General features: G+C 38.2%; 2 protein-coding genes and 1 pseudogene across 2 annotated transcripts; 2 read left to right on the top strand and 1 right to left on the bottom strand.

Annotated features, from left to right (window-relative positions):
* Positions 1-3,638: 3,638 nt before the first annotated feature.
* On the top strand, positions 3,639-4,100 carry LOC143598278 (ethylene-responsive transcription factor ERF016 pseudogene; annotated as a pseudogene).
* A 33,984-nt stretch (positions 4,101-38,084) lies between these two features.
* Positions 38,085-38,776, top strand: LOC143598277 (FCS-Like Zinc finger 14-like). The gene is made up of 2 exons (XM_077076535.1): positions 38,085-38,551; positions 38,638-38,776. Exons 1-2 carry the CDS (start codon positions 38,145-38,147, stop codon positions 38,774-38,776), a joined length of 546 nt encoding a protein of 181 aa, XP_076932650.1. The 5' UTR covers positions 38,085-38,144.
* Positions 38,777-39,511: 735 nt separating this feature from the next.
* On the bottom strand, positions 39,512-42,237 carry LOC143598276 (oligouridylate-binding protein 1-like). Its single transcript, XM_077076534.1, has 12 exons — positions 42,100-42,237; positions 41,650-41,711; positions 41,424-41,526; positions 41,270-41,346; positions 41,124-41,185; positions 40,953-41,040; positions 40,780-40,855; positions 40,665-40,693; positions 40,465-40,583; positions 40,245-40,365; positions 40,050-40,209; positions 39,512-39,956 (listed from the first exon to the last, which is right to left on the bottom strand). The coding sequence occupies exons 1-12, from the start codon at positions 42,184-42,186 to the stop codon at positions 39,717-39,719; spliced, it is 1,224 nt and encodes a 407-aa protein (XP_076932649.1). The 5' UTR covers positions 42,187-42,237; the 3' UTR covers positions 39,512-39,716.
* Between the last annotated feature and the right edge of the window lie 29,852 nt (positions 42,238-72,089).

Genomic DNA, 72,089 nt, shown 5'->3' with positions numbered 1-72,089 from the left:
CGCCCTAACTCTTGCACATATATTATAAATATCTGCCACCCTAACTCTTGCATTTCATCCATTCTACAACTCTTACAATCGTATACGATAGTTTTTAGGTCCTGCTAGAGACACCCAGACACCCCCTATAAGCCTCGTATAAGGCTATACTGGGCCCTATAAGCCCCGTATAGGACCATACGGGGGTATACGGGACCCTATACGCCACGTATAGCCCTATAAAGGGCGTATTGGTGGTTTTTTTTAGCAAAAAGGTATGGGTGTCCCTAGAATTCCCCATGCAATAAATCAATAAACACATACGGCATATTCTTACAATATACAATTATATTTAAATGACGTATGTAAATTATTTTCTTACAAGTATGCATACCACCCCAAAACAATTTAACGAAAAAGGAGATAGAAACTCATAAGGATCATATGTTCTGAATTGATTGTAAATCTCTTCCTTACCTGGGCACGACTAATTGTTTACATATACAAGCATTAATTAACCACATAATTGTCTACACATAACTAACCAAGTTAGTGAACTAAATTAACTTAGTTAACGGAGTTAAGCAAGCTAACTGGATAAACTAAACTAGTTAGTTAAGTCTAACGGATCTAATGGGGTTACTTTATTTAATAAGGTTAGTTGAACTAACTTAACCAAGTTAAACGAGGTTGCGTAAGTTAACTAGATCAACGGACCTTGTTAGTTAAGGTCTAGTCTAGTTTCTAACTTTATTTATTAACGGGGTTAACCACGATTAACTATTTCCTTGTAAACCTTTAGATTTAACTAAAACCACTAACTGGACTAACGGAGTTTGTTAGTTTAGTTCATCACAATCGGAGATGGGCTAGGCCCAATAGCAATCGCATGTGGGCCTTGGATTCGCAATCGCATATGGGCCTTGGACCCGAAATCGAATGTTGGGCTTGTGAACAACTCGGCTTGGAATACTAGTTCGCACAAACAAAAATTATATGTTGTAGGTGAGATTCGAACCTTTGACCCCTAGTTTAGTCCCACCATGCTACCTTTAATTCTATGTTTAGATTTGTTAATATTCACATTTATACCCGCGTCCTCCTTTATCTTTCTATATTTTAAAACTTTCATTTTTTTTATATTAAACATTTTCGATCAAATGCTAAGCTCCTTTACGATCAAGTTTGGGTTTTTATCAACATACGAGACCCGATCTACTATCCCTTCAAGTTTTGAGCTAACGGTTCGCAAAAGAGAAACCTTTTTTACTAGCCTAACTTTACTCGCTTAACCCGAACCGGTCTATCTAGCTTGTTTTAAACAAACTTTGCCACTTTATTAATCTAAGATACTAGATCTAAAAACTCACAAAGTTTAATTTAATCTAAGATCATATATAAGAACCTCCCTTTTCAACTAGAACATATATTAGATGAACCCGGTTTGGATCTTGGATTATAGACGAGTTTTGCTTTATGTTTTCTTGCTTTCAACGAACAAAAAACGAGCCTAAATCTTTCTTGAAACCTTAAACTCGGAATTATGGAGATGTGAAATAGAGAGTATATGTGTGTGTGTGTTTGAAGATGAAATGATTGGATGAGAAATAGGGTTTAAAGGTTGAATATTTATATCAATGTACATGGGCTTCCCAAGCATGGTCTATATTTTTAATCCAAGTCCATGATTCATATTAAATAATCAATAATAATAAGTCTTATATTATTATTAGATTAAAACGGATGTTAGATTGACCATACCAATTGGCTAATGATATACGAAGAATAAGTCGCGATGCGAAGCGTCTTCATATGGGTCGTAACTCGGGGCGGAAAACCTAAAAAAAATGAGGATTTAGAGAAATTGACGGCCAAATAGAAGGGCTTTGGAGGAAAAATCACATAACTTGGAGAAGAATCGCATGTGTCGATGATTAACGCATTGGGGGATCATTTTATGAGTTTTTTGTTTTCTGATTTTGTGTTGAATAATTGAACATATTATATCTACGTGTTATTTTGTTTCAACATCATGTTAGGCTAAACTTATATATTACTTAGGTACTAGATGAGTTTTGACTTGCTTTAATGAATAATCTATGAAAACCTTTTGATGAATAATCTATGAAAACTTGCTTTGTCTTGGTAAATTCATGCTTTAATCACTTATGATCTATATGAATATTTTGAGTTTGTTGTTTTATCTTTATCTATTTGTGTGGTTATGACGATTTTAAAGTTTAGTCTTGCACTTTGGAGTTGGTAGTATAAATCATGTTTAGGTTGTAGGTTTCTAGAGTGTATATTGCCTTTGTACTTTATAGTAATATCATCTATAGATTATTGGTTTCTGTTTGTAATCTAGATCTTAATATTAGACATAATCTTTGGGTTAAAGTTGACTTTTTTTAACACAATATAACTATATTGTCATGTTTAGATTAAGCATTTTAACCTGTCAACCGACAACCATACACAATTAGGTCTAAAAAATATGAAAACATAAACGTCAATATATATTTAGTCTTTATATATACCTAACTATGTTTATATTTTTATTATAGAGAATGTTCATATACAAAATAATCTTAACATGAGAACGTACGAAACAATCCTAATATACCAAAAATGAGACATATGAAGCAATATCAACTATGATATCAAACTATATGAACAATATTTTATAATAATAAAGAAAAAATCCAACAATTATAACATAATCAAAAATCAACAAGAAAATAGTAACAACAAATACTTATAACATAAGAAAAAAACCGAATAATAACAAAAAAAATTGTAAATCAACAAATACTTATATGGGAGATATGAGGGATAACCCTGGCTTGCCAGGGTTCGAGTCCTGATCTCACCCGGTTTTACCAACTCCTCGCTGTCGTGCCGTTTGGCGGGCGTGGGGGTCGGGTTTTATCTGGGGAACCCTCAATAGGTGGACCTCTAGGGACTCTGTCCGTCTGGACTCGTGGCCGGCTCGGGCTACCTTTAGCCATTGGAGGCCGTGTATGGAGTATCCAGCGTTATTTAGTTGGTCTTTCAAAAAAAAACAAAAAAAATATTTATAACGTCTCATAATCAGAAATCAGCAAATACAAACAGAAAAATAATAGCAAACAGTTATAAAAACAAACTTGCTAATAATAACAAATTAATTTTCACTATTTTATATTAAAATTAAAATGTATTGATATGAAACTTTTAATTATAATAAAAACACAAGATATTTTTTTTATAACAACCTAAGCAATAACAAACTTTCAGTGTTATTTTCGCGTTTAATGATCCCTAAATTCGGTTCTGGATATCCTTTCAACACGTGTGGTTGCAAATACGGTCCACGTGTTCTCACCTCTCCACGTACACCCATCCTACTCTTCGTACACGTGTCTTGATGCATCCGTGTAACCCTAAGGTTCAATTGACTTCCTTCATTTGTCCTTTATTGAACAACAACTCAACTTCTACGTGTCATATGCTCTCTGATTCCACATCACAACATGCCTCTTGCCATCACATATACGTATATATATCCTATATAAACATGGATATATAGCTGGCTAGCTAGGCTGATCATTGATGTGCAGATTTGCTAGCTAGTAATTAATATTAACAACAATAATACTAATTATTATTGTTATATAATAATGGTGAAGCCTAGCGGAGGTGGTGGTAGAACGGAGAAAAAGGAAGGGGGTTACAAGGGTGTTAGAATGAGGAAATGGGGCAAGTGGGTCGCGGAGGTTCGGCAACCGAACAGCCGTGACCGAATATGGTTGGGATCTTACGACACGGCTGAGGAGGCGGCTCGAGCTTATGACGCCGCGCTCTTTTGTCTACGTGGTCCGTCCGCAATAATTAACTTCCCAACCCATCCGCCGAACATTCCCACTACAGCTGACCTCTCTCCGTCCCAAATCCAGGTGGCGGCGTCACGACATGCTCGTTGCTTGTCCGCGGATTGTTCTTTGGTGGCACAAGATGGTAACCAGAGAACGGAGTATCGGGAGGGGCAAGAGTGTAATTTACTAAGAGATTTTGGGAATACGACGTCGTATTTCCAAGCGGGAGAGGAGGGCGGCGGCGGGTGGTGGCGGTGTGGTGGTTGAGAGGGAACGTTTATGGGCATATTGAACTATTGAAGAAGAGAAGAGGAGAGAAGATGGAACTTGTAGAATGGATAGTAGGATGAAGGATAGATGTTAAAACATTAGATTAATAGTTTTCGAGGTGGCTTCGGTTAAATATAGCATAAGTAATGTGGTAAAACCGTAAGAGGGTAAAAAATAAGTATCGATTTAATTATTTGTTTATTTATTATTTTCGTTCTTGCATACGTGTAGCATAAATATCCTTAATTCCTTAGTATGTTATATAATAGAGTAAATAAAACGTAAATTTATCAAAAAAGTTGGTTGGGAGTTAGATTATTATGGCTTTCCCGTTTTACCCACAACGGAGGATCAGCCCCGTGATAAAGTGTGGCCCTAAAGAATTAGGAGGATATTCTTAAGAAGAAAAGGTTTAAGAATTAATACTATTTGTGTTTTTAGGTTTAATGAAAAGGGAGGAAAGGAAAGAAAACTTATGTTTTCTTCCATTTTTTTGGAAGGAAAAGAAAAAGAAAATGAAGTTAAAATTTTATTATTATACCTTTAGGTGAACATTACTTCTCATTTTTTATAGGATAGGAAAGTGAACATTACTTCCCATTTTTTAAGAAAAAGAAGTTAAAATTTTATCATTATATCCTTAGAATATCTTTAGGTGACATTGCTTTTCATTCTTCATTATTGTTTCTATGATCTTTTAAAAAAACCTCACTCTATTCAACAACACGCAATTGGGAATACAAATTATTGGGTACAGTAACATTCAAAATGATAAGACTTGGTAGGATAGTGGAAGTAATTGAAATTGAAAATCTGAATCTAAACCAAAAAATGCAATAAATCAATGTCTTCATGTATAAAAATCATAGAGTAAGCAGCATGTGTTTCGATATCATAAATACAATAAGCCCAAACAGATTGTAATAAAATGTCTCTATTCTCTCATTTTCTGCACTGCAACAGCCCAAACAAAATAACAAAGCTAAGAATCAATATATGTATAAAAGTAATCATTTCATCATAACCAAATGATAAATGATAATTGTTTACAACATCTATAACCAACTACTACTAACAATTTCATCTTTGCCTAAGTAATAAAAAAAATACATAACAATCTAAAGATGACAACTAATATTAGTATCAAAATATATAACCAACAACTATTAACAATGTCATCTTTGCCTGAATTAACAAAAAAATACATGGGCATCTAATGATGACCACTAAAAACATCAAATCCATAACCTAAAACTACTAGGAATGCCACCATTTCCTAAACTCGCTTACTTACCATCCCTCATCATACATTTCAATATACCCACGCGCATCTGAAGAGGACAACTAAACAATGTCCATGCTTTTGCTTGATTGTTAGCCAAATAAATTAAAGTGTATGTCCGGTATTTCATGGGGTTCCAAACCTAATGGCTCTAATTCCTTACAAATTTCCTCAACAGTAAACTCGCGATGATAAGCTCGATCAAATATTTTGTTTGTTTCTACCAAGATTTTATTTCCTTTTGAAATAGCATCAGCCACATTGTCAAGACAATTCACAAGCATCAAGTTAAATGATTCATCTTCTTGTTCGAGTTTTCTTTTTTTACTTTTACATTTTTTTGCATTTGAAGACGGCTCAAGTGAAGAAAGCAGAGAATTTAACACTTGAATATCATCATCAAAATTGCAATTATTCTCCAAAGTCACTTCTTCGAATGCTAGTAAGCCATCCAATTCAGCAATTGTCTTTACTTAAATATTGTCATTCTTTTGCAATTGAGCATTTCTTTGTTTAGCGGTTTCAGCATGTGCACCGGATGCCCTTTCAATTCCAAATTGTTCTAGCAAATTATTGTGGTTTGACATTCTTTTTGTCTTCAACATTCATCAGGCTTTGACTGTTTAACTAAATAAATATAATAGTATTATAATTCATTACGTAACTATTTAAGAAAACAACTAAAGTGCTTAAAATGCTTATGGCTATTAATTTGTCCCATACTTCGTCCTCCGCCTTAATTAGCTGAGTCTCAGAATTTCATGAGAAACCACTTAATGATGTTCCTTGAAACATATCATACCATTGAGAAAAATGCTCTTTCAACGTTTTCAAACAATGCTTCAGATGATTTTTGGTAATATTCATTTGAAGCTTTGTAGTTAGCTCCTCAATCATATTAGTGTACGCTTGTGAGGTTAATGTCCCATTTATCCTATAGCCCTTATCTTTTTGTGTTATCATCGCTTGAATGAATGCATCATCTATCATCTCTGTCCACTTGAAGTGTTCCTTCTTACCGGTGTTTCCAATGACTTCTTGTTTACTCATGATAACTTCCTACATAGCAACATAAATAAAAGAAGGATACCTTGTTATAAAAACTAAATAAATGAAAATCGTAAATGTAATAACAAAACCTACAATAACATATGATGTTTTCAACTTTTAATTGTAGTTGAGTATATTATAATAAAATTTAAGTTATAAAAGAGCCCACTGCACTTTGCTCTCACCTATTTAAATTTAATTAAACTCAAATGCTTCAAAAATAAATGAACTAATGGGTGTTTTCGTGGTTTTAAACCAAACTGTGAACACCCAAAGATGGTAATGAAACCCGAGCTCAATGAGAAAACCTAAAACCTGAAACATTTGGGACAGGTACTACCGTCCCGCTAGGGTATGAAACGGGTTTGGGATTACTTTTGAACTTTTTCACGGGTTTGGGACGAGTTTGAGATAAGTAATATGCCTGCTAACCCAACCCGATTAGTCCTGTTTATACACACCATGTACCTAATTGTTAGAATAATAATCTAGGAATCATTTGTTTGTTGCCTATAGTGATTTTTGAACTGAGTTTTGAGCTAACAGTGGGTGAAGAGGTAGGTCCCAGCAGAGCCCAGTTGGACCCACAGGACTCACCTTGAAGAGAGACGTCTGCGCAGAAACCAACTGGATCCGCAGGACCCACTATGCTCAGAGACGTGACGTCCTTACGCGCAGTACGCAAGCTGTTCCCGTAGGAAATGCCTCCCAATGGTGTACTCCGCCTGTTCCCGCAGCTGCGGATACAAGCCATCAGGGAAGGCCACCCGCGCAGCAAGGCTACACGCACAAGGCACTTAGCTCTCAATAATTCAGTAGTCACCTGAAGGAATGAGCAAAGCCGGGGAACAATCCAGCACAAAGGCGGGAGGGGGAATACTCCCGCCCAAATGAGCCAGTCCGTACGATACTGGAAGATCTTTTGTACTGTACCTGACGAGGTATGGGCAAAAGATCTGACCAGAGATACGACAGCCCATTGACAACAGTATGGCGAGCAGCATGCTCTTGTACTGTATGTCACTATTAGCCGCTACCTACTCACCAACTCCTGTCATACCACGTGCATAGCCTGCAGTTGGTGGAAAAGGAATAGTACACAGCAGGCCTGGTCACTGTCAGCCGCTGCCTACCCACCAACTGCCAGCATGGCACGTGCGTAGGCCACAGTTGGTAGAACAGGAATACTATTCAACCGGCTATACCCTCTTGGAAACCTACCTTCGGCTATAAATACCCCAAATGGTATGATCATCTCATCTTATCTTGTATCTTATATCTTATACCTGATATCTGCTCTAGCAATCTCTTAATATACACTTATATTCAAGAGCAATCTAGTCTGATTCTCACGCCGGAGGGTGGTCACAAGAAGGTACCCCCCCCCCTTCTCAGTGACGAGCTCACGGTGTCTGTTTTGCAGGTTATCGGAAGAACCATCTTTGCCGGATCTAACCCCTCGTGGGAAACATCTATTTAACCCCCAGATTATCCGTAATCTGCCCGGGGTAACTTAGTGTTTTTTCATTGGCGCCATCCGTGCATAAAAGCTAGAACTTCATTTCTTTTCAGTTTTTTCAAACTTCTGGAAAGATGGTTAAAGAAACTCCGGTAACCACAACCCCAGCTACTGAGGGGAATACCGGCGACTACACAGTTTTTACGAACACTACCCCGGTTACCCAAGCCGGGGCAAGTGCAGTAAATTTTACGAACACTACCCCAGTTACCCAAGCAGGGGCAAGTGCAGTAAATAATCGCTCACTGGGATTCACCGATACCCAGTTAGAGAGACAACGAACGAGGCTCCCCCGCCAAACACTCGATGAAGTTAAAGCGTTGGCGGAAGCACGTCAAAAATAATTCCAAGCCGTGTTGGATGAACGCTTACGTTCACTCCAACAGCCTGATGAATTCGGAGAGTACTGGGACAATGATTCGGAGGAATCCGATAGTGACGCAAACCCTCGTCATAGGGCGAAAGGGAAGCGTAAGGAAACGGACTCCCAACAGAGAAGGCGTTTTGGAGAAGCCTTCAAACCAAAAAACGCAGGTGGAAACCCACGTGACTTCTCCAAAACATTTACACCAACTGCTGCAAAGGCAGGAACGTCCAAATTTGCAAGGGACATTGCGGAAGCAATCGTCCCGAAAAGTGCCAAACAGATGTCCAACATCGGCACTTACGATGGTATATCTGATCCAGACGATCATTTGAACAGGTTCATAGCGGGGGCAACCGTCAGTAGTTGGACGGAACCTACGTGGTGTTACATGTTCCAAATGACGCTTGTTGGGGCAGCTAGAGCGTGGTTCGATCATCTACCGGTCCACCACATCTACGATTGGGAAGACTTCCAGCAAAAATTTAGCCAACACTTCAGCCAACAAAGAAAGTATACCGAAGAGCAATGGACAATCCTCAAATGCATTCGAGAGGAAGATGAATCTTTGCCAGACTTCATCACTCGCTTCAACTCAAAGAAGCTAAGTCTGGGTAATATTAGCGAAGATCTTGTTCGCGCTGCTTTCATCTAGGGCGCGAACGACCCAGAGCTCATCCGCACCTTAACAGGTAAAGATGGCATGCCATCCACATGGGATGCCATCATGACAGCAGCTAAACGCTTTGCGGAAACGGAGAAGCAACTGGGTAGAGACCTCCCCCAGAGCACAAACCTCTACACCCAGAAAACAAGAGAAGACAACGTCCTTACCGCCCGACTAAACAAAAAGCGGAAGCTAGGCATTTGGCAGTCAAGGGTAAACTTTGACACCTCATCCGACTTGCAACATCGGTTAGGCGGAAGGGATAACGTACAGTCGAACCAGAACTCCAGATGGACGCCACTCACCAAAAGCGTCACCGAGATATTCGCCACTGAGGAGCTCCCATGGCCAAAGGCTCCAATAATCCGACATCGTCACAATGCTGATCGGAGCAAATACTGTGACTTTCACAGGACAAAAGGCCACAACACTGAAGAATGCACAGACGTAAAGGACATCGTCGAAGCATTTGTCAGAGATGGGACGCTCGCACACCTCGTGGCGTAACGAACGCTGAGCAGGCTGATGCGTGTAGAACCCCAGCTGGGGAAAACACGAATAAAATTGCAGCTTCAATGCCGGAGACTACATAATGCGTAAACAACGAGATCCCGAACCAGGTGCATATCTGCTCGATGGCACTCCCATCCCAACAACATGGAAGGGAGCTCAATTACACAGTTTGCATGTAGATCAATTCCAAATTTGTAAAGAAAAGGCCCAGAGCCACTTCTAATGGAAATGATTCTCCTTAGAACATCGACGCTGATGATTTTATATTTATACTTATGAACTTTCCACACGGATATGCCGGTTTTCACCGCATAATTACGTGGAAAGTCGTTACGTGGGGAAGGCGGCAAAACCCGCATAAACCCAAAAAACGGCAAACCTTCACGCAGGTCAGTTAAAGGTAAAGTTCAGTCATCCCACTAAATGAAAGTGCCGGTCTATCCGCACGTATCATGATAGAGGAAACTGAACACTAACCTATTAACAACCGCGCGTCGAACGGTTAATTTATTCAACACTGATGCCGGTACTCACCGCATAATTACGTGGAAAGTCGTTGCGTGGGGAAGGCGGCAAAACCCGCATAAACCCAAAAAACGGTAAACCTTCACGCAGGTCAGTCATAGGTAAACTTTGGTCATCCCACTAAATGAAAGTGCCGGTCCTAACCGCACAAATCATGAGAGGAAACCGAACCTATTGACAACCGCGCGTCGAACGGTTAACTTATTCAAAATACTTTAGAAAATTTCTAACAGAAGGATGAGGAAAACCTCCACGCAGGTTAGATGTAGGTAAAGTTTAGCCATCCTACTAAGTGCAAGTGACGGTCTTACCCGCACAATCACGAACGAGGAAGCAAAACTCCAACCTATTATCTACCACGTTCAAAGGTTAACTTATTCTAAACACTTAGAAAATTTCAAAGGAAAAGATGAGGAAAACTTCCACGCAGGTCAGATATAGGTAAAGTTTAGCCATCCTACTAAGTGCAAGTGACGGTCTTATCCGCACAATCATGAAAGAGGACGCAAAACTTTAACTTATTATCTACCACGTTGAAAAGTTAAATTATCTAAGTACTAAAGAAATTGCTAAGTTAAATCAGAATATGCGTGAAATAAACAAGGCAAGGGATTGGCAAATAATCTTTGTTCCATCGAAATTCAAATATTACAAAGATTGCTGGGTACATACCCGCATAAAAAAGAAGCCATACAAAAATAAAAATCTACTCTAATGGTGGAAAGGGATCTTCAGGATCAAGCCTCAGGACCACTTCCACTTGGACCCGCACCATCAGTAGAGTGTGGCGGTTCAATGAAAGCTTTAAGGATAGCTAGCCCATCATCAGCAGCGGCAACTTCGTTTACCTTCTCCACCACTGGATGCGGGAAGGCGGCATACTGATTCACTGCTTGGTCGTATACAGCTTCAGTATCCACATCAAATAAAGGGAAGTTGGAAGGCGGGATGCCTTTCTCAACGAACCCTAGACCAAGCAGGAAGCCGGCCTTTTCCCCATCCTCATGAGAAGCGTTGAGGGCTGCGCTCATAGCATCGTCATAAGACGTATCCGTGAAGACCCGATGCACAACCTACAAAAAGAAAAAATACAAGTATCAAAACCTTTTCTATTTACAAAGAAAAGCGTAACGACATTATGAAGTTAAGCTTACCTGAGACAACGCTTCTCGAAGAAGCCATTCCTTGGCAACCAGAGCCTCTTGGAGGGCGGCTTGAGCTTGGTTACGGGCGCGTTCGGCTTCACTTTTATTGAGGTTGGCAAGCAACACTTCCTTTGCAGCAGCCTCTTCAACGCCCTTTAGCTTCCGCTCAGTGTGGTCAAGCACGCCCCTCTGGTCCAAGATCTCTTGGAGCTTCTTGGCGTCTTCCATCGCCAAGGCATCATGAGCCTGTTGGAGCGCCTCTAGTTTGGCTTTAAGTTCCTCATTCTCGAGGCGTAAAGGCTCAGCAACAGCTTCAGCCTTGGTGGCCCTCTCGGTTGCGTTCCGTGCAGTTTCCTTAGCCAGCCGAAGCTATTCGTTAACAGCTTGGGCAGCCTTGGAACGGGCCTCGAGCCGGGCCTGAACTTCAACCTCCAGGGCCTTGAAGGCCTTCTCCTTTTCCGCAGCCACTGCGGTAAGCCTCCTATTCTCCTCCCGGACAGCCCGCGCCTGAGCTACTTCTTGGATGCGAGCTGCTTTTAACTTGTCGTTTTCACGACAAAGCAGCTCGACGCGCGGCTGCATCCGGGCCAGGAGAACCCGAAGCTCATTGGTTAGCCTACCCTCCTGGTAGCTAGCCATGGCTTCCCCCAACGCACCACTGGGAGCTGCGTGACGAGCCCACTCCACGCACTCCACAGGCGTGCGAAGGGTTGTTCCTCGGCGGATGTTCCATCGTGGAACATACACTTCATTGGAATCCGACACTGCAAAAAACAAAAAGCAGTTAGGAAAAGATGATATAAATAAAAAAATAAAAAAAAAGGCCAAAAGAACCCTACGCACCTGTAGGGTCGACAACAGGCCGATAGCCGCCAACCCATCACCTGAACCCAAGGGAAATCCGTCCAAGAGGTCAGGCAGATGGGAAGGAGGCAGAGGTTGGCGAGAAGCCCCAAGCATACCTGAAGGATCGGCCGTCGTTGCCGATGACGGAGGAGGCATGGTGAAGGCCGCCGCGGTAGTAGAAACCAACGGAGGTGAACTCACCGTAGGTGAACTCACAACCGTGGTCGCCGCTGCGGAGGAATCCGCAGAAACAGTCACCGCCGGCTCAGTGAAAGATTCAGTAAATATGGCACTGACAGCCGGCGGTGATGTCATCGCAGTTGGAACAGTTGGCTCAACTGGGTGAGCAACTGAACCAACTGAAGCAGGCGCAGCCGCCTGGGTCATCGCCTCAGGTAGGTTGACCAAACCTACCTTCATGGGTCCGGAGGTGCTCCTCCCCGCTCCACCCTGGAATGCGGTAGCATCCACGCCTGCACAAAGAAGATATAAGTATAATGGCGGAAAGATATGAAGTTAAAAAGTAAATGAAGTTTGTACTTACGAGTTTTCTTGAGCCAAAAAGTGCGAACAGGCGGGGACGAACCCGATGGAGCCGGCCTCTTCACGCCGCTCACCGTCGTTGTCCTGGGCTGCTCGGAGGTGACGGTCGTCTCAGCCTCCGGAGCAGTGGTCTTATCACCACCAGGGTTCCCCGCCACCTCCTCGCTCTCAGTCTCTGAATCAGACCGAGGCACCGGATCGGCAGTGGAGGCAACCTTCGCCTTCCCCTTCCCACCGGCAGCCTTCTTCTTCCGCACCAACGGAGGACCATCTGCGGATTCCTCATCAGAACACAAGATTAGAGGAATTCCAGCAGAGGTTTCAGCATTGAGGGGTCGAGGGTTGAATAACTCCTTACCTGGCCGCCTGGCGCTCAGGATCTCGTGGCCTGGCGGGTAGACCTCCACGAACCGATCCGCCGTCTGTTCAAGGATGGGCAACTCGTTCTCATCTAGAGCACGAGTACCCATCCGAGCGGGACTATCAGCCTCCCGCGGATGCAGGAGCGACTGCAAGTCGTTCACCTCTGAAATAAAAGAAAAACAGTTAGAAGACAAACCTATATAAACAAAGAAGACAGAGCATACCGTAAGGGACAGAGTTCAAACCGTATTCAAGGACGATCGGGATCTTTTGCGCCTCCGCATCCTTCCACACCCGGCTCATCCGGAGCATCACCATCCCGGACTCCGCAAAGCGGTAAACCGGAGATTGGACTCGGGAAATCTTTGAGAACCATTCCGCCTCCTGGTAGTTGGAGGCGTGAAGGCTGGGGAGTGCTTGCCCATTCTTGAACTTCATGGCAAGGGGGATGGCGCGAGCGGAGATATAAAAGAACTCCCGCTTCCATGAACGAAGACTGCGCTCGGTTGCGCAAATCTTCAAACCCTTGATCCGGGTTATCAGAGTATACCACCCCTGGATGCACCTCCAAGAGTAGAAGGTCATCAGGCGGTCGACGAAGGGCTCAACGCCCAGAATCCGGCACACCCACTCGAAGTGGCGAATCTTTGCGATCGCCATCGGGTGTACCTCGGTCAGGTGTACACCGTGCCTCTCCAGAACACGGTACACAAACTTCGTCAAGGGGAACCTAAGATTCCCATAGACAAAGAATGCGGCATATACCCTGATCTTGCCTCTGGGGGCATCATACACCGTCTGGTGAGGTTCAGGAAACTCAGGCTCGAAAGACTCGAGCATGAACTTCCTAACGATGTACTGATATAGATCGACAGGCAGAGCACACTGGCACTCGCCAGCAGTACTCTTGTCATCCTTGTCGGACGTGGATGACGGGTTCTCGGCGTACACCCCAGCCTCCTGGGCTGTAGCCTCAAGATCGTGAGCAGAAGACATCTTGCAGGTATGAAAGAAGAGAACGATTTCAAGAGAATGCTCGACTGAAAAGGTGGGTATTCGCCGGAAATCGTTTTGAAGATGAAGAGAAAAGTGAAAGTGTGGATTACAGAGGACCCTCTCCCCCTTTATATACTAATCGCAATCAATGCGATGAATTTAATGCGGAAGAGAGAGAAATCGCAGGTGCAATGAAACTATGACACGTGGCCAAGAGCAAGCTGGCAACAGCTGTTGAAAGGACGCGTGCCATTAATTTCGCGGCCACGCGCCCGAAAAATCGCGCCCACGCGCCTGAAAAAGCGTCTGGAATGACCATGTACTGTCACGTCACCATAACTTCCTGCACGTCCTGACACAGTCAGAAGAAACCGTCGGACGACGTTTCAACAGTTTGGACTGTTCTTATCCTTTCACCAACTCTTCGAATTTCAAAATTTCAAAAAGATTCAAAAGTAAGCGGGAAAATACCCCTTACCTTGGCAACCAAGTAACTGTAAGACAGGTGCGAGTACAGTGTTAAGGCAAAACCCTTAACATACTTAGCACCCGCAGGGAATTGACGCCAGGAATACCTTGGAAGTAAAGTAACCGTAAGACGAGTGCGGGTACAGTGTCAAGGCAAAACCCTTCACATACCTAGCGCTCCGCAGGGAATTGAAACCAAGAAGGATCTTCTGGGCAATGCTTGCGGAAACGGGAATAACATCCCCGCATAGCGTGAACGTCGAGAACTACATTGTTTGAAGCTTCAAGATGGAATTGGTGGTTTTAACATAATTGATCACTATGTTCAAAACTACCAAAACCTCATGGAGAATCCACACAAGTGTGACTCAACGCTCCTGACTTGCGAGGAGGTTACAGACCTACCCGTATCATACCCAAAGATCAAGCAGGAAAGTCGGGAATTTCTGCAAGTGACATAAGGACTTCCGCGGGAAGAATCCCCATGGAAAACCTTAAAACTAAACCCTTTTCAAAAACCCTTTGCTTAAGTCCAAAAGTTCACCTCACTTATTAAACACTCATGAGAAGAACATTGGACTGGGGGGACTTGAAGAGGTAGGTCCCAGCAGAGCCCAGTTGGACCCACAGGACTCACCTTGAAGAGAGACGTCTGCGCAGAAACCAACTGGATCCGCAGGACCCACCATGATCAGAGACGTGACGTCCTTACGCGCAGTACGCAAGCTGTTCCCGCAGGAAATGCCTCCCAATGGTGTACTCCGCCTGTTCCCGCAGCTGCGGATACAAGCCATCAGGGAAGGCCACCCGCGCAGCAAGGCTACACGCACAAGGCACTTAGCTCTCAATAATTCAGTAGTCACCTGAAGGAATGAGCAAAGCCGGGAACAATCCCGCACAAAGGCGGGAGGGGGAATACTCCCGCCCAAATGAGCCAGTCCGTACGATACTGGAAGATCTTTTGTACTGTACCTGACGAGGTATGGGCAAAAGATCTGACCAGAGATACGACAGCCCATTGACAACAGTATGGCGAGCAGCATGCTCTTGTACTGTATGTCACTATTAGCCGCTACCTACTCACCAACTCCTGTCATACCACGTGCATAGCCTGCAGTTGGTGGAAAAGGAATAGTACACAGCAGGCCTGGTCACTGTCAGCCGCTGCCTACCCACCAACTGCCAGCATGGCACGTGCGTAGGCCACAGTTGGTAGAACAGGAATACTATTCAACCGGCTATACCCTCTTGGAAACCTACCTTCGGCTATAAATACCCCAAATGGTATGATCATCTCATCTTATCTTGTATCTTATATCTTATACCTGATATCTGCTCTAGCAATCTCTTAATATACACTTATATTCAAGAGCAATCTAGTCTGATTCTCACGCCGGAGGGTGGTCACAAGGAGGTACCCCCCCCCCTTCTCAGTGACGAGCTCACGGTGTCTGTTTTGCAAGTTATCGGAAGAACCATCTTTGCCGGATCTAACCCCTCGTGGGAAACATCTATTTAACCCCCAGATTATCCGTAATCTGCCCGGGGTAACTTAGTGTTTCTTCATCTCTGTCCACTTGAGGTGTTCCTTCTTACCGGTGTTTCCAATGACTTCTTGTTTACTCATGATGACTTCCTACATAGCAACATAAATAAAAGAAGGATACCTTGTTATAAAAACTAAATAAATGAAAATCGTAAATGTAATAACAAAACCTACAATAACATATGATGTTTTCAACTTTTAATTGTAGTTGAGTATATTATAATAAAATTTAAGTTATAAAAGAGCCCACTGCACTTTGCTCTCACCTATTTAAATTTAATTAAACTCAAATGCTTCAAAAATAAATGAACTAATGGGTGTTTTCGTGGTTTTAAACCAAACTGTGAACACCCAAAGATGGTAATGAAACCCGAGCTCGATGAGAAAACCTAAAACCTGAAACATTTGGGACAGGTACTACCGTCCCGCTAGGGTATGAAACGGGTTTGGGATTACTTTTGAACTTTTTCACGGGTTTGGGACGAGTTTGAGATAAGTAATATGCCTGCTAACCCAACCCGATTAGTCCTGTTTATACACACCATGTACCTAATTGTTAGAATAATAATCTAGGAATCATTTGTTTGTTGCCTATAGTGATTTTTGAACTGAGTTTTGAGCTAACAGTGGGTCATCATTACTTTTATTATCTTTCAAAAAGTATATTTCGTTTGATTATCATACCTAGAAACATTGAATATCAAATTCTTATTAAATTTAAAAGGATAACTCAACAAAGAACATAGCCTTCCAGTTCATCAACTACAGCATGCTTAGTTTGACAATTATTTCTAGATATAGTGCAAACTAAATGCAAACATAGTGAAGATGGCAAAAAAACTCCCTTGTAAACTTTGATTGAGGCATCAATCTCATATTCATAATCTAAAATACAAACACAGTGAGTAGTTTCTACCCATTTTCTATGGAAATCGAAAGCCACTCGGCTTTGGGTTGTATTTTGTTGATCGATAGCAATTCGTAGTTTATAAGGGAGTTATTTGAGAGTAGTTTTCTCAATCACGGTGGAATAGACATTAACTGTGCCACCCGAAAATTACCCCACCAAGCCAAAACTTGGATCATCGATATCTCATGAAGTTAAAGCGAGGATAATCGCCAGCATATTAATTCATAAAATATATTGACCTAAAAGATACAAAGAACCCTAAAATGAGCATCAAAGAGGTATAATTGAGTGAATAGAGAAGTAAAGCAACCATTGATTGGTAGGATGTTAAGAGAAATGCCTGAAGTAGCAGACCAATCACTTGTTTGATTTGAAATCCTACATTGTGCGGATCATTCACTATTTGGAACAATAATAATTATAAGCATTACCAACTTTTACTTATAAGTACAAAGAAAAACATGTAGCCCAATCCCTCCCAGCCCTAAGTAGATGTATTTGATTACTATGATATAGCCCGTGTAATAAACGGATGGTTAAAAAAATACAATCAAAAGGTTAAATTTAACAATATATGTAATAACATACCCAGCCGTCTCAAAAGCATATTAAAATATATATATGTGTCTAAAAATATGTTTAATACAACATATTTTTATTTTATGGATTCATAATAACATACCTTATAGAAAAATGATTTTGTTTTAGTAGTACAAATAGGTAGATTAAAATTAAATAGCTAATTAGATGTAAATTATAATTTTAGAAATTATTGAGGTGGAATCCTATGTGGATAGCTTAATTAAAGGCCATATGGAAACTATGTGTTGATTTAATATAATAGTTAGATTATGCAAAATCCAGCAATCATGACACGATTTACATTTTCCTAAGATAGACGACTATGGATGATACTTACATAATCGAGTTAGGGTTTGTGTGTTTATCCAACTAACACATAAATTTTAGTTAATTTCTTTAGCAGTATGCACATATGCATATTACATAAATACTCACAATGCATGCATATATATGTGCTTATCCATGTATACCACACACATATGCATCTATGTAAATTAGACTAAAGTCTGATATCATCAACCACAGTTGTCAACAATTCGTATGTACAAACTACAAAGTATAAAACCTAAAAAAGAGAGTTACGTTGTATGTAGGATTTATATAAGAAAACATAGACTTAATCTATATTTACTAGATTTAACACATGAAAAGTGTAGAGTCTGATTCGGTAGCAACAGCCTTTGCCAAGTATGACTTTTCTGTCCCGGTTGGACCATATAAGAGAAAAGCCCTCCAAGGCCGCCTTTTACCTACAGCAAAATAAGCTATCAAGTTGTTGACAAAAACACAACACAACTCTACAAAATGTGTGTTTCTCAAGCATCACTTAAGAACTAATATTATAACTGAATCAAATGATTATAAGCCATGTTTATCAAACTTGATTATTAAAATCAAATACATGCGTGCATAAATAGTTCTTGTTGTAAATTGAAATCAAATCAATTTTGCAATCAACGGTTTAACATTCAAATCAAATACTACTATGTGTGCTTGTAAAGCGCGGTATGATCATGGAAAATGTGAATGAGCATAGATACCAGTCACACCGGTGCCTAATTTTTAGAGTTCGCATACGAAGAAAAGGGACGTACTTGTTGTTTCTCGGGAACGTTTAATTGTAACGGGATGGCAAGAAGAGAGTGAAGCAATACCACCGCCGCCGCCTAGGATTTCGAAATCAAGCCTAACAATAGTCAACGATGAAAATGTTAGGATTAAACGCACACATGAACTGAACACAAACACGAAAGCAATAACGAACACGAGGAATTAACGTGGTTTGGTCTAAACTGACCTACGTTCACGGGTGGCAACTAAGTATTCTTTATTGAGTAACAACGATTATAAGTACAAAACATCAAATATATAGAGCTACTACTAGGGCTTGTATCTTATTAAACAAGAAATCTAAATCGGATCAGGCTTAGGTTCGGCCACACTACGCCTGTCGGCCCTTTGGACTTCAAATAATAAACCGGGCCACACAAGGCCTACGAACCCAACAATTTCCAACTCGGAGGTCTTGATCACTCTCGTCTACACTCCTGATTGTACTTATGTAATCCGTACATTAAAATTCTTCTAGTTGCTACCACCTTCTTTTAATGAACCTGAAGGGCCTGTTGAAGCTCCCCGAAGCTCCAACACATCATCATGGCTAAAATTGCCATGACCCGTTCTCTTTCCCTACTGGCTCCCACTATAGCGAACTGATGGATCCTGAGATATCCTGAGAACAACTCTCCATGTTCGGCGAGTAATTTACTAAAGAGATTTTTTACAACTGGAATACTGGTTTCTTAATCCACTGTAGACCTGGAATAGTAACCGAACACGACCTGTGCTCCCGCTGTCACGATGTCCTCCAACTGATTTAACCTTCCTAGCTCATTCATCCTGATTCTTCACTTTGCCTTTGGGTTTGTTACTTGCAAAACAAACATTCTTCTACCCACGATATTTTGTGAACTGGATTTGTCTTTCACCAAAACTGGATCACTACTTTCGGTGACATGTCGACCTTATACAACGAACTCATTTTCTTGCCACAAGCAACCACGAGATTCTCTTTGACTACTTTCCACTGCCCATTGTCAAACTTAGCATCGTGTCCCTGGTCATCCAACTTCCCACTTGAAATCAAACGTTTCTTCAAACTTGGAATAACCCTCACGTCTTTCAAAGTCCAAGAAGTACCGACTAAAGTTATCAAATCAATCTCTCTCATACCCGTAACCTCTAAAATATCATCGTTCACAAGTCGAACCTTTCCAAAATCCTCAAACTTTAGATTCTTCATCGTTTCACTACAGTTGGTGGCATGAAACGATGCACCAGAATCCATCACCCAATCATCAACGTTACTCTCGACACTGTAAACCAAAGCCTCATCACTATTGACCCCATCATCTGTGTTGTCTTCTGTAACATTCAATTCTTTCTTACCATTCGGACACTGATTCCTGAAGTTTCCCTTCTCTTTATAATTCTAGCATTCAATATATTTATGAGTCTTAGACTGACTCCTCTTCCTACTCCCACCGCCTCGTTGTTTTCCCCTACCTCCGCCTTCTGTGACTAACATATTACCTGATGATTCACCTAAACTTCTGCGTCTCGAATCTTCTCCCAGAATCAGGTCCCAAATCCAATCAAAAGTAATTTTTTTAGACGAACTACAAACTGCATCACTGTTTGAGACCAACTGTCGGGTAAAGAGGATAATAACAATAAGCCTTGAACTTCATAATAAAACTTAATGTCAATTGACTCTAAGCGGGGAATGATCAAATTAAGATTATTATGTGTTGTAACTGACCCATCCTCTTTCATTCTAGTTGTCACTAGCTCACAGATTAGGCAGACTTTATTCTCTCCCGAAGGCTTCTCATACATGTTGGATAGTGCCTCCATCATACCACGCGCTATGGTTTCTTTCATGATGTTAAACGCCACATCTTCCAACAATGACAAAGTAATTCAAGCCCTAGCCTTCTTGTCTAACTTCTTCCAATCTGCTTCTGGTTTTTCATCCTCAAGCACTACATCCAAGTCTTTCTAAAAAAGTGGCGCCTCAATCTGCATCTTTTATTAACCAAATATATTTCCCTCAAACTTCTGTATCAAACCCTTTCCGTCTTCTGCCATGACAATGACTAAAACGGAAACCTAGATAAAAACAGAGACAGACACAGCAATGGCACGAGCCTGAACTTAACTATGTTAAAAAAATCGACCTATTTATAAGCAACGTAATAACGAACTATAAATCAGAAACTGAAACGATAAAACCTGACAATCTCGGTTCGCACTGGTTCTCCGTTTCTTTAAACGACTTCTTTTGATTTAACAATTGTTCTTTAACAAAATAGGGTCTTGATTCAAAGGCTCGTATTTTGCAAGATAGGATCTGTGGTCTGGTTTTTTTCTTCCCTGTGGCGACGCAAAAAACCCAACCAGCGACTAGCGGTCATACGGTAGAACCCTAGATCCGATCTCTTGTGCGGTGGCGACGAGCGGGACTGGTTCAAACGTGTTCTCGTGTGATTCCGATCAAGAGCCGAAGCTCTGATACTACTAAAAAAGTAGCCTAAGGCAACCTTTATTGTACAAAAAAAGCTGCATTAGGTGAAGTTGCATTAGACCTAATGCAACCTTTTTGTTAGATAACGCAACTGTTTTTTCAAATGCAACGTTTTAAAAAGGTTGCATTTGAAAGAAAAAGTTGCGTTATATGATAAAAGGGTTGCATTAGGTCTAATGCAACTTTACCTAATGCAATTTTTTTGTAAAATAAAGGTTGCCTTCGGCCAATTTTTTACCACTTGTTAGGATTAAACACACACACGAACTGAACACAAACATGAAAGCAATAACGAACACGGGGATTTAACATGGTTCGGTCTAAATTGACCTACGTCTATGGGTGGCAACTAGGTATTCTTTATTGAGTGACAACGATTACAAGTACAAACATCAAATATATAGAGATACTACTAGGGCTTGTATCTTATTAAACAGAAAATCTAAACCGGCCGGGCTTAGGTCCGGCCACCCTACACTTATCTGTGCTTTGTACTTCAAATAATAAACCGGACCACACAAGGCCTACGAACCCAACAGAAAACACCACGTTATCGCCACCAAAGGTTCGGAATCGAACCCAGCAACAGTGACACAATGAATCGAAGAGCCATCAAGAAACTAAAGAATCACCGTGGCCATCGTCTGAGAGAGATAAGAGAGTGAAGGAACTGTGGTTTGTAATACCTAAGGCTAGGAGGGAGGCAAGGAGTGAATGAATGCGAAGGCATGGAAGAAAACAGCAGGAAGGAAAAGAAACGGTGACTACACGTATACAACTTTAGATGCAGAGTGTAGAGCGTGGCGAAAGGAGAGGCAGTGATATAAGCAAGTGGGTTACACTACGTCTACTTAGAAACAAACATGTAAAGAAAGTGGAAAAAAATGAAACAATTGTTGATGCAGCATGTACAGTTACTGATTCACAACGTCTCCCGTAATTATAAGTATATAAATATTCACTGCTGATATAGCTAATGGTGTGGCTCAAGGGATGACAATTAGCTGAGTTCAGGTTAATTACTAATCTTAATTGCATATCTAATTGCTAACTCATTTCTCATACCTGCTACTAATCTTAGTTTCAGATCTAATCTCTTAGTTTCATATCTAATTGCAAAATCGTTTCTCATACTTATCTAGTATTCATCAGCTATTTGTTGAGTAGTATTTACCGGCCATGTATCGGGTATACCTGTTATTATGTTAAAGGAATACTCATTGGGGGTTTTAAATACATTTATTTTTTTACAATTATAATTATTTTAAAGTTATATATTAGTAATTAGTAAAATCGGTTTGTGAGACTAACTTTATTTACAACCCAACCCAGCTTTTCAATAAAAAACTAATTTCTCTCCCTTTCATTAACACAACCCAACCTAACCCAACTTTTCACTTTTATTCACAACCCAACACAAACCCAAACCAATCTTTTATTATCTACATAAATATGATTTATGATTAATTTATTTCATTAAATCGTTAGAATAATTATTTCAATTCAATTCTAATAAACTATTCAAAAATTTGAACCAAAAATAAAAGTTTCTGAACTCATACCAAAACACATATTTGTTTTAAAGAACTTCGTTTTTGATAAAAATGCATATCGGAATATTAAAAAAGAAAATCTAAACAAGATTATGTTTTCAGATTTTTTTTTAAAAAGGTTAAATATTAGAAACTAGTAAACAAAAATTAGATTTTATTTGAAAAGAACAACTAGAAAAGAAAAATAATAAAAAAAATAAAAAATGACCCAATAACTATATGCCACTTGCCATACAAATGGGTTGCAACCTATGTTGCAATAGAGACCCGGGTTGCTATGGGTTGTGTGCATCAACAATAAAAAATTAGTTTTCTTTTTTGTTTTTTATGTCACTTGACACTCCACCTTAAATGAGGTTGCTAATGAATATAGTCTGCAGGAACTTTACAGTCCTTTTTTATGCTTATTTGTTTGAATGTTGACTAATTTATTTGTACTTTTTTAATGCTTATTTATTTGAATATTTAACTAATTTATTTGTACACCAAGTGAGGGAACTTTAATGTTATTTTTTATGCTTACTTGGTTTGAATGTTTGGCTAATTTATTTGTACACCACACCATTTGTTTGCTCTCATTGACTTTCATGTCCACTCACTTTCTTTCTCCAGTGATGACCCAACCATTTACGAGTCATAAAGCGAAGAAAACCGAGACCTTTGCCGAGAGTTAGAGAGATAAAATTATATATTTTATAAATTTTTATTTTTATAATTTATATTGTTATGTTTTATATATGAAATTACAAAATTTTAAGTTATTGTTTTAAGAAAGGAGTTTGATACAAATCATAGAACAACCTACTTTCTTCTCACTTTTTTCAGCAACACTGGAAAAGGTTATATATACCTAAGGAAGAAAATAGAAATAAAAGGAAAAAAAATGACTTTAAAAAATGAAAAGCAGTCCTAAACACTCGAACCTGGGTAGGAATGTTAATTAAAAGTTAAACTAAAAGGAGTTGTGTATTAATTAAACCACTCGGCCATCATATATTGTTGGATTAAGTTTCAATTACATGGTTTTAAGATGGTTTATGCAAATATATAAATATTTAATTTCTTAAGCGGGTGCCTTATTTTTTCGAATGCCTCAAGCCCTAGCTTCACCCGACAATACCATTGGGTCGTCCTTATCTTTCTCTTAGATCAAGGTAGCGTTTGATATGTAAGAATGAGAGACATAATGGAGTAGACCATTATGAGGGAATAAAAGAAAAGGTGTTTGGTTGGTCAATGAAACGGAATCACCCACTACTATATCCATTTCCATTCCCTTTAAAACACCTCAAATTCATTGCATCCATCACCCTTGTTTTTTTTAATTCCATCCATCTTTCACACTATATCACCTCCAACACCCTCCCACCACCACTACCACCTATTGCACTCTCACCACAACCACCACACGCCACCATCATCAACCCACCACCACACCCACCACTATTAACCATCGCTCCTGACCATCACCACCACCGCTTGTCACTACCACCTATCTACCCATCGCCACCAACCATCACTCCCAGCTCTCACCCATCGCCACCATCACCATTACCGCTCGCAGTCCACCACCACCGTCGCCGCCATCACCATTTTTAGTTTATTCTAGGTTTTTCTAGCCTACCAAACAACACAAAGTAATAATTCATGTCATTCCCACATGATAACCAAACATCTCAATGGAATGATAATGACTCATTCCATTACCTCGTCCATTCCATTCCCTCGCTCATTCCATTCCATCACTTATTCCATTACTCCATACTAAACAAACCCCAGGTGTTGTGTTAGAGGGTGATACTCCTGCCATCTCACCCAACTTTAACCCTTAAAAACAATTACACTTTTTCGGTAATGCCTGAAAGATTAAAAAAGGTGGGGCCCATCTCGTTTCATCAAATCACTTTTTTTTGTTTTTTAATATCTTAGCTAACTAACCCCCTCAATAACACTTGTTTTTTTGGGTTGGCTTGTTAATGCTCCACAATCTACGTGACAGTGACATGAGATAATTTTTTGATTAACTAACCTCCTCCACCACACATAGTCTTATACATTTCTCTATAGTCCAGAATTGCAATTAAAAATCTCGATCTCACCAACAACGTTATCTTGCTCCGCCACTACCGTCATCTCACTTGGTTTTTGTGTTGTAGAAATCGGAAGATTACATGGCTCCGTTTACGACTGTTTCCTGGTTCCATAAGTATCCTAGTCAAAGATAAGGAGATTTTGTGGCTTTGTTTCTGACATTTGTCGGGTTTCATTTAGGGTTTGGTTCTCTGATTCATACCTAAAGCGTTTGACTTCTATCGGGTTCCATTTAGGAACCCTAGGCGATGGTCATGTGGTGGTAAACTGTTGTGGGATTGTGCTTGGTGTTCTAGGGATTTTAATTATACTATCTTCAGGTTCCAACCCTAGGTGACGGTGATGATGTGATGGTTACAGTCATCAATTTTGGGAATGGATATGGTTTTTTGGTTCATACCGTGAAGTGTTTGCTGATGATGAATAAAGTCGTGGTTTTCGCCGATTTGCTTTCATTTTAATGGTTTGTTTCTTTAAAGTTAGTTTTTGTGAATCACATTATACCTATGACTATATGCCTTCGATTGTTTCTAAGATTATTTAAAGTTGTGATGATTTCCTAAGTTTTGTAGGAAATGATGTTGTCTGTACCTCCTTTGTTCCTATTTTTGATGGCTTGAATGGGTTAAAGAACCTTAATTAGGTTAAACAGGTCAACTTGTGAACGTATTAAGTTCAACCGAACACATTCGTTTGCGTTTACCCAACTTGAAAATGTAACTCGTGTCGTTCGTATTAATAAAAGCTTTCATTTATGAGTATTTAACTTGGATTAACTTGTTTTATATCCTCATAACTTTCATACTCGTTAAACAACTCTAAGAAACCATTAAAATCTCTTAAAATGACTAAAAATGCATTTATAGAAGTTCAGGGACTAAAATAAAATTTTTGGAAATCTAATAAAACACTACCCGTCGTAGCGCGACGAGGTTCCCTCCTTTTGATCGCGTAGCACGATCTGCTCAAGATTAGCAAATAATGATTTTTGTTCGTTTATTCGCTTTCGATCCTCCAAATCACTTCCTAACCGATTTAAATGGCATGCAAGCTCCAGGTAAATGTACCTAGACCTATTTTAATTCTCTAACTCATTGTCTTGTTCAATAAGGTTGAATCTTTCGGGTTTATTGTTTGATTTACTTCCTAAACGAACCTGATTATTTATTTTACTATCAATAAACGATTTTTAACCTTTACTATTTAAACTAACCTATCATGAAACCCTAAAACACTTTCATAAACTCGGCCACCATCTCTAGTTTTCGTGCATATGGTGTTCATGGTGTTTTTCTTCAAGAATCTTTATTCTTCGATTTGACTTCGATGCTTCAAGACTCTTTGACTTGTACTTTCTCATTGTTCCTTTATCTTTCCGGGTAAGTTATCTTCTGATAGAATATTTGTTTTCATCTAACTAAAAAAAGACCTTAATCAACTTTATAGATTGATGGGCTTTTGTCGGTTAATTGCTCTCCGACTCGTTTAGGGCTATAAAAGTCAACTTTTTTACGTTTTATCAATTACTACTACTTCTGGTCAAAACTAGCTTTCGGGCCAGAGAGTTTCATGTTTGTCTTGATATTTTGAGTGTACTGGTCAGAACTCAACTCCTGATTCGAAGTTCGGATTCTGAACAGTAACAACTCGCTTAAACATTAAATAATTCATATCTTGAGTTTTATTCCTCCATTTGACCTGATTCCGCCGGTTATGTTCTTGTTTTTAATTCTACTTTATTTTCTTCAAGTTTCAGGTTAGTTCATGTCGAATCAGTCATTAAGGTGAGTAATCACTCCCTGTTTTCTTTATCTCACCTATTCATTAAGGTGAGTAATCACTCCCCGTTTTCTACTATTTTTAAACACTTTTTGGGGACTTTATGTGTACCATTCCAAACAGCTTTTACATCAAGTTTAACAAACAAATCATATTTGCTATTGTGTTGTAATTCAATTATGTGTTATGTGCAATCTGCTTAATTGTTTAATTATTATTTCGGAGATGTCCATCAAAATATATCTCATTTAGTATGATCATACGCCGTCTTAGTAGCCATCGATTATGTTCGATTAATCATAGTTAACCAACACCATTATTTGTTTAATTGTAATTCATTGTCTTAGTAGCCATCGATTGTGTTCGATTAATCATGATCAACCGATACCATTATTTGATTAATTATTTATACTTAATTATATTACACACTTGAGCATTGATTTGTTATTTTTCTTTATTATATATATCAAATCTGGTGATTTACTTGCTTAGCATGTGTTATTGACAAACCTATTATATTTTTACGTATATCGTAGGTGGCATTGGATTTTGCATTTAAAACTTGTAGAATTAGACCTTTAGGTTATCAATTAAGAATAATTGTTTAGTTAAATGATTGTAATGTGTGTTGTGTTTGTTTATGAATATTGTAATGTGTATTGTGATTTGTATTTAATAAAGTAATTTAGATATTGCCACTTTTATTTATATTAGTGTCTTGCAAGCTATGAGCAATTACCTTAGGTTGGGGTGTGACAAGTTACATATAAATCAGGTTTCATAAATACAAATGAACCACCAAGAAAGGTAAGTGTACCTATCGGGTATCTAACCAAACTTCCCATTTAGCTAAATGGATTTTAGAGATGCTATAGTAAATCTTCAAACATCACCATTCAATACTCATTTTTTATCTCTCTCTTTAGATACATTTGAGTGATTTAGAGCAAAGAAAAAATACGCAATAGAAAGAATAAACAAAAATATTGTTCAATTGAATAAAGATATATATAGAAAATGCAATATATAGCATTTTTTTTAAAACTAATAATATTTAAAGATATTTTAGTTAAATTATAAAAATAAACTATTATGAATGTTATAACGCCTAAAATTTCATTGTAATATATTTTGGGATTATTTTTTTGAGATGCATGACTAAAAACCCTCTCCTTTTAAGGTAAATTTCTTTTGTGTCTGGCTCTTTAGTGGACCTTTCAATTAATGCATCTAAACTGTTTAAAGAAATATTTATTTAAATAAAAGAAAGCTCACACTTAACATTAGCTCCACAAAATAAATTAGACCAGATACATATAGTAAGTGTATTCGGTTGATCAACCTAAGTTTGGTAAAGGGACTGGTTTTAGGTTCAAGTCTAAGTAGTAATAATAATAATAATAATTAAAAAAAATTAGTTAAAAAATCATTATTTTCAATTGAAGCAAAATTTTGGATTTAAGACATGATACAACTGAAACAGAGAATTTGCTTAAATAACGCATGTTCGTACCTTTAACTAACACTTGTAGAGCTTGTCACTGACTTTAGGTGTAGGTATTCAAAAGCATAAAAATTTATAACAAACACAATTGTTGATAATAATAATAATAATAATAATAATAATAATGGTGGTGGTGGTGGTGTTGGGTGTCAGCGGTGGAGTTCAGGTTGTGGTTGTCGGTGGCGACAGTGTTCAAGTGGTGGTAGTCAACGATGGTGTTCAAGTGGTGGTGGTGATGCTGGTGGTGTTTAGGTTGAGTTTTCTAGCCAAAAACATTTTTCCGGCAACCCACGACTAACGGCCTTTTGATTTTATTAGGTGTTGTTTGTCTTTTAAGCCGAAAACTTACTGCAATCTGATTTTATCTGATTTCATGTCTGCAACTGAATATGTTGTCTGAAGGTCTGCAATTTGAAAATATAATACTGTTTGTTTTATAAACTGTATATCATCTGCATAAGCTAAAAATTAGTTACCTATCATACGTATCACAATAGATAAAAGTTATTTAACATCTATAGACTGCAAAAATATATTGTGGTGGTGTACGACCTGTGGAAGTGGGTGGTGGTGGACGATTGGTGGCAAACAATTGTGGTAGGCGGTGAACGGTAGTGGTGGACGGTGGGTGGTGGTGATGGCCGGTTGTGGTGGGTGGTGGAAGGTGGTGGTGGTGGTAGTGGACAGTGGTGGTGGCGGACGGTGGGCGGTGGTGATGGTGGGTGGTGGTGGATGGTGGTGGTGGCGGAAGGTGGTGGACAGTGTTGATAGAAAACGGTGGGTGGTGGTGGTGGTGGTGGACGGTGGTGGCGGACTTTGGGTGGTGGGTGGTGGTAGTGGACGATGGGTGTGGCCCAAGGTGGGTGGTGGTGGTGATGGACGGTGGTGGTGGGTGGTAGATGGTGGTAGTGGTGGTGGACGGTAATGGTGGTGGGCGGTGGTTGTGGCTGGCTGTGGGTAGTTGTGGTGATGGACGGTGGTGGCGGGTGGTGGACGATGGTGGTTGTAACATCTCGGATTTTTCGTATTTGTTTAAACTGTTTCGAGAGTGTAATTCGGATCTTTCGAACTATTTAAAACTTGTATTTATCGATATTAAACTTGGTTTAACTTATTTTATAATTTTATAACTTTCATTTATGCTAAATAGCCCTTAGAAACTCTTAAAATCGCTTAAAATGGCTTAAAAATGTATTTCAAAACTTCAATGACTAAAACTGTCAAAAAACAAAATTCTGGTATCCCTCTTTCGCGTAGCGCGAAGGAGAAGGCCAATTTCTTAGCGCCGCACGAAGCGGCGCCAGATCAGTCGAATTTAGGTTCGATTCTCGTTTTATACTAAATCTTTCCCTGAACGACCCTAAATCATGAAAATTGAGCAAAAGTTAATTAATCTACTGGGGAATAATGTCTAGGTTCATTCTCTGTATTTATATCAATATATCAAATACTACAAAGCTCGATTTCGTCATTAATATGATATTCATTTACCAAACCGACTTATTTCTTATCCAACAAGTTGATATACTAGCTATATAAGTGTATCATAACTCCAAACCTTAGAGTTTACGGAAACTTTGCATTCCCAGCCCTCACCTTCCCTTTACCGACGATATCTCTCTCGTTTTTGCTTGTTTACTCGAAGATTGAAAGCTGCAGTTTGACTTTGACGCTTATTTGACCTTTGACCTCGATTTCCCATCAACTCAAGCGTTATCCGGGTAAGTTGTCAATGAATGATTCTTAATTACTCACTTGTCAATAACCCGCAATCAATTTCTGAGGTGCGGGGTATTGACGGGTCAATTTAACTCAAACCCGTTTAAGGGTATTTTAGTCAATAACTTTGACCAATCGATTTCTCATACTTCTGGTCGGAACCAACTTTCGGTCTAGAAGACTTTTATTTTTATCTCGAGATTTAAGGCTACTGACCAAAATCCGACTTCCGACTCGCTGTTCAGATTCTGGTCAGTACCAGCTCGCTTATTTACTGAAAATCTCATAACCGGAGTTGTAGATATCCGTTTGAATTGATTCCAGTGGTTATATTCTCAGTTTTTTCTCTATTTTATTCTGTATAAGTCTCATGTCTGTTTAGATCAGAAAACTTGTCACGTTAACTTTGCTCGTTTATTCTACCTGTCAGTTTATTCGCTTAATCATCAAGGTGAGATATCATTCCGCTTTTATTTTACTGTTTTCAAACGTTTTGGGGACATATGCGTATCTAATTCATATTTTATATCATATATATGCACAAACTCGCAAACATAATTATTGTGTGTATTTCAATTAAATGCTAGTTGCTACTTGTTTAAGTGTTTATATTCTATCACATTCAGAGAGGTCCATCAGAAGTCTAGCATGTTAGTATGATCATACGCCGTCTTAGTAGCCATAGCCCGTGTTCATGAGGCATGGTCAACCGACAATCACATTATTTGTTCATGGTTTGATTGATTATTACTCACATTATTTTGTTTCCGCATTTATTATTTATTGTATATTATATATATATATATATATATATATATATATATATATATATATATTATTGTACAAGAAAACTGGTGATTATCTCACTCAACATGTGTTGTTGATAAATCTCTTTATTTTCTACGCATACGCAGGTTAACAGCTGATTATCTCACTCAAGTGTGAACAAGTTGAACAATAGCTTATTTTTTAAGACCATAAAACATTTTTCAGATCTTTTTTTAATAACAAACAGTATTCAGAAGCTTATGTCTGCGCGCCCGCAGATGTAAGCCCTTGCAGACGTTTTAAGCAAAAACAAACAGCACCTTAGTCGTTGATCGTTGGGAGCAAATATATTAAAAGATATGACTGGCAGCAAGTATTTCGTTAATTGAGACTGTTATTTACCAATAGTCAATAGTTGTAATTATTTAAATCCAATTTTTCTAATTTTAATTTAGATAGTTCAAACTAAAATTACAAAAATAAAAAAAATGACATTATATTCTTTATTCAGCTTACATAGTACATAACAAAGCCCTGGAATTCAAATTAACTAACGGTTGATGGATACGTTAACACGCTGAATTAAAATTTATAGTGTATTGTACAATTTGCTGTGAATCACCATGTGTTAGATGTAATTTAAATATTTAATTCCTGTAAACTTTGAGAGAGAGAAAATCAACAGATTAGCAATGCTTAAAATTAAAGTTCTAATAACCCAACTATAATGTAGGGGTGTGCAGATTTAGGTCCGGACCGAAAAATCCGACATAACGACCCTAAAATAACCGAACTCGAACCGACCCTACACTTCCCTGTTTTGTTTCGGTCCTGATATGTGCAGACACTCGGTCTCGGGTCTGGTTCGGGTCAAGAACCGGTGAAACTCGACTAACCGAGAAAGACAAATAGTAGAAAGCGGGATATGAGATGTGTGTCTCGGCTATGACGTTGGTGAGGTTTTGCTCTAATGGATTCATAGTTACATCTTATGGGACGACATGAGTAACTAAAAATGCAAACTCATAAGTTTCCAACTATCAACTTTGTTCCATGGCCATGGAGAATTGCTTGAATCCATAAATGATTTGTTTTGAAAGAGATGCATTAAATAAAGGAAAAGTTATATTAATAATTAATTAAGAAAGAGAGTGGGTATTGCCTTTCTCAATTCTTAAAATATAGTTAACTAGTTGCCACTTGGTGTGTCAATAAAAGTGAAAAAGAGTCATAAACTTTAATTGTGACTATTTATACAAATTTAAATTATAAATTTATGTTTTCAAAAATTTCTCTCTTTCGTATTCTTTCATTCCACCACCTCCCCATATTCTCCCTCACTCCTTATCACCATAACCAGTTTCCTTGAAGAACATGGTCACTCTTGATAAATGGTTTTGGTTCTTTTCTATCTACCATGAGCACGAAAACCGATGGTACCTGAAACTCGAAGTGAGTCAAACGGGTCAGGCTTCGGTTCTTATATACATGATTTTCGGGTTTCGGTCCGGGTCAGGTATTTCCCGGTTCGGGTCGGTCCGACCCATATACACACCCCTACTATAATGTAAGCGAATAAATTGGATGTGGCTCAATGGTAGAGCACTCACTTTACTAGTGAGAGGTAGGGGGTACAAACTTCACTATCATCAATTCAGTGGCGGCCCAACCATTTAGGTGGCCTAAAGCGAAATAAAAATTAGGGGCCTTTTGCGTTGTCTTTATTTGATTAAGCTTTGATGTTATTAAGTTTATCTGATTCGTTAATAAAATTTATTCTTAGCTATACAACACAATTCAAACCAATCTTTTCATGCTCAACTACAAAATATAAGTAATTTGCTCATAAAAACTTCAGCTTAAGTTTTGTTTGATAATTTTGATACAAAAAATCTTAATTAGTGCACAATTATATAAATAACACAAAATAAATAAATAAATAAATAAAATGATATCCTTTACAATACAAAGGTGAAAGAACTTTGCACAGAACATAACCAAACGAAAAAAAAATGCATTAGAATGGCATGGAAAAAAAAATAGAAGATAACCACACAAGAAAGAAAATAACTGAGGCATTCTTAAATCAGTAAGCTAAGAGTTTGAAAAGTAATGAAACTAGAGATTTTTTGGGCCTCACGATGCCTCTACATGCAAAAAGATAAAAACACAAAGGGTCACAAAGATTTGAGCATGGTACCTTAAATTCACACCTCAATACTCCAGCCACTACACCACATCAAAGACATTTGTTTAAGCAGTTAAACTTCTAATAATATACATTAAATATATAATTTGTTTATTTTCTTTTCAAAACGGGCCTCAAAATTTTGGGGGCCTAAATCCCTAGCTTCACCTAGTTAGCTTATAGGGTCGGTCCTGCACCAATTTGTATGGGAGATATGAGAGATGACCCTTACTTGCCAGGGTTCGAGTCCTGATCTCACCCGGTTTTACCGGCTCCTCGCTGTCGTGCCGTTTGGCGGGCGTGGGGGTCGGGTTTTATCTGAGGAATCCCTCAACAAGTGGACCGCTAGGGGCTCCGTTCGTCCGGACTCGTGACCGGCTCAGGCTATCTTTAGCTATTGGGGGCAGCGCACGAAGTACCTGGCATTACTTAGTTGGTAGTTTCAAAAAAAACTATAATGTAAGCGGGCTAAACAAATAGGAATTGAGTGTGTTAACATGCCAGCGTGTCAACTAAATTTTCTGGAAACTCTTAAAAGTGGTGTTTGGGGTCAATAAGAGAGAGGAAAAAATAGTGCTTATGCAGGCGTGTATGTTTTAAAGTGCAAGCAAGAGAAGGAAAAGAGTGAATCTGTAATTTGATGGTGAATTGGTGAGATTGTTTGTTAAGCTATAGGTCTTACATACGCAAGGGTTTGAAGTGAAAAACAACCCACCATTATTTAGAGCATTCCCAGCCCGTCTCTCATTCTCATCTCCATAATTAGACTATATTAACACATCTCTCTCTACAGTTTAATTAAATAATATTTTTTTTATACTTTTATCGTTACAGTTTTCTCTCCCATCCTATAATTTACAAAAAATCACTACCTTTCCCCCAAATTTACAAAAAATCACTACCTTTCCCCCAAATTTACAAAAAATCACTACCTTTTCTCTATCCACTCTATAATTTACACTCACAACCCCACCCTATAATTTACAAATTCCCCTCACAAAATTATAGGGGATGGATTGAGAATGCTCTAAGCAATTACACTCACATAAGGATTTTTGAAGAGCTTAGGGGTAGCTTAGGCACTCCCTCAACCTTGTCAGTTAAGTATAAAATTGATAAAAAAAAATTTCTTTATGTATCGGATACCCCAAACAAATATAGGTCCAGTTTTATTCTTTTTTGGATATCCCTGAATTTTTCTTCTAGGTTTGTCATTGATTAGATTCCTTTAGTCCCCTAGCTTGCATTCATATAAATGCAAACCATGAATTTGGTTTTAAGCTAAATAACTCAGAAATTTATAACATGCAATATAAAGGTTTAATTTGAGCATGTCGCCATTCACCTTCAATCAAACACAACATTTTTAGTGGTTGGTTTCACTTGGTAAATAAACGTTAAAAGAGTTGATTTACTGCATAGGATAAAAGTATATGAATTTTACAGGCATGCACGGGGACCATGAATCCACCCATATGGCAAACAAAAGTTTTCTATCATCGATTATAATTTAAGGAACTTAATTTCTATCGTTTGCCTTGTCTCTCGAACTGTAATTTTATTTTTGTAAGAGTATTTGGTATACATTTTAAAGCTGAAATCTCAAGATCAAAAGCCAGAGAATATCAAGTTTATATTAAAATTCGTAAAGAATGGGAGTGCAATAATATCATGAAATTATTGTTGATGTATCTACATCAAAAATGTGCACATAGGTTTCGAAAATTATAAGGAATAAAGATGGGAAACATTGGTGAGCCCAAATAAAACAAAAGAATCCAGCTAATAGAAAGAGAGAGTACAAATGTTGCCATGAATATAGGTACTATAATTCTAGTAACTGTCCAAAAGACTGAAAAATAAGATGCCATTGCATGTATGTATTTTTTCAATTAATTGCAAAACAATGTCTTGGTATTATACGGTACCCATGTTTAAGAAACCCAACGAAAACTCATCTGAGAGACTAATTACATGCCAATAAGAGTAAAGTGTGTATCTACTATCTAGTCATGTAAGAAACATGCTTCACATAGAAAGCACTTTCCCACTTCTACGGTTCCACCATGAAACTCAAAGCGAGCCTTCGATCAATCTTCACTTCAAAATTCAATCATTCTACTATTTTCAAGTCTATAAATCGAGTTACATGAATGAAACATTAAGACAGTCTGTATAATTGGAATGTATATTATCAGTACGTAGGGTGTTAATATGGCTTATTATTATTCAGTTTCGATTTATATATATTGTAGTCATTGAATAAAAACGAACATGTCAGTTCAATAATAATAAACTTTAATAATACCCTAATGATAATATAGGTTGCAATATATACATACATGCATGTCTTCGTGACTTTCCATCATTTATCAAAGAGTAAATTCTCAAAGAATCCAATTACAGAGAGAATTCCAAAATAATCCAAAGTTTAAAATCATTTCATTAAAGTTCTAATGAAAATAATCGGACGAGACACATTTGGAATCGTGTCGATGGATTTCAAGACCCAATAACATTATGCCACATGTCTCCGAGTCAGACAAAGTTCACACGAAAACCGCCGGCCCGTTAAAGTTGCTACAAAAACCGTCTGGATCAAAATAATCTAGGGAGATGGGTTTTAATATAATTTTATTATATTTAAGGAATATTGGTTTTAAATAATCCCAACTATGGCCTATCAGTAAATATCAGTCCCAACTTTACACTTGTCTGCTGACCGTCCCAACTATTGATGTATTTGTTTTTAACGGGCCGCGACTAACGGATGTTAACTCTGTTAGTGATTTGCTGACGTGGATCTTCTTCTCCGGCCGCATCACGCCGGAAACTTGCCAGAAACCTGCAACTCGCCTCCATTCTCCATAATATCGTTACGCCATCTCTCTCTATCTTTCCCCTTATTCAAAACCTAACCGACGTGCCGCCGTTGTTGTCACCGGCGAAGTCCACCCTCGTCAATCGTGCACCATTCGAGGTAATTGACACATCATTCGACTCATTTTTATCCTCTTAACAAAAGCCCTATGCTTATTTTGTAAATCGTGTAACATTGATTTCAAATTTTTGAAAATAAAATCGGGTTTGGTATACAGGGATTGGCCATGAAAGAATATGAAATCTACTTCATTTCCTAATTTCCGATGTCTTTTGAAGAAGGAGGGAGACGGTGTGACGATATTAGGGAGAATGGAGGCGAGTTGTAGGTTTCCGACAAGTTTCCGGCGTGATGCTGCCGGAGAAGAAGGTCCACGTCAGCAAATCACTAATGGAGTTAACATCCGTTAGTCGCGGCCCGTTAAAAACAAATACATCAATAGTTGGGACGGTCAGCAGACAAGTGAAAAGTTGAGACTGATATTTACCAATAGACCATAGTTAGGATTATTTAAAACCAATATTCCTATATTTAATTTTGCTCATATTTAGTTTATCTTTTATAACTTTTAAAATACAAAGCTTTATAAAATTTCGAATATACAGTTGAGACGAGCTTATTTTTATCTACGCGCCGATATAAATTTTACTCAAAAGCGACACGGGTGAAATTTATGTCGAAACGTTCAATAAAATTTGACCCAACTCGATTTTGAATAAAATTTATACTGGCACGTAGATAAAAGTAAGTTCGTCTCAATGGTATATTCGAAATTTTGTAAAATTTTATATTTTACAATTTATAAAAGAAAAACTAAACATGAGTCAAATTAATTATAATAATTAATTATTAAGAAAAAAACAAAATTTCAAAGTTTTCGCATTCCAGGAAAAAAGATTTTAAAAAGATGGATTTTTTTCAAAAGTCATCGGATCCGATAGTTTTGATATGAAAGTTTTCTGATCCGATAGATTTGGTTCAAAAGTTGTCCGAAGATGGATTTGATTCAAAACTCGTCGGCCAAGACGAATTTGATTCAAAAGTTATATCCGCCGACAGTTTTGAAAGAGCAACTATGAAATCTAAAAAAAGAAAGACTATTTTGAAAATCTCTCTTCTTAAATACATATTATTTTAGGAATTTTCTCTTAATTTAATCCAAAAATCTATATTACTTTAAAATTTTACAAATGATAAATATATTATAAAAATTGTCATAAGTTATTAAAAATTATTTATACACCAAATATCTATAATATATATAAACGAAAACCCAAAAATCTCATGTGTCGCGATGTGGTCGCTCCCCCCTTTTATGGAAGCCATCAGATTTCTTGATTTTTAAATGAAGGCCTCTCATTGATTTAATCCAAATTCATAAGTATGGGTCTTACAAAAACCAGATAGCTCTTAAACGGGTTATAACATCTCTTTAAAATAAAAATTAATCTTACCAATTATTTGATATGAAAATCCTACAAAATAGGAATATACTAAAATTTAATATTCAATTTAAAAAAAAGATATATTATTTATAATTAATAAACAATTTTATAGTAAAAAACATAAGCGGGTCATGGGTCACCAAATACAAATAGCTTTTAAACGTGTTATAACATATCATTTATTTATGAAACTCTTTCATCATCAAACCCTAAGTATATTATTAATTTTCTTACAATAAAGAAAATTAAAATTCAAAAAATAAATATTAAAAAACAAAAAATATAAAACAACCGTTCTCTCAAGCCATCAAATTACTTTATTTGTAAATGAAGGCTTCTCACGCATTTGACCCGAATTCACGGGTAAAGGTCTCACCAAACCCAGATAGCTCTTAAACGGGTTATAACATCTCATTATATTAAAAAATAATCTCATCAAATATTTGATATGAAAATCTTATAAAATAGGAATATACTAAAAATTAATATCCTATTTTATTTTAAAAAAAGATATTATTTATAATTAAGAAACAATTTTATATAAAGAAAATAAGCAGGTAATGGGTATCACCAAACCCAGATAGCTTTTAAATCGGATTATAACATATCATTTATTTGTGAAATCATTTCATCATCAACCCTCAAGTATATTAATTATTAACTTTCTTACAATAAATAAAATTAAAATTCAAATATATATATATATATATATATATTAAAAACGAATAATACAAAACAACCCCCGTAATACTATGATAAAATATAGTAATCAGAAAGGACAAATGGTCACTATATTCCCTTGCAAACCATTGGCGAGCTTTTCAGTGTACTCACTTTCAAACAACATTAGATATTATCGTATTGGGACCCACATGGGCCCCTTACCAATCTATAACCTCCGAAACCTTAACAAGTGTAGTCGGAATCTGTTGTTCTCCGTCGCCGGTAATCCGGTCATGATCAATACATCCCATCTAGCCATAAAAAGCAACCATTGATATTGACATTTTTTTATTAAAAAGTTAATTGTTCATTTCACAAAAATATAATCAAACATAAAAAAAAGTAAAAAAGCATAATCAAATCAAACCAAACCAAATACCATGGGCCACGCTTAGTCCACCAACTCCATCAATCTTCATATTCAATGTTCCTAACTTATTTCCCCTATAAATCATTTCTAAGTATTCATTTCTTGTAAGTTAGCCATGAGTAACAAGCATCCGGTGATCGGAAAACTGATCACTCCGGGGTTCAGATTCTGTCCAACGACATCATTGGAATTTAAAGTTGTGTCACCTACCGGCGTAATAAACCGTAATTTGAGTGGGATTGGGCTCGGTATAGTGGCCGCACTCGATAAGAATTCGGCTAAGAAGGCTCGAATGTTGTCTGACCCGCTTCGGGTGACTCGATCAAGACCTGATCATACTACTGTGACTAGTAATAAACCAAACGATACGCGTACGAAAGTTAGAGATAAAGGTTGCATATTTAACATATCACCTCCAAGATTTGGTGATGATGATGTGAGGATGCCTCAACCTGTTGGTTTTCTGAATTCTTGTCACTTGTGTAACAAAAGGTTACATGGCAAAGATATATACATGTACAGGTAACAAAAAATATTTCTTGGTGACTTTATTTTTTATGTAACAGTTTCTTAGATTTCAAATAATTGATAATGATGATTTGTAACAGGGGAGAGAAGGCATTTTGCAGCCCGGAATGTAGGAGCAGGCAGATAGCCATCGATGAAAGACCCGAGAAATATTGTAGCAAGCAAGCGTCTTCCAGTGGCGCCAATAATGTGATGACCACTGGGATTTTTGCAATTTAGCCAAACCATGAAGGATCATATGACAGATTAGTGGCATAATTTTGATCGCGTGAATCACCCATGATTGCGATCTGGGCATGATAAATCGTATTTTGTGTACATAGAGAGTGAAAGTGAGAAGTTTGAAGAACATCTCTTAATTTGTTGAACTCTGGACTGGATGAATCATTGAATTGTATCCATCCAAGATCCATGCATAAATCAGTACTTTCTTTTAACATGGTAATGCTACATATTATCATTCCATACACATCCAAATAACAAGCATTTCAATAAATATAATACTTTGAATTTTGTAATCGTTCGTGCTATTGATCAGTGTCGAAGCCCTGATTAAAAATTGAAAGTTTTAATGATCTAATTGCTACATCGATTTCACATAAGTTGCTTGTTTGATGGGATGATTGTAGCTAAAACTTCTTGCATAAAGTTAAAAACTTAATGAAGGCTGATACGTTACTTCAAATGGAGAAAATGATCACTTCCCATGCTCAAGATATAATTATACATATGCCAACTCACATTTTAATGTGAAAGATGACAAACTATATCTAGTTCTTAAAAATCTCATAGCAACATGTTACCTAGTAAAATCCCACCAATTAACAACGTTAACATTATTAACAGGGTCTGAGAAGGGTGAGATGTAACCAAACCATGAATACTAAATCACACCATGATTAATAACAAGTAACAAAAATAATAATCATTAGAAGTAATAAAACAACAAGCAGTTTAAAATAACATGTTCAAGATGTTGTATACTCATCCATGATCCATTCATAACTCAATACTTCCTTCAACACTAGGAAGTGATACAATGGTAATGCTACATATACATCCTCAAAGTTATACAATAACAAGAAAACAAACATTCCAAATCAATAACATAAAACATTAAGGGGAATAAAAAAGAGAACCCTATCTAAAACATTGCTTGCTACTGGTAGTACACAGGCGACTGTGTGGCGGCAATCCCTGGATAACCACCATCATACACTGCACCCTGGCTAGCAGCACCGCTCATCTGCTGATGCATCAGAGCCATTTTACTAAGAGCCAGTTGCCTTTCATAAGCAGCAGTATCCATAGCTGAAAAGCCAACATTATTTCCAGTAACTGGCAGTGGTAGAGGCGTTGAGCTGGTTCCAGGAGGTGTCGGTTTGCTACCCCATGAACACTATTTCACAAACACCCAAATCAAATCATAATTCCAAATCTTTGTATGAATTATGAATATAAAACTATGAATCTAATATTTTCATAAAACTACCTTAAGCGGTTTGCCATAGAGATAACATGTGTTTCCTAACTGTATAGCGCGAGCCGCCTCCGCGTGTGATCTGTATCTTATGAAACCAAAACCTTTGTCTCGTTGAAGTCGAACATCTTCAATAACACCGGCACTGAGAGCGTGAAAATGACAATGTAACCTAGAATATAGTTTGTTCAGTTCATGGTTTAAAACAATGCCAATTTTGTGCATTTCTTTGAAAAACCGACCTCGGGAGCCAGATTGCCGACATAAACAGTTGTATATTGAGGATTGTTTTCTGGAGCATCTTCATTGACTTTTTCTTGACCGTCATCTGCACATGTAAGCCAATGTAAATAACAATATAACATCCACAAGATATAATATAAAATTCGAAAAATGCATATTAATTTGTAACAAGCTAACGGTTAACCTGATGTTCCATTTGTCAATTCAACAACATTTTTAGTATCCAACCGCTGTTTGTCATCGGATCCCGCCCCCTTTGCGGCCCAGTTGCATCGAATTTGTCTACTTCCGAGCCACTTTCCAACAATATAAGCTCCAACCGAGTTACAAAACATAATAATCCAAAACAAATTCATTCTAACAAAAATATAACATGTCTTACCATTCAAGTCATTAATTGCACTTTGGGCATCCTGTTAAATAAAAAGTGAAATGGATTGTAATTAGTATCTTAAACAGGGGCATAAAGGTCTTTTCAGTCCCATGGTATTTCACTTACTTGTTGGTTCCTAAATGAAACAAATCCAAATCCCCTAGAGCGCCCCGTCTTCTGATCCCACATAACTCGTGCATCACTTACAAACAGCCAAAAATAAAATCAGTAAAAAATATACAAATGCGTGTTAAGTGCATTATTCATCATGCCACGTTTTAATTTAAATTAGGGCTTACGAGCAACTAGGGTAAACAGAAAAGCAAGCAAACAATGTGGCATCAGTAACCTCAGGGCTAAGATCACCAACAAATATGTTGAAGTGGCCTGCAAAATCAAAATAATACATACAAATGAAATTATTAGTTTATGAGTTAATAATATAATATTATTTTACTACATTAGCAAACCTGACGTGTCTTCTCGTTGGCTACTAGCATACGCCCAATTAACTTTGATAGGTTGCCCAAACCTGTAAATATATGTTTCCAAAAGCAATTAATAGTCACTGATAACATAAATTGTAAACAGATACTAATTTAGGTTTTTTACTTACAAATGCCTTCCATTAAGAGTCACAATAGCAAGAGCAGCAAAACGCCGATCAAAATAATCCACAAATCCGTATGATGACTGCAACCAAAATAAAAAAGAATCAAAAGCATTATTATTTTTATAGAAAAGTAGCAAAACTAATGAATTAATCATACTTTGTCTTTTCTAATGAGCTTGCATCCTTCAAGAGCACCCGTGCTTGAAAAGATTTCTTGAAGTAGGGGCTCGGTGACTTGGGGATGGATGTTTCCAACATACCTACGTAAAGTCGGATATTATATATAGCATGAGGCTTTCTAAAGCATAAAAAGTTATCTTGCTAGTGAATTAAACAAATAAAATGATGTGAACATTGAGATGATTATAACCGAAAACACTCACACGCTGCGACATGTAGTTGAATCAAAACCGGGAGGTAGATTGCCACTCAAGATAGGCTCTATCTGCAAATATAAAAAAATTTAAGTCATTAACACCCTGTGTATGTTATCTTTTTGAATTTTTATCTAGAAGTTGGTACTTCAAAGGTCATTCATAACCACATGAACAGATAACATGCTTTCTAGTACTGAATGACTAAAACCTTCAACACTAGTACATTTTGGTACATATATTTCTATCCTTCACATTTTTATATGCATTCACAAAATCTTTTCAAGAAACTAATAGAACAATAACACACAAAATGCCCAAACACCCACTTAAAATGAAACTCTACTGATTCAATTTGAACATACTAAATGAAGATTATGTAAGTAGACATGATACCCATATAAAAAGTTACCACCTTTAACACAAAAAACTGAAACTAAAGAAAAAACAAAAAGTTACCTGTGGATGGGTTATGAGACCTGGGTGATAGAGGGATTGCTGCATCAGGGCTTGTTGTTGTCTTATCCTCTGATGCGGCTGCATCATGTTTTGATGCAATAGAGAGTGTATGTAAAATTAGGGTTTAGGTTAGCTGAGATTAGAAACAGGGAAAAGTGAAGAAGAAAATAAGGGGGAAGAAGATTGTGGAAATAACAATTCAATAAAAGAGGGATGGTGTTGTTATTAATTTATTATTATTATTATGAGTCAGAGGTTCCAATCTGCATATGTATTTCATGCGCTCATTTTATGCCTACCGTTGGATCTTTCTTTTTATTTCTGTTCCTTTTCTTTCCTTTTCTTTTGGAACTACCGTCTATGTAACGCCGGCTACTCCGTACGCGACTCTCAATTGCTAAGGTAGTCAGGTAGTCCGTATGCGACTCTCAATTGCTAAGGTAGCCCGAGCCGGCTACAAATCCGGACGGACGGAGCCACTAGCGGTCCACCTATTGAGAGATTCCCCGGATAAAACCCGACCCCTACGTCCGCCAAACGGCACGACAGTGAGGAACCGGGTAAAACCGGGTGAGATCAGGACTTGAACCCTAGCAAGCCAGAGTCATTCCTCATATCTCCCATATAAATTGGTGATAGTGAGGTTTGAACCCCCTACCTCTTACTAGAAAAGTGAATGCTCTACCATTAAGTCACAACCAATTTCTGTTCCTTTTCTATTGTTTTTATTTTCATTATTTGGGATATTCAACGAAATAAAACTACACATGGTAAAAGAAAAAAAAAATTCACAGCATAAACAGTGTTAAAGATCAAATAATAAAACTTTAAAAGTGTAGGATCATTAAATCTTTTACATATATCAACAACGAGTTCCTTATAGTTGACCTATTTTTATATTTATTTTTTTGTATTGTTGGTTTCTTATACTCCAGGTGCCTATTCATGTAGATGTCAAGATCTAAACGTATATTTGTTATGAATAATGTAATAGATGGGAGAATTGAATGGATGTGGGAAAAGAATAAGCAATAAATGAAATGTAAGATTACTATTTCATTGGTAAGTTTGGCTACATGTAGGAATGAATAAATCCTTATTTTGAGTTGTTTGGTCGGCAAAAAAAAACAAAGAAATGAAATACAAATATGGTGATGGTGAGTGGTGGTGGTCGTGTTCGATGGTTGCTGAAGGTGATGGTCATGGTGGTGGTAGTTGTGGCAAGGAAGGTGATGATGGGTGGTAGCGGTGGTGGTGGTGCCCGATGATGTTAGTGGTCGGTGATTACAGTGGTGGTGGCAGACTGGCAGCAGGTGGTGTCGGTCAAAAGTGGTGGTGGTGGAGGTGGTGATCGAAAGTGGTGATGGTGGTTAGTGGTTGTGGTGTTGGTGATGGTGGCCAGTGGTTGTGGCGATGTTAGCCATCCAATTGCCGATGGTGGAGGTGGAGGGAATGGAATGCAAAAAAAAACAAAGGGGTGAAGGAATGATTTCGAGATGTTTAGATAGCGTTTGGTATGGAGGAATGATAGTGGAAATGGAATGATTCATTACATGGAATGAAAAAAATGGTGTTTGGTTGTTTAATGGAATTGAATCATTCATTACACATGGAATCCCATTGAAGAAACACGAGTTCAAACGAGATAGTCTGAACTCTGGTTTCTCCCAAATATGAGTCTACTGAGTAACAATGATGTCAGATCCAAGTTATCTGCCTGCAAAACAGATCACCGTGAGTCTCGTTACGGGAAGGACAAGATGGGGGGTCTTCCCGTAATCACCCTCTAGCGTGAGAATAAGTACAGTCCTGATCGGAATAATCAAAGAGAGTACAAGTGTATTGTGTAAGGCTTGAAGGTGTGAGTGAATGAATACCTGTAAGCGATGTACTTTAGTATTTATAGCCGAATGTGGGGTAAGGTGATTGGTGGAGTTGTCACTATCGTAATATTCCCTTTCTACCTGAAAGGACAAGCGTCGATCTTCTATTGGCCATGACAGCCTGGCCGTGACTGTTACATGCGAGACGTGGGGTGGCCACATGCCCAGGTGTCACTTTTCTATTGGTCGATGTCGCTATCAGGGAATATTTGGGAAATTTTCTAGAAGTAGTTTGTTACAACTGCTCTTCCATATCACGTGGGGATCACGTGTCGTGAGTCCCTTGTATTGCTTGCGGGTTCCTTCCGCGGATGCTCGTTGGTAATCCGCAGACTGTGATGGATACCCGCGACTCGTGTTCTTGGAAATGGACCCCTTAGCTGGTCTCGTGTTGATTATAAGTGTTTGTCCATGTGTTCCTCTTGCGGATGTCTTCTGGCATCATGTGTTGAATACGGGTCCGCGGGTCGGGTTAGGGATCCGTGGGTGGCTTTTACTACTCTACCTCTATAAGTCCCCCCAGTCCATTGTTGCTTTCGCGAGTCGATGTCGCGGGGTGGAATTATGGACTCTGCTCTAATCTTCTAGTGCTGGTTAAGCTTGTTGGTCCTACGAATTCCTGTTGTTTTTTAACCGGAGGTACTGTTTTGTCGTCTCAAATATGATGTCTCCCATCTGAGTCATGTCAGGGGTGGTGCTCAATGTGGCTGCACGAAGTTTTAGGTGGATGATTCAAAATCAATTTGTTTTGTCAGTTCCCACCTAACGTGTCACTGCCTAATTGGATGGTCGGTAAAAGTGGGTTGTATCCCTCTTCCTTGCATTAATTGCAATGTGTATAAATAGGGAGAAGCGTTTCACTTTCCGATTTACTTGCAATAATTTTATCCGAACCTTTTCATTTCCATCTGCTTTATCTCTTCATATAACTTGATATCATTCTGACTACCATGGTTGGCGGTAAGAAAGACGGGAAAAGTAAGAAATAAGGATCGAAGACTCTTGTGGAGAATATCCATATCAATTGGAAGGTGACCGACTTCCAAGATATTGTCAATATATATGGGTTCGCACCCGAGTGGGAGCCGGAGCTACCTTCTCCGGGGTCAATGGCCGATACGCAACCGGCTAGAAAAATTGCCCTGTACGGTGAGTTCTTCACCACTGGTAATTTCTGTCTGCCCATCACAAAGTTTTTGGGCGAGTTCATTGACGTTACTGGGATTCACATATCTCAGTTGCATCCCTTTGGCCTTATGAGGCTCCGACATTTTGAATTATGTTGTCGGGCTCTCGAGATGGAGCCGACTGTAGATCTCTTTCTTGCCATCTACAAAATCCAGGTCCGCGGGAGCTGGTTCAGTTCATTGTACAGAAGAAGCTAATAGGAACCGAGCCCCCACAGAACGCTCACGAGTGGAAGAACAAATTTCTCTGGATCAATGCTGACGTCATCCCGAAGGCAATGACCCGCCGCTCACTGACCGAGAAATTTTTCCACCTTCCCGTTGCTGATGCGGAAGGTCAGGAATGGTTTGCCAAGCTATCGCAGACTCCGACTCCCATGAGTCTTATTCCAGAGTTTGCGTTGGTGCATGTGGGGATGAGCCGTCTGTGGCCGTACCCGAATGAGCATCCTTATTTCTCCAGGGATGATGGGAGTAAGTTCTTTAACTTCACATAATGTTGTATAATGTTTTTTTTAACAACTTGCTTTGCCGCAGGGGGAAACTCACTTTTTGAAGTCCTTGTTCCTACTGTTGTCGGGAACATGTTCCGGATGTCCCTGGAGATTGATCAGGCGCCCGTTCTTGAGCAGACTAAGGGGATTTTCCTCTTCCCTATTCATGGGCGAATTGAGCCGGAAGTGAACAAGTCAGCCGTGACCCAAGGTGTGTACATCTTGAACCCTAAACCTCTTACCGTTATGCAACCGGATGGGACGATAGTCCGTTCCTCTAGTGAAGAGTCTTCTAGTGAAGATTCAACTAGCGAGGAATCCCCATCCGGTACTCCGAAAAGTTTTCATGCTGGCGTGTTACGTGCTATTGCAGATCTTGTCCGCCGCAATAAGAGGAAGGCGAATACAGTTGGTGCGTCTAGCTACAGCAAAGATTCCGACGCCGATGATCCCACTGGCGGGGAGGCGCCCGAAAATGCCGAGGATCCCGCCGGTGGGGAGGCACCCAAGAACGCCGATGATCCCGCTGGTGGGGAGGAAACTCGGACGACCCATGATCCCGCTGGTAGGGAGGCGTTAAAAGCTGGAGGGGAGGAACCTCCTTTGAAGAAAATAAAGCTGAATCGTCTTAAGGACCGAGTCAAGAAGAAGACTACGACCAGCGAGCTTGCAGGTACCTGGTCTTTGTTACTCCATCCTTTTTGTTCTCTTTGCTTCGTGATCATTGCTAACTTTCCTTTATTTCTGGAGCAGCAATGGTCATTGCTCCTCGCCCACCATCCCCACCTCAAGTAGTTTTGCAAACTAAAGATGGCGGGTATACGAGCATGCAACCCCCAGAGGTGGTGGTGGAAACGGAGGTTGTGCCTCCCAAAGAAACACATAAAGACCCTCCTGTTTTCATGGGCGAGAAAGGGGAATCCTCCCAACCTTCATCATCACAAGTTCAGGGGGATTTTACTTTCCGTCTCTCATAGAACCTTGGTCCGGACGCGCTATTCACAGATCCGCGTGTGTGCCAATAGTTCTTTGAGCACTGCCTCCCGTCCTCCGAGCGTAACCGGATACATTCCCAGACTCAGGCTAGTTTGGCACAGGCACTTAGCTATCATCTGGCTAATGTCAGGCTAGTTTGGCACAGGCACTTAGCTATCATTTGGCTAATGTGTTGTCAAACAGCCGCAAGGTATTCGAGGGTTGGGTTGTTGGGGAAACTGATTTGGTGCGGGCTGTTAGCCGCATGCAGGAGGCTGAAGAAGCTAGGGATGCCGCCCGGGCAGAGGCTAAGGAGAAGGCTGCTGCTTTCCAGATTATCTAAGATAAGAATAAACGTCTGGAAGAGAAGGTAGCTGCGCAAGCCAAGTTCATCTCTGCCCGGGATGAAGAAGTCCGAAGGCTCGTTGCTGAGCTTAAAGGGAAGGAATAGGATAATCACCTTACTTCCTTATCTGAGGAAAATGAGGGTCTACAGAAGACCCTCACGGATGCCACTGATGAGAGGCATTGGCTCCTGAAGTTTGGCATCTACAAGGTAAATACTTTTAGATTTAATATCAGTTTGACATTTCATGTTGATCCTTTTCTTGTTTTCAGATTGTCAGGCTCATCAAGGAGGGGCCTGAACTTGGGGATTGTCTTGCTAACCTTCTGGTTAGCTCCTCGCGGACGGGTTATCAGGCTGGTTTTGAAGAGGGCTACTATATGGCCCGCGAGGGGCGCCCGTGTACCGAGTTCGCGCCCGCGTACCTCCACACCCATTTCATCAAAACCATTCCTTCTCACCCTCCTTCCTTTTTTAATTCCATTCCTCTTTCACCCTACTTCCTTAACAACACCACCACCACCACCACCAAACAACGACCACCACCACCCGACCGCCACTGTTGTCGTTGCCACCACCTTCGTCACCACTGCCGCCGTCACCACCGCCACCACCGCCGCCACCCTACCATCGCCATCATTACCAATGCTACCACCGCTTGACCACTGCCACCCCCACCACCACAACCACTGCCCATCACTATCGTCGCCACCGACACCACTATTTTCGTCGCCGGAACTACCACCACCATCACCATTGCGTTTTTTTTTTTGTAAAAAAAATATTTTTTGATACGAGTGTTTTTATTATTTTTATTGCATTTCTACATTTTTTTATACGAAACAAAATAAAGTAATAATTCATTTCATTACCATAGATTAAGCAAACAAGACAAAGGAATGGTAATGATTCATTTCATTCTCTTGTTCATTCCATTCCTTCTCCCATTCCGTTCTTCCTTCATTCAATTACCTCCAACCAAACATACCCTTGGGGAATGAGATTTCGTTCAATTGACCAGTCAATCACGTTTTTTTTTTCTTTTTTTATTCCCTTATGATGGTTCATTCCATTCCGTCAATGATTCCTACATATCAAAACCAAACACTATCTCAATTATTTATTTTGTTAATGTTTATAAGCGAAACAAAAAAAATCATGTTTACGTTGTTAGAGCATTCTCATCCCACCCCTCTTTTTATGTGATGGGTGTTTTTATAATTTAGTGAGTGATTTAGTGTGTTGTGAGTGAAGAGTTTTTATATTTTAGAGAAAGTAGTGATTTTTCTGTACATTTGAAAAGTTATTGTTCATCCCCTATAATTTTTTAATATATTTTGAAAGTGGTTGTGAGTGAAGGAAAGAGAAAAGTTAATGATAAAAGGTATAAAAAATTTTATTTAATTGAAATGGAGAGAGAAAATATAGTGAGTTTTAGTGTAATTTTTGGTTTAGGGATAGGGGGTGGGATGAGAATGCTATTAAGTTGACTCATCAAAAGGTCACTTTTGTTTAATTTCCCTTTTTATTTTCTAGTTTTTGAGAAAAATGCTAAAGAAACTAAATTACTAAAGAAAATAGCATTAACAACAAAATTATGAAAAGTCGATACCTAAATTTCCATCTCATCCACTATCTTCAAACCAAAAATTACACTAAAATTCATTTTATTTTCTCTATTTATTTCAATTAAATAATATTTTTTATTACTTTTATCATTACATTTTCTTTTACCTTCACTCACAACCACTTTCAAAATATATTAAAAAATTATATATGATGAACAGTAACTTTTCAAATATACAAAAAAATCTCTACTTTTTCTAAAGAGTAAAGTGCCAAAATCGTCCCTAAGATTTGTTTGGTTATGCAAATTTCGTCCAAAAATTTTCTTTTGTGGAACTAGACCATTGAGGTTTCTCAATTCTTACCGATTATGTTCAAATTGTTAACTTTGTTAAATTTAATTGTTAAATCAAGATTAAAATTGACTTTTCACTAAGGGGGTGTTTGGTACAGAGAATTGGAGGGTGAGAAATGGAAATGGAAACAATTCTCTTGTTTGTTTACGAAAGAAAGATGTGAGAAATGGAAATAAACCATTTCCATTTCTCCATTTCCTTTTCTCTAAAAAAAGCGGAGAATTGATTTCTCTAGGGTTTCATTTCTCCATTTTCCTCCTTTTCATTTCTCCCATTTCTCCAGCCTCTTCAACGATCGCATACCTCCACTGGAATCATCTTCTTTCTCCAGCCTCTTCTGACCTCCACTGGAATCCCAATCCAATCCAAGGCACCCCTTCTTTGGTACGCTCTCTTTCTCTACTCCTCTGATTTTGTGTGAGTCTGCATATTGAAGGTATCAATTCGTTTTTTTATGCTCATTACATGTTAACAAATCCAAGGCCCGAACCCGTGTGTTAACAGCCCAAACCGGTATCCTAACAATTACCTAATGAAATAAAGCTTAAAAACCGGTTACATCATTGTAACCTAAACAAAATCATGAACTAACCAAGAAATATACAGTCTAAATGCTGATATAATCAAGAATATTAATGTGCTAAGTTCGTATTATAACAGCCCTCAAAACAGTGGCCACTCTCATGGCCAATCGGTTAATATTTTCCATGTGAAATAGTTTGAAAAACAACTCGTCTTGTAACCATTGAACCCTGGAACTTTATCACATATTTTCCAGCAACTAGGTATCCTTTTTTGTTTGTATAAAAGTATTTTGACGAAGCTATAAAAGTATTATAAAAACCGCGCCTTAAAATACCCTGAAACGACAGTTAAGTGGCTCGTTTGATCAAGAACTGAACCCTATAGTCTAAGTACCGTTATGATATCATTTTAACAGCCCACATATATTATTTTAAACATATAATCTGACCCGAACTTGTTTGATGTGAAAACATACATTTTAAAACCGAACAAAAGGCCTAACGGGCCCAAACGAACCAAAGCCACTATTAAGGTTCCGAGAACCCTATTATCAGTATGAAACTTTTATTAAGTCATTTGCAATATATTATAACTGGCCCAGGATCGTGTTGTGGTGAGGAACCAGTTTTAGTCAATAAATGTGGCAAAGGGCATTCTTGGAATAAAAATATGACAGGTATATAACTAAAACTACAAAACAGAAAATATTGATTTTAAAACAGAAAGCTGTAAGTTAAACGTGTTTATTTTGAACCCTGAACTTGGTATAAATCAGCCCTGAAAGATACCTATAAACCGTGTGTTAAAAAGCATCCGAACCGGCACTTTGGTAACCCGTTTTAATAAGAAACGACACCTGCAGCCTACATGATATTATGACATATTTTTGCAGCCTTAAATATACTATTTTGATTATATATAATCTGATCTAAAACTACTCTAAGTGAAACATCGTATTAAAGCCAAACTAGAACCCGAACGGGCCAAAAACCGGACTCGTACTCGTTAGTGCAGCTTTAAAATATTTTTAAAACCTACGTAATGTAAAACAACTTATTTTTATGTACTAATACAGGTCGTAACACACTTGTTAACCAAAGATGAGTTTTGTTAGAAATGCACCATAAATGTGCTAACGGGCCTAAACCGAAACAAAGCCATATTTCGGTTCCGGGCAGCCTAATATCGGTATTAAACTTTTTTTGTAAATTATTACCACGTATTTTAACAGGTCCAGACATGTTTCGCAACTAAAACCAATTTCTAAACATATATAAAAAGGCAAAGGGCATTTTCGGTAATAAAGTGAGTTGGGTATAAACTTACAAGTTTGAAAAAAAAAGTATAAGTTTATAACAGAAAAATTAGACTATGAACCTCTTAAAACTTACAACGTGCAGCCCTTAAAACCGAAGCCAAACTTGTTGGCGTTTGGTAACCCGTTTAAGTGAAAACTAACTCAAAAACCAACCCGACATGCGACTCTATTAACTTTTGAAAATTTAACAAAATTTCCAGAAGTTAAGTGTACATATTTAAGGTCTTAAACTTGGTAAAAACCAGCCCGATAAATTAATAATAAACAGAGTACTAAAAAGCAACCGAACCAGCATTGTGGTGACACGTTCGATAAGAAATAAGCCGTGCAACAAAAGTAACAACATGATATCTTTTTGCAGCCATAATATCATATTTTAATGACATATATAAGTTTGGTTCCTCTGAACATGGTGCGCTTATTATAAACTATCGTGGATTATATTTTGGAGTTATTTGTTTTTCTTGAATTTTCTTATATTTTTATATGTAGATGGCAAGATCACCTTCCAGAAAAAGAATAGTTGCCATAGGTGCATTTTATGTCATTTTTCTTGAAGGTATATTCTAAAAAATATATTTTTTAGATTTTAAAATTTTAGTCTAATTTATTTGTAATTGTCTTGTAGTCTCACAAAGGTGCTGTGAATTTTCGTGACAAGTCATTTCCTTTCTATGACAAATTGTGTACCATATTCGGTAAGGATAGAGCTACTGGTAGTAAAGCAGTTGACCTTGGAGAAGAAGATGTTGTTCAAGAGACGCAAAAAAGCTCACCTGTTGATATTGAAGACTTTGATTTTGTTGATGAAGCCGTTCCAAATGTTGATAGATCTGAAGGACAAACAGGAAGTGTAACAAGCAAGCGCAAAAGAGGTAGAAGCACGGATGCAGATGAGATATATCGAGAGTCTTGCAAAGATATCAAGGAAGTTTTGCTTCGATTTGGGGAGATGGTGGGTGAACAACTTAGCAAAGAAGGTATGGAGGCTCGTGAAATCTATGAAAAGGTTAGTGATGAGTTGAAAGCTTTACCAGGTATCACTACGAAAAAACGGTTCAAAGCAGCTCATTTGATTGGTAAAGATGTGGATCTAGGACGTTCTTTTCTTGCGTTGACAATAGAAGAGAAAATTGAGATGGTCGAGTTGTATACCTATGGTTCAATGGGATAGTTGTGTATGGTTGAAGTATGTTTTGTATGTGAATTGGTTTTAACTATGGTTGATGTTTTTTGCTTAAAAACTATGTTTTGTATGTGAATTGGTTTGATCAATGCATATTTTGGTTGGAATTTATGCATCTTTTTATATGTTTTTTATTTTTTAATAAATATTTGTTATGAAAAAAATACTTGTGCTAATGATAAAGTTGATATAATTCTCTGTTTATTTCTTATGTACCAAACAAGAGAAATGATTCTCAGCTATATTTCTCTACTGAAATCTCTGTACCACCAAACAGAACAGTCAATTCTCATTCTCCAGACCAATTCCCTTTCTCTGCAATTCCATTTCTCTATTCCATTTCTCTGCAATTCCATTCTCTGTGCCAAACACCCCTAAGGTAAAGGCATTTTTGTCTTTTTATCATGTTAATCTCTTCACCCTAAATTTATCAGTTTACCAAGTTATCACCGCCACCACACTCTCTTAGCAACCGGCCAAAAACCACAACCACACAATCACCACCACGCAGCCACTCCTCCCATTGGAAAACCGCCGCAGCCAATTCTTAAGTCGAAAACCACCGCCACCACTTCTTCGACCGACATCGTATCTACAACCAGATCTGAACAAGCAAATTACCAAATCCACCTGAAATGATAGGGGAATGAACCCTTTCATCGATGGGGTAAACTCAAATCGACCCAAAGCCCGATGCAATCTCGTTTTCCGGCAACGAATCTCGTACAACAAACTCTTCTTTCGCTACGTCATTTGTTCCCAAAACGAAACTCTTTTTTTTTAGGCGAACATAGAGGGTTGTTGCAGGCTGTGAGGGTGTGGGTTTTGATTGAGAAGTCAAATCCAAAAATCCAGATGGAGGAGATGACGGTGCTACTGTGGTGTCGCACTGTTGACGGAGATTAACGGTTTGTTCATTAGTGGCGGTGGAGGGTGCGATTTTTCCGGTAGACGAGTACAAAGGGTCGAAGATACGGGTGTTCTTAACTTTCCGGCAAAGAGAAGGTCGGAGAAGATGGTTGGTGTTCTTGACCGATTAACCGCCATGGGTGGCCGGAATTTCAATTGCACAAGAAAGCAGATAAGCATTATTTATCAAGAAGATGAAGTGTTCTTCCTCCCCAAAGAGAGAGAATAAATTTTGGTAGGAATAAAAAAGAATAAAATGATTAATAAACTAAGGGGTGTTTGGTAGAGGGAATTGAGGGGTGAGAAATGGAATTGAAAAGAATTCTCTTGTTTGTTTATGAAAGAAAGAGGTGAGAAATGGAAATAAACCATTTCCATTTCTCTGATTTTGTTTCTCTAAAAAAAGCGGAGAATTCCATTTCGCTTATTTCATTTCTCCCATTTTCCTCCTTTTCCTTTCAACCATCAGCTGCTGCTTACCGAACTGCAGGCTTCGTAAAAATGGTGAAGAAGACGAAAGAGAAGTCTGTGAACGTGTCAGGTAAGCCGAAGCATTCTCTAGACGTCAACCGGAATGCCGCCGGAAACGAAAACAAAAGCGGCCGTACTTCCGCCACCGTGCGGCGTCTTAAGATGTACAATACAAAGCCGCAACGTGACGCCAAAGGAAACATTCTAAAACATGATCTGCAGTCAAAGGAGCTGCCGTCTACTCGTATTCAGCCTGATCGCCGCTGGTTTGGTACGTGATGTTTTAATTTATGTTAGATTGTAGATTATTGTGTTGGTTAGGTTTATAGTTAGTTAAGACTGATGGATGAGTTCATTATGTTATACTGTATATTTTCCTTCGGTTATATTAACCAATCGATTGGGTTAATTTGGCTAGTTTTTTGGTTATCGGTTTCGTTAATTTTGGTTGATCAAAGTACATGAAGTGGAGGTATAAATACATGAAATTGAGGCATTAATACATGAAATTGAGGCATAAATACATGAAATAGAGATATAAAAGCTAGAAATATATGAATGGTTTGTTTCAGTTAATTTCAGCTAACCGAGGGTACAAAAAAATCTGTAACCAGTTTTTGGTTTCGGTTAACAGTTCGGTTATTGCTCACCCCTAATATTTTCTGTTAGTTATTTTAGACTGGGTATTTTCTGTTAGACTGTAGACGGTGTTAATTAAGACTGATGGATGAGTTATTGAAACATGAGATGAAGCTGATCTTACATTGTCTTATTAAATATTCTTCTGGTTAACACTGTAGGTAACACTAGGGTTGTAAATCAGAAAGAGCTTGAGTTCTTTCGAGAAGAGTTGCAAACTCAGCTATCAAATAATTATAATGTGATTATAAAAGAGAGAAAATTGCCTATGTCACTTTTGAATGATCATCAGAAGGTAAGTCAGATTTGAGATGCTTTAGGATGTGATCATATATTTAGTGCAATTTTGATGTTTTTTATATAATTTGAAGCAAGCAAGAGTTCACCTTCTTGACACTGAGTCATTTGCTGATGTATTTGGGCCAAAAGGGAAGAGGAAACGTCCAAAACTAATGGTGTCTGATTATGAATCATTAGTAAAGAGGGCTGATGGTTTTCATGGTAATTTAGTTTTGTCTAGTTTTGAGAGTTCAATTGTTGTTTTTGCTATAACTGTCTCTAGTGAATCACTGAATCGCTAATTGTTTAAATCTTGTATTAATATGTGTGCCAACTTTGTAGATGCATTTGAAGAAAAATGTGGTGGTGTTGATCCGACAGATGAAAATGTGGATGGATTTAGGGATCTAGTTCGCCACACAATGTTTAAAAAGGGTCAAAGTAAACGTATATGGGGTGAGCTTTACAAAGTCATCGACTCTTCAGATGTTGTTATCCAGGTTAGTGGTGTGCCAACTCCTTTTATGTTACAGTCAAATGCTTATGTAATTATCTTTGATTCTTTTCTTTATATGCATAATGTTTTTGAGGGAATGAATTGATAAGTGGTACACATGTTGATATAATTCTCTGTTTATTTCCTATGTACCAAACAAGAGAAATGATTCTCAGCTATATTTCTCTACTGAAATCTCTGTACTACCAAACAGAACAGTCAATTCTCATTCTCCAGACCAATTCCCTTTCTCTGCAATTCCATTTCTCTATTCCATTTCTCTACAATTCCATTCTCTGTACCAAACACCCCCAAAAAAGACAAATGTGCCCCCTGAGTTAACGTTAAATATAAACAGAGTTAACCATTTGGACGTAATTGGTAAGAAGTGGTAAACCTCAATGGTCTAGTTGCAAAAAATAAACGTTTTGGACGAAGTTCACATAATTTAACAAACCTCAGGGACGATTGTGAAACTTTACTCTTTTCTAAAATATAAAAACTATATCCAGAGTTAGTATCAATCAAACACTCCATCTTCTAGTCAATTACCAAAGCACCCTCTTTATTTCTTCAAGACTTATACTACTTACATAATCAAACTATTTTATGAAACAAATTCTTTCTTATTATGGCTTTCGCAGCTCAGGGGGTAAGCCCTCCCATTGTGGCTGCAGGGGCACGAAGATCGTACCAGAGTGGTGCTAAGGGGATGTGGCGCTTCTTGGCCTAAAGGTGTTATCGAGCGTGAGGACTTATTTCAAGATTTTTAAATTATTAAATAATTACAAAACCAATTAATTATCTCCATCTCCACCTTACTTCTAGAACCACTTTTCACAAATCATCCTACCATAATACATTCAACTTTGTATGAAATGTGAAATCCCATTTTGCCATCTTGATGCATACGTTCCACGATTTGTCATTTTCACATCTCATATTTCACTCCAAGACATAGCCTTAGAGGACTCTATTTGGGTTCAGTGATTGATGATATGGTGGTTCCTGATAAATAAAGATGGTTCAAGCATGTTGATAAGAGTAAAATGATAAATTACAAGTCTTTAATGGAAAATGAATCCTCGTCCAATTAATCAAGAGTCCAGATATATGGGCTTGCTAAATACAAAACTTTTATCCGAATCCAGTTATCACAATTCACAATCCTGGTAGAGGCCTAGTCAGCCCACAAGCCCAGAGTCCTTGAAAACTGTTTATAATAACTATAATATAGTAACTAGGTTAGAACCCATGTAATACACGGACTGATAAAAATAGAAAACAATATAAAAATTATTTTAATAATATAAAAAATTAGATACATTACGGGTTAAAACAACATACACGTTCATGCAATGATACATAAGCAATAAATTACCGAGCCCTTCCAAGAGCAACACAATAATGAACTTGTAAGTCTTCTACCTACAAATATATATAGTAAAATTATTTAAAAAAATAAAAAGTTGATATAAACATAAAAAAAATAAGGCTTTTACATACATATAGCCTTAAGATTTCCCTATCCCTTTCCCATATGTTGTCGACCAATTTATAACGGAACGGGGTCGGTTCGAGTATCTGCCTAGTCTCTCAATTAATTGCATATATATATATATATATATATATATATATATATATATATATATATATATATATATAATTAAATAAAGATTAAGTAATGAGTTAAAATTAGGGGTGCGTGAAACCAAAAATCCAACAACAAATTTGACTTTTTCAATCAGCTCTTATCAGAAAAGTCAACCTTAGCCAAAAACTAATTTTGATCCACACAAAGTTAAAATTACTCAAAAACTAATTTTGATCCACACAAAGTTAAAATTACTCAGGAATTAAAAAATAACCAAATCGACTCCATATTGCAGATTTTTGGCAATGCTGAAAGTACCCTTGACGGTAAAAAATAACAAAACAACTCCATACGGCAGATTTTGACAATGCCTAAAGGACCCCTGAAGGTAAAAGAACAAATAACAAAACAACTCCACAACGCATATTTATTGAATTTATTCACATTATATAGCGCATCAAGTGCAACACTTTATTTTATATATTTAGTATTCAACTGCTTCTTTTTTTTATAACAAAACCAGTTTTTTTTAGGCATCTTCAAACCAGTTGTTGGCAAAAACATGTTTGCCCAAGTCAACTAATAACTACTATTGGGTCATTGAGTTTAAAATAATCTGTGTATACAATAGTTCTCATGTTAATTACCTACAAACAGTTACAAATTCAGTTATATAGTTGCATTAGTGAACATGTATGCATTCCTTCTAAGCTATAAGGAGAAGCTAACCAAAATAATTTTTCCTTGGACTTATTACTTGAATGTGAAACTGGATCATCGTCATTTTCATAAATATCTTCGAGATTTCTCTTTAAGCTTGAATGTGAAGACTCATTTTCATCAATCTTCGACATTCTTGTTGACGGTGTCTTGTGATTGATTATCTCCATTGGTTATCTGGTTTGATTCAAATGTCTCAACCTTTCAAGTATGAAAAATAATATCAAGTTGATGTTCAAATAAAATAAACGTCATAAATTTTAAAATAAAAATAATACCACGTTGGTGTTAAACTTTTTCTTCCAAATAGTTCAGTATGAATGAATCATCAGAATACTTGGCAATATTAAAATTCATTGCCTTTTCTCAAATATTGTATTCCTTTATATCAATCTTAAAGGCATACCTTTGTAGCAAACTGTTAAAGGCACTTGGTATAGCAAACCCCTGAAAAAAAAGGAAAGAAAAATTTTCAAGTAAATTGATGTTCATAATAATAATAATAATAATAATAATAAAAGATATTCAATTATTTATTAAGAAAAATGTTGATATGCATATACTTACACCTTCGGTTTCCTCCACTAAAGTTTCTGTAGTCACATTTAATATCTTAAAATCCTCCCTGTCCCATAAAGTTAATGAAAGAGTACCACACAAGTTATTATATTAATAAATAGTTGCTGGAAATATAGTCGTCTTTTCTTTTTCTATCCAAACGTTGTTGTATTTGAAATTTTCTTTTCTCTTTAAAATGGATTCTAACAAAAGCCATCGCAAAAATAAAAAAACGATTAGAAGGTTAGAATGAGATGTAATATGACAATGAATAAGAACCAAAAATTACTTACAATTACTGAGGAGATATGAAGCTGCATTATGATGTGCAGACTGACAAGTTATTTGGCCGGGGTTCTTCTTTTTGTTATCACGAATCATTTTCTTATCCCTCAGTTTTCTTTACAGATATCTAAAGTTAAAAAAACTTAATATAATAGTGATTCTAACATGGCCAATATTAAAAAAATAAATAAATAAAACCAAACTTATATTTTTTGGTCAATATTTGTTGTGTAGAGGCTAAATTCTCATGGGTGATACCTATATAAAAAAAGAAAGATGATAATTTTACAAAATAATATACAGTATGATGTTATCAATATCAATTATAAATAATAAAAATAAGAGTTTAGAGAAATATACTATCAGTACTATTAGATATAGGTATTTGAAATGCAGTATTGGTAGATGTAGAAGACATCATAGTGTCACCATTGAAGGACATCATCTCCTTAAAAACGTAAAAGTCCATAAATATTCGTTAAAGAATAAAATATATTCAAACCTGATTGACGTCCTTGCTTGTTAAGTTAGAGGGTGTTATGTTTCGAATTTCATCATTGACATTGCCTATCCGAAGACATTTATTGGATAATCTATTAAACAATGAATCTTATATTATTAACCAGGGAAGTGATGATTAATTAATTGGAAATAAGGCTATTTGGAACCGATATTACCTGGTTGAAGAAGGCATAATCTGGTTGGTAACTGCGTTAAACTTGTTAATGAAAACAATAAAACAAAGATCAAAAGAAAACTAAAAAACATAAATATAGTAGCACTAATTGCTTTTAAGGTTTACGTAAAACATAAAACATAAAACATAAAAAATAAGCAACTGAACATGTGATCGTATCTCTATGGCATTTTGTTGTTCTAAGAGATGGTTTTATTTATAAACTAGTTGGCTTACCAGTTGGACAGCCAACTGGATGTTGGGGCACAAACTTGTTAGGCTTAGTTCATGTTATAGTTGCTAATATATGCTGCATTTTTTAGCCTCACATGATGATACTTGCTAGGCAAATGCTACAAATAAGTTCAACAATATTATTTATTAAAAAAAGTTTTGAAAAGATGGAATTGAAATTAAACAGACAGTAACTAACCCCATCTGGAATTATCTTCCTTGCATAAGTTTCATCCATGCAACACAATCATTATACCTCCCCTGCTAACATAGATGTTCCATAATGTGAACACAAATATACCACAATAAAGCATACAAAAAAGACATGTTTGTGTACCAGACTACCAGCCACTGTTGACACATTGCTTGCAGTGGTCATCTAACACCGAGAAGAAATCATTTCAGCTACAAAATACCAAAATATATTTAACTATATCATCATATGCAATTTTTCTTAAAGATTATGTAAGAAATAACATATAAATAAAACATTAAAGCTAAATTTTTTATGTACATTTGAAATGAGAACATTGATGTCTGTATGTTTGTTATGTATCCCAACCAAATTTATTAATGGGGTTAGCTGCCCTTAAAGCATACTCGCCCCTAAAACATACTCGTTGCTTTTAATATACTCACGGTATTGCCTTCGTCTTGATGCTTTGCGTAATCAAGCTGACGCATAGCAGTTAATCCTGATAAAACCAGCTCATTAATACAGATGTCGCATAATAACAATTATATAAATAATGTTATTTAATTGGCAATACCCGATAACCGTTGTTGTCGACGTAAAACAAATTTATGTTGGATTGGTAACTTTCATGGTCTTCATATCCCATCCACATCTTCATCCCTATATGTGTTATTTTGGGTTCAAAGCGATTAAACAAAAACTATATTTAGCAGCAAGTGAGTTTCACTTTCTTTACCACTAACAAATCACTATATGAGAAGCAACAATTTCAATTTGGGCTGATGTAAATCTATAGAAATGTGCAACTGTGTAAATGAACTTGTTCTATATTGATATTGGATTGGCTACTTAAAAAGTCTAAAAGTATGTAGCATTCTCTAATTAAAGCCAATTTCACATAATGCAGCATTGAACCAATATATAACTTAACCATATATAAGAAACCTACTTACTAAGTGCATATTCACATAGACCACAAAATCATAAAATCTAAGAACTATGAACAATTAGAACTAAACAATTACATCTAAAGACAAAATCAAATCCAACTTAAGAGCCTCCTTAAGTTTATGGCAAAACTAAATGAATTTTTAATTATACTATGTGGTTTTAAACGTAAAATGGAGAGCCATGGATTAAAACATATACAAGACATATAGCTCTTAAATGTTTCTTGTCGATCCAAATTTAGCTACTCTATTTCAGAATCCATTTTTGTCTGCGCACAGTAATCAAACATGAAACCAGAAGCAGTCAGTCAATTCACACAAAACACTCAAAAGTTCCAATTAATACTCAAAAGTATGCGGCCAAGCAAAAGAAGATACCCACTGTGAATAAGATAATCTGGCGCGCTTTTAATCAGCCCTCAGTAGCGTTTCTTCACCGGATTGAGAGAAATAGGCGTCGTTCGAATTTGTGTGCGACGACGGGACGCCACCATAAGACGATGACCGATGTGAGACCTTAAAATTAACAAAATTATAACATGCAAAGTAAAAATTTAGGTTTACCTCTTGCCACACCAAATCATCAACTCCGTTATGGAAATCAACCGTCGTAACCATCGCCAACACCACACCACCGCCACCAAGAGTCCGGAAATCGAACCCCCGACAACGGTGATTACGGCAAAAAAGACGGAGGTGGTGGCCCGAAGTGGCGCCGAGAGGCGGTGGAAAGACGGTAGGTGTTATGTTACGTTGAGGAGTTTCACAAACCATAGAAAGACGAAGAAAATAGGGGCAGAGGAGGTTATGTGGAAAGTAAAAGTACACATGGCTCACAACAGGTACCTCCTTAAAAACAAATAGATGGTTTTCAAAGTGGTACAATAGCTAGAGCGATTGGGTACGATTTAACGTCCTAGCCCCATGAATACGCTGCATATAGGTCTATACACGGCGCATTAGGTTTTGTATATTATTGGAGCCCGACTTCCTCCCCTCCCTCTTCACCATTTCTTTTTCTCTTTCTTTTTTTTTCCCTCACCCTCACCCTCTTCATTCAACCAACACCAACAACCATATATGTTTCCGGAGTCGGACGAGGAGATGCCGGACGGTGCTAACGGTCAGTCGAAGTTAAACCAGGTTTCGTTTTATGTTTATTTAGTACATGTTAGGACATAGTTGTAGATATTAGGACAGAGATTTGGTGAATGGTTTACTTTTAAATTTGTCTAGGCACCGACCGTTTTACAGTAACCCTAGTTCGCCGGGTCTCCCAAACTTAAAATAGATATCCTGTACTGTTACCGTTATTGTTAAAATTTTTATTATATTATTACTATTAAAATATTAATATTATGATTAAGATATTGTTGTTATGAAAATATTATTGTTAATAAATATCTATTAAAATACTATTATTATTATTATTAAAATAATAATTTCAAAATACTATTTCAATATTAATTATTATATTATTATTAAAATATTATATAACAATATTAAAATACTATTATAATATTAATTATAATATTATTATTATTTTTACTCTAAACATATAGTTGTTAGTATTAAAGCATTAATTTTTATATTATTATTAGGTACGTGATGTACGTCAGAGATTCAAATGCCGGGGTTAGGCGGCGACGTAAGACGTTCGGAGGTACGTTCGTATACTGTATTGTATAGTATAATATAGTATAATATAATATAATAATATTATTTTATTATTATATTATATTATGTTATATTGTATTATATCAAACGGGTGCTGGTTATGTTAGAAAAGCCCACCAGTCTTGTCTTATTATGGTTTTTCCTTTTTTTTATTTCTTTTCTTTTCTTTTGTTATTATTAATGTTATTTATGATTATTATTAATATTAATATTATTTAATTATCAATAACATATTATTATTGGAAATTCGAGAAAGGGCGTTCAGTAGCAGGACTTATTTGGGAAAATTGAAAATGCGAAACAAACTTTTAAATTATTGGCTGCTTTCGTTATGGGCATCTTCAATCAATTACAGTGGCTTATGTGGGAAAACTGGCATTTCCAAACGAACTTTTAATTTCTTGGTTGCTTTCGTTATCGACATCTCAAATCTGGCTCTTCAAACTCCAACGGTCTTGACCGCCGGTCACCACTGACAACCGTAGTTGTGTTCACTCGAACACATATCAGTCGTCACTAAGCTTAAGCTTAGGCTTGTTATTAGTTTTATTTTTAGTTGGGGGTATTCTAAGTTGTTCATGTTGCGTATATTAAAGAATTATCGGCTTATATATATACGTATATATATAGTAGATGTGCGGTATAAGAATTCATTGCGTCGACATAACCAGCACCAGATCGAGACGCTAGTTTGATGAGTTTGAATCTTTCGGATCCGCGGTATCCACTAACGGCAGCGAGAACGGGAGCCCTTACTTTGGATAGATATGTGGAAATTCGGTCATTGCTCCAACATAACGAGCACCAGATTGAGATATTAGTTCGCACTTAGCTAAACCGGTTGACACATATGCAGACGTGGATTTAGGTTCGGTGTTGACCCGGATATTAACACGTTTGTTTACAACATTCGTTGACACGTTTGACTAATACACAATGAAAGCACAAACTCAAACAACAATCCATATAATAGCAATTGTCTTCGTTATTTTTCTCTTCTTCTTGTTTGACTGGTCGTTGAAGAGAATTGCTATTGTATGGATTGTTGTTTGAGTTTGTGCTTTCATTGTGTATTATGCAAACGTGTTAATATCAGCGCCAACACGGAGCCTAAATCCACGTCAGCATACGTGTCAACCGGTTCAGGTAAGTCCCGGCTAATAATCTCAGTCTGGTGCTCTTTGAGCTGGAGCAATGACCGAATTTCCACTTATCTGTCCAAAGTATGGGCTCACGTTCTCGCTGCCGTTAACGGATACCGCGGATCCGAGAGATTGAAACTCATCAAACTAGCGTCTCGATCTCGTGCTGGTTATGTAGGCGCAATGAATTCTTATAACGCACATCTACTATATATGTATACATATATATATACGCCGACAATTCTTTAATATACGCAACATGACCAACTTAGAATACCCACAACTAAAAATAAAACTAATAACAAGCCTAAACTTAAGCTTAGTGACGACTGATATGTGTTTGAGTGAACACAACTACGGTTGCCGGTGGTGGCCGAAGATCAAGACCGTTGGAGTTTGAAGATATCGAAGAGGCGGATTTGAGATGCCGATACCGGGAGCATCCAAGAAAGGGTTCATTTGGCACTGTCAGTTTTTCCCAAGGTAATCACCGTAACTAATTCAAGATGTCCATAACGATAGCAGCCAATAAATTGAAGGGTCGTTTTGCAATGTCAATTTTCCCATATAAGGCCTGCTATCGAACACGCTTTGCCGAATTGTGAATAATAATATATTATTCATAATTAAAATAATATTAATAATAATAATAATAATTATAAATAACAAAAAAAAGAAGAAAAAAAAAAAAGAAAAAACATTACAAGACAAGCTGGTGGGTTTTTCTAGAAAAGCTCCATTATACGCCGCATATAGACCTATACGTAGCGTATTGGTTTGAATAATACGCCGCATATATGTCTATACGCGGCGTATTAGTGTGATTACAACCTGCCCTGCAAAAGCTGGGCTAGGTTGTCAACTCATACCTTATACGCCGCGTATAGCTCTATATGCGACGTATTACTTTTGCTGAATTATAGGAGCCCGGCTCCCCTCCTTTCGTTTCTCTATTATAAAGCATGCGTGCGTGTTTGATCGACATTCAACAAAAAACAATATAACATTTGTATTATATATACCTAGAATGTCTTGGTTTAACCATTTATTTCCGGAGGAGGAGCCGGGTTACGCCGCTAACGATTAGCCTGGCACGTCGTGGTTACCTGACTTGAACCAGGTTTCGTTATATATTTATTTAGTGTGAATTTGGTAGTTTTTTTTACTAACACATGCTACATTACGTTTTGTCAGGAGTATGTCGGGTATGATACCCAGCCCCAACAACCTTATTGTCAGCTCCGAACAGTTTTATGGTAACACTGGCTCGCCAGGCTTGCCAAACTTGAACCAGGTTTCGTTATAGCTGTTATTATTATTTATTATTATCACTAGCACTGTTGTTTGAATTTCTAATTTATGTATTGTAGGAGTACTTTGTGTCGGATTACGGTATTCAGCTGGCGTACCCGTCATCCGTCGCCTGGTCGGATTATGGAGGTCAGGCTTCGTCATCGTACTAGCCACCGGTAGCAAATGATCCTTTTTATGGAACCAAGTCTTCATCGCACCACGGGCGAAACGTTCATGCTGGGCCAAATCCAAATATCGAAGATGAGTACGATGACGACTACATACGCGAAGTGAAGGTTTCGTATAAAACAGATGTTGTAAGACACCGTGTGTTTTGTTTAAGTTAATATTTGTAAGGCCCCGAAACCCGGGAACCCCACAGTTGGTAATAATTCAAAACGCTTGTAAAATAATTAAACTTAAAAACATTCTTTTCATTAAAACCAACATCTCAGAGTATACTTCAGCGGAAAACATGAATAATAAAATAAGTTCCCAAAACCCGGGAATTTTGCCCAAAATCAACATAGTTATCCTTATATAGAAACTTTTAAAAATAAATGTTTAATAGTAAAACTTCAATTCCCGTATACCCTTCACCGTCCAAGTAGCTTCGTGCACGTCCAAGCAATAAGGCATCCTCTCCCTAACCTGAAACTCACACTAACATGCACACAAAGTCAACTTGAGCTGAGTGAGTTCAAGTTTTAAGTAAATAATATCAATAAATAATAGTTATGATAGTCATACCAAAAGGTAAAAAAAAAATAAAAGGGGTACATCCATCAAATCATCATTTCCGGGAACTAAACATCCTCAAACATACATATACAAAATGTATATGTAAACATCCTTTCAATTACATCTCTATATATATCACAGTATATATATATAACATCCACGTATAACATCAGGGTCGAGCAAACGTACAACCCAAACACGTAACATCAGTGCATGCAAACACAAAGTAGGCATACACAACATCAGTAGTCGAAACAACTACAACATCGCCAGTTATAGGCCAAGCAATAATGTATATACATATATATATATTTAACATCCCAAGGCCTACCATATGCTAGCAAGCCTATATAAATTCGTTTAAAACATTTCATCATGTAAGAAAACACTTAGGTGTGCATGCTAGCCCAAAAGTAAAAAGAGTAAAAAGGGCATCATGAACTCACCTGAAATCAATCGATCACCTGCAACGAGCTAGGAAATTCCTAAGTGCACGATCACAAGCAAGGGCCTGTAAATTATACACAACACGTTACTAACCTGGACCGTAAGAGCACTCTTGCCTAATGGGCCGTTCAAGCCCAACGCTTTGGCCCAAGGCCCAACACTTAGCCCAAGGCCCAAGGATAATCAATTCGGGTCGAATGCGCGGGCAATAAACCTTAAAACCATTTGTTAAACGAATCAGCCCCGAATGGACCAAATTCCATTTTAAATATTTTCATTCGTCAAGATTATGTCACCCGAGTTGTTAGGTTTGACGGTTACTTTTTACAACTCTTACTTTACCGTTTAAACGAAAATTCGCGCACTGCCAACTCGATTGACGAAGCACTAACCACAACAGCCCCGAGCATCAAAAAATAATTTTTCCACAGCCCTTAAACCCCCCCTAGGGCTGTACAAACTGATTCGGTCGGTCACCCGATCAATTAACGCATCAAACTCAACAATTTGCAATTCTATACCCGATAAACCCTAGTTTTCGAACTAAAATCGATTGACCGACCTAAACACCTCCATTGGACATGAAATTATAATATGATGTACATGTAATACCTAGTGGGATGTTGATGCAAAAACCTCACTCGAAACAGCCCCGGAAAAGCTCAATTGGGCAGCCACCCGGTTAGCCTACAACACGACGTTTTTCGATCAATACGCGCAATATAAGGATCAATTAACGTGTAAAAGACTTGGGGAATCGTAGTACATACCTTGAATTGGAGTTCTAAGTCTTAGAATTGGCTGCAAAAAAGAAAATCGTGGGTCTTGGGGCTTGTTCTTCATGCCGATCGCAAGCAGCTCAAGGGCTAGGGTTAGGTTTTTTGTTATAACATAAGATGTTACACTCTAGTCCCACTAGATTGGAGTGTAAGGCAAAATGGAAGGAAGATTTAGGTTCTTTAACGTACCGAGATGGCGTGAAGGCTTCCGAGAAACGTCGGTTAAGTCCCGAGAGTTATACATACTTTACACGCGCTAAATCATTAAACCGGAAGTTTGACGGGTGTTACAATATTATTTATTTGTATGTTATTTAATAAACGGCCTAATAAATAGCGTAAAACTGTTTCAGATATTTGAGAGCCGTGAGGAGATGGAGAAATGGGTAAAAATTAGAGGACGGGAGTATGGGTTTGTTGTTGTGGTCCAGCGGTCAAGGAAAAACGATGTGGACCTTGCATGCAATCGTGGGGGCGAACCCAAAGTAAAGGCGACGATGAGACGTACCGGCAGCATAAAAAAATGTTGTCCGTTTAAGATCCTGGGCAGGTACGACTCGAGGGGTGCCTGTTGGAGGGTTCAAGTGGTAAACAAGACTCACAACCACGATCCTGTTGAATTCGATGAGGGGTGTGCGTCCTTTAGAAAAATGAACAACGACCAGCTGGATATGGTTGAGAGGTTACACAGGACCGGTGTTAAGCCGCAACAAATCGAAACAGCCCTCCGCAAAAAGTTCCCCGGTGTGCAACCTGTAATAAAAGATATATACAACCACACCGCCAATATTAGGAGGGATGGGCAACTAGGCGACACACCTATGAAGGTAGTTCAAAACATTTGTAGTTTTAATGTGTACTTGTTGTGCTTGTAATATTTACTAAACTTTTATTTCATCCAATGCAGGCGCTGGAAAACTTTCTCGCAGGCAACGGTTTCACGTTCTATACCCGGGAGAGTGATACCGATGATAGGACGGAGAAAATTTTCTTCTGTCATAATAAGTCACATAAGATGTGGCGTGCGTTCCCCGAGGTGTTGATGATTGACACGACGTACAACACCAACATGTACGATTGGCCGTTGGTTCAATTTATCGGTGTGACGTCGACATCAAAGTTGTTTTGTATCGCCACCGCGTTTGTTATCAGGGAACGGCAGAGGAACTTCACCTGGGCTCTGGAGAAACTTAAACAAATGCTCGATGACTGCATGGAGCCACGTGTGATCCTGACTGATGCGGACCAGGCCCTCATGAACGCCTGCGACGCGGTCTTCCCTAATGCCACCAAAAATTTATGCAGGTGGCATATATCCGAGAATATAAGGAGAAAATTTAAGGGCCTATATAAGACGGATATGGGGACGGACTTTGCGTACTGGTGGAAGGTCCTGTATCAGTATCCGACGATACAGGAGTACGACAACCGTTGCATAAACATGGAACGTCATTTGATACAGGACAATAGAGCAGGTGAGTCCTTCGAACCGGATGACAGTTTTTAATAGCCTAAACATACGTGTTAATAACATTTCCCTTTATCTTTCAGAGGTCTAGCAATACATTCGTACCAACTGGCTGGATCCATACAGACAGAAGTTTGTAGCATGCTGGATCGACGAACGCTGAAACTACGGTTAAACTACGACGAACCGAGTTGAGAGCCAGCACGCAAATCTGAAAAGGTACCTCAGTGGAAGCAACAACTCGCTCGACACAATTGCCAGGCACATCCTTAAAATGGTCGACTCGCAGATGAAAGAGATCGGTAAATCTTTTCACGACTCCCGTTCAAAGGTCATGTAAGGACATTGACAGTACGTCTGGTTGAAGAAGTTAATAAACAGGGTGTCGACTCACGCTCTGGGTCTACTTGTGAACGAGTATGAGTTGATACACAAGTTGCGTGACGGCGGGGCTCCATGCGACCACCATTTGTATTTGTCTTCGGGGCTGCCATGTGCTTGTTAGATTGAGGGATACATAGTTAACGACACGTGTATCCCAATAAAGGATGTTGACCCGTTCTAGAGGAGGCTTAATTTTGATCCAGCCTATCCGCCGAACGAAGAGCCAGACTAAGAAGCTGGTATGCGTGAAATCAACGATACGCTGTCGTCCATAGATGACCCTAATCAGAAGAAAAGTTTTTTCGTGAAGCTCATATCTGCTATTCCAGGGAGATCTAAAAAGAAGTCACCTGAAAAAAGAGAGGATCCTCGGAGGCGTCCCAAAAAACCAGATCCCCCGAGACACAGCTCCTACACCCCAGCTCCAGATCTCCCCAGACACAGCTCCTACACCCCCGCTCCAGATCTCCCAGACACAGCTCCTACACCCCATTCTCGCCACAGGTGCCCAACAACGAAACCCCCACCCCATACTCGCTGTCTCGTTCGTTGTCCTAGTCAGCGTCACGGTTTAATATTCGTCGGGGACGACCTAAGACATCGAAACCTACGGGAGCCCACCTTGGGTTTCCTTTGATGGTTTCGCCAGCGCAAGTACCGGCGATAGAAATGTTTAGGAGCGTCATTCCTGGCTGGGCTCAGCCGTTCGTCGCGGACATAAAAAACGTACGCCCAGACGGTAACTGCGGTTTCGGATCAATCGCCGTGGGTTTGGGGCTACATGAGAAACTCTGGCCGGATATTAGGCGGGCAATGTAGAACGAGCTGGAAACCAACGAATGTTGGTGGAAGGCGATGTTCAGCAAAGAGGATGAACGATTGTACGGCTGGGTTCATTCAAGCATTCCGTACTCCGACACGGTCAAACCGGCGCCGCCGAGTCGTTGGTTCAGCGTACCCGGTCACGGTCACGTGGCTGCTCAGACATACGCGTGTGTGTTAGTCAACCTAGCTGGCAATCAGACCGAATCTTACTTCCCATTGAGAATCGGTCCTGACTTGATTCCGGATCCAGTGGTTATAGGCACGCTAACTGGGAAGGTGATCACTGGATATATATCAAACTGGTAGGAGATTTCCCAATGCCTACGCGGAACCTTAATTGGGAAAGAAGCGTCGTACCGATGGCCTTCGAATGGCAAACACTGTACGGACAACATATGGAGGAGTACGAACAGATACGCACGGGCTGGCGAAGGGAACCCTTTTACATAGACCTAGACACCTTATAGAAGACAATGTATCAATGGATGAAAAGTCTATAATAATAATAATAAATAATAATAATAATTAAATAACAAATTAATATTAATATTAATAACTAAATAATATAAAATAAAAAAATAATAATTAGAATAATAAATTATAAATAATGATAATTAAATAAAAAATAGGCATAATACGTCGCGGATAGGCCTATACGAGGCGTATTGGGCCCCTTTTATCAGTCGCCGCCAGCTCAACTGCCACATATTTTCAAATTTCAAACTCCCGCCCGAGCAACCGAGCATCCGAGCATCCACGCACGAGCCTATATTGGACGGACACCGATCAGAATACGACACGAGCTGACGAGATTTGACCCGACACCGACACGACATGGAGGTAATTTTTTAATATTATGTTGATGATGATGATTATGTTAACATGATGATGATGATGTCTTGTTGATGATGTGATGATGATGATCCTGTTGTTTGGATGGATAAAACCGTCGGCCGGAGTCCGCCGTAAAATGGCCGGAGTCCGGCCGTCGGTTTACAGGGACTATCAAACGCGGTTTTATATAATATAATATAATATAATATAATATAATATAATATAATATAATATAATATAATATAATATAATATAATATAATATAATATAATATAATATAATATAATATAATATAATATAATATAATATAATATTATATTATATTATATTATAATTTATAATATAATATAATATAATTTATTTAATTATCATTATTTATAATTTATAATATAATATAAACGTAACAATGTGGAGTAAACTTACGTAACGTGTATCGTGCAGTAAACCTCCAGTGCAGCTCCCGGAGGGCTGATAGTGCATACTGAAGCAATGGCTCCAGGGCGTATACTGTCCAATGTACTCAGCCGCCCGGTGGTGAGCGTCACAAAACTCCAAAAACGACCAGGATATAATGGGTGCATCTAGCGTAGGCGAAGGTATCGTGTATGGGCGGGAGAACCCTCGTCAAACTACACATGAGGGTAGGTGACCAACACTGTTGGTGCATAAATGTCAGTAGTTCATAGTCTAGTGTCTGTAATCGAGTCTGTAATGTTATTTATGTTTTTGTTCAAGCGAAGTTGTCAACAAGTTCGCCTAGGCGAACTTGTTGAACAAGCGAAGTTATGGACAACTTCGCCTGAGGCGAAGTTGTCGTGTATTTATATTAGATGTTACGGCTTGTTTAAAAGAGATCGGTTTAGGTTGTTCGAGTGTTCGGTTGTTTGGTTATTCAGCTGTAACGTGTCTGTAACTGTGATATTCGTCACGTGTGTTTGAGCTAATATATAACGTGTGTTTGACGTGTGTTCGTGTGATTTGTGTTCTACGTCCGTAACGATCTACACAGGGATTCCGCACCTGTGTATATCGAGATATCTCGTGAGATCCGTCCAGGGAACCTACAATTGGTATCAGAGCTTTTGCTCGATTGTGTGGTTCGGGATATTCACGCGGGTGTAGAATTCGTCCCGTTTCGACTTTTCGCGGGACGTGTTTTCGGTGTTTTTGCTCATTCTAACCTCCTACCAGTGTGTTCAAGCCTTTAAACCGTCAAAAACCTCGTTAAAATCCGTTTTACAGATCTGCAGAAACTGTGTTGTTCGTCAGGCGAAGTTGTTGTTCATCAGGCGAAGTTGCCGTCAGGATACGTAGGGTTTCGGCGAAGATATAAGGAGAGGCGAAGTTATTCACAACTTCGCCTACTTTTTCAAGTTCGCCTAACTCAGCGAAGTTCTCTTCAAGTTCGCCTACTTCCTAAGTTCGCTCACCCTAAGCGAAGTTATTCTCAACTTCGCCCAATCACGCGAATTTAAGAAAGATCCAGCGAAGTTATTACTTAAGCGAAGTTATTCTTAACTTCGCCTACAGTACTTTATTAAATAAAAAAAAAAATTTATTTTTCAGGTTTCTTCTCTTCAAGAAGGATGTCGTCGATCAACATCTCGGAGCTTGTAAAGATGGAAGTTGAAGCGGGGTCAGCTACAAAGGCCCCAAGGTTGCTGAAGGGAACCGATTTTGTCGCATGGAAGGATCGGTTCATCCAATATGTAAAGTACCAGGATGCGAAAATGTGGGTGTGCATCCAAGATGGCTATATTCCACCTGTAATGGAGTACGAAGGTAGGGACCAGATCAAAAAGTACAGTAAGATGGAAGAGGAAGAGAAGAAGATGTATGAGGCCGAGAGCAAGGCCCATGCTGCAATCACAATGGCTCTTCCACAGGAGATCCTCCATACATTCAGAAAATACACATCAGCTAGAGAGCTTTGGGAAGCTCTTGAGAACAGATTTGAAGGGAATGTAGGAATTCGAGCTTCAAAAATCAAATTGCTCAAAACTCAGTTTTCCGTCTTCAAATTTTTGAAGAACGAATCTCTAGATGATATTATCACCCGATATTATCATCTAATGACTGAGCTGAGCAACTATTCTATTTCCTACCGAGAAGAAGAAATAGTTGAGAAGCTTCTCGATGCCCTCCCACCAAAATGGGAGATGTATACTGTACTGATGAGGGAAGACAAGGACTTCCCTACTTATGATCTTGAAACCACTGTCAACAAGCTCAGAACTTTTGAGCTTAATATGGTAAGAAAAGAAACATCTATGGATCAGGTTCAAGATCCAGGCATGTACGGTGCTAAAGTAAACTCCAATTCAAGTTCAAAGACTGATTCTGCCGCCTACTACACGAAGGGCGAGTCGGGTGCCAAGTCTTCACAGGAGGGGCATGTGTCAGTAAACTCAAATGGGGATGTTTGCTTTGTAGCCGGTGGATCAAGTGGTACTAAACAGACAGCAAGCCAGAGTAGTGGCTCTTCAAGTTCTTCAAGCAATAACTACTCTAAGATGCCAATGAGCGTCAAATCTGCTGAAGAGCAGTTTGGCCTCTA

This window comes from Bidens hawaiensis, unplaced genomic scaffold (genome assembly GCF_021521415.1).
Source record: "Bidens hawaiensis isolate Kalapana, Puna unplaced genomic scaffold, B.hawaiensis_p1.1 tig00049894_1, whole genome shotgun sequence".
Lineage (NCBI taxonomy): Eukaryota > Viridiplantae > Streptophyta > Magnoliopsida > Asterales > Asteraceae > Bidens > Bidens hawaiensis.
Note: the sequence above shows the minus strand (reverse complement) of the source record. Positions and strands in the feature narration are given on the sequence as shown.

Excerpts from the sequence above, each read along its gene's own strand:
- LOC143598277 (XM_077076535.1), top strand. The coding sequence starts at position 38,145 with ATGAGTAACAAGCATCCGGTGATCGGAAAACTGATCACTCCGGGGTTC. Across the intron at positions 38,552-38,637 it reads AAAGATATATACATGTACAG|GGGAGAGAAGGCATTTTGCA; the intron begins GTAACAAAAAAT and ends GATTTGTAACAG.
- LOC143598276 (XM_077076534.1), bottom strand. The coding sequence starts at position 42,186 with ATGATGCAGCCGCATCAGAGGATAAGACAACAACAAGCCCTGATGCAG. Across the intron at positions 41,712-42,099 it reads GTCTCATAACCCATCCACAG|ATAGAGCCTATCTTGAGTGG; the intron begins GTAACTTTTTGT and ends TTATATTTGCAG. Across the intron at positions 40,366-40,464 it reads ATTGACAAATGGAACATCAG|ATGACGGTCAAGAAAAAGTC; the intron begins GTTAACCGTTAG and ends TTACATGTGCAG.